Genomic DNA, 70,705 nt, shown 5'->3' on the forward strand with positions numbered 1-70,705 from the left:
AGCAAGCCGCTGTCGATGCGGCACAGCAGGACGACGACGATGCGGCGCAGCAGGACGACGATGACGACGACGCCGCTCAGCAGGACGTCTCAGGTTCTGGCTCCTCAGGTTCGAGGAGTATCTACCTGCGAGGTCCCGCGAGCCTACCTAAGCGACCCATACTTCGTGACAGATGTCCGCTCATACGACCCGATGGAGAGAGGTAGGTAACTTTAGATGCTGTTGCTGCTTTTTCATATTATATGTTCAAATTAATAATAGAAACTAATACTTCATCTTAATCACTTGGACATGTCTTGGATGGTTTTGGAGACTGCAGGGGGTCACGGTCGCAACCCCAATGGCATCCTCGGCCTTCTATGCCGGGAACACTTCCCTGGACTTGTCGAGTACGCCGGAGTGACGAGCCCAGCATACACCTTCGACCACTACGCCGTCGCCCCCGATGCAGTAGATCGGGACGGCAGACAATTCAACAACAAGGCGGAGCGGGTCAAGCAAGAGCTGTGGGTAAGTCTTCCTCGCACTATATTGTTTAATAAGTCGCATTTGTTGCATATTCTTTAAATAATGTATGGATACATCGTCTTTGTATGTAGGATTTCTTCAGGTGCGATGCTGGATACGAGGCCAGGGCGGATGTGGTGTCTACGACGTGCTGTAAGAAGCTCGTCGTGGACATGCACTACGAGGCGCGCATCCAGGCCATCGTCACTTACCACGGCTCCGTCCTTGGGGAGAAGGTGAACAAGAAGGACGCCCGAACCATGTCATTGACTGCGGACCAGTACTTGCAGGTAAATACAAAACTTTATTATTGGTACTAAATATGCTTATTCTTATCTTCTGATATGCGGTGTACTTATATTTTTTTAGATGATTCCTCATTGGTGCGCCGCGCATCCTGAGTGCTGGGAGAAGATGGTGCAGAGGTGGTGCTCGTCTGAGTGGGACGAGGCGCACAACGCTAGCCGGGAACGGCGTTTGCTGATGCAAGGTCCCTCCCACCATCAAGGCAGCCGCAGCCTGGGCAAATACGCGGAAGCATGGGTACGCGCTCTTTTTTATTTAGGTATATAACTTTCGATTAGACATGATTTCTAACCATATCGTTGGTTTTCTCGCAGTCGGCGGCACATGGTGGCGCGCCTTGCTCCACGTTCTCGGCATATGCCATGGCCCACAAGGGGAAGGCGACGTCCGACGTCACCTACAACCCGGATGACGGGCCCGAGGCGTACACCAACCCCGCCATCCACAGCCGACTCAGTGAGTACACCGCAATGGCCAAGGAGGTCCATGGGCCAGATTACGATCCGAGGACCGAGGACATCGACGGAGATGTCCTCATGAGGGTCGGAGGAGGCAAGAGGCATGGGCGGTACTGGATTGCCGACGGGGCAATCGACTCGTCCTCCACTCCCACTCTCTCTCAGGTGCGAGCAAGGAGCACGAGCGCGAGCCCAGCCATACGACCTCGGCAGGACACCTCACAGCATCGTATCCAGCAACTCCAGGTTATTCCTTATCTATTCATCGTTCATTAATTTTTATATATCTTCTCTTTGCATTATCGTAACATTAGGGCGAAATATTACAGACTCAGCTAGATGATGAGAGGAGGCAACGTGAGGAGCTGGAGAAGAGGATGGCGGAGATGTTCGCGTACATGCAGAGCCTTGGCGCCGCACAGGGTCATACTCCACCACCTCCGTTGTTCCCTGCAACTGACCCTGCTGAGTTCACTACTCCTGTGAGTATCAAAATTTTAGTACTGCATGATATATATTCATATGTTCTCACACATACAATCTACTCTCTATGCAGGGTCAATCGGCGGCGTCGAACAACCCTCATGCTTCGTCCAGCCCTTCGCCGAACCAGTCCAGATGCCCACCTCGTTGATGATCCAGACTTGGTCTTGTGAGTGTTGGTGATGTTTGGCTAGACTTGGTCTTGTGAGATACTTGGTGATGTTAGTGATGATCCAGACTTATATCTGTTTTGTGATGATCCAAACTTATATTTGTGAGTGTTGGTGATGTTAGTTATACTTGGTCTTGTGAGATACTTAATGAGACTTATGTGCTGTGAAACCTGATTTATGTGGTGATATTTGTGATATATATGGTGTTGATGATAAATGTGTTGATTCTGTGATGCGAATGATATATAATGTGATGTGAATGATATATATCTTTTGTTTGTTTGGATGGAACAGCAAAAACAAATAAAAAAGGGACATCCTGGTCACTTTGCCGAGTGTAACACTCGGCAAAGGTCGCTTTGCCGAGTGCTATGACCATGGCACTCGGCAAAGAAGGAAACCTGGGAACCGGTAAAGCCATCTTTGCCGAGTGCTGACCATGGCACTCGGCAAAGAAGGAAACCTGGGAACCGGCAAAGATGTCTTTGCCGAGTGCCGTTGCCAAGGCACTCGGCAAAGGGACTGGCAAAGGGGCCCACTGGAGGGTTCTTTGCCGAGTGCCAGTCCACCAGACACTCGGCAAAGAAACCTCCTTTGCCGAGTGCCTACTAGGGCTCTCGGCACAGAGACTGGCTGTGGGGTCCACTAGACCAGTCTTTGCCGAGTGTCGCCGTTGGCACTCGGTAAAGGATCCGTCACCGTCACTTGGCGCCGTGACGGTGACTTTTCTTTGCCGAGTGCCAAATGGCACTCGGCAAAGTCTTTACCGAGTGCCCGACAAAAAGTACTCGGCAAAGAAGCTGTTGCCGATGTACAGTTCGCCGAGCGTTCTTTGCCGAGTGTTACACTCGGCAAAGGCTTTGCCGAGTGTAAAATAGCCTTTGCCGTGTGTTTAGAACACACGGCAAAGAAGCTGATTCCGGTAGTGTATGATTGATGGGTGTAAGTCTACTTAGGTGGGAGACTCACTTGGACACTTGGTAGCTTGTACAGACCAACGGCAACACGGTTGTGCGCGGCCCCTCTGGACCCTCTTCTCCCTTTTAACACGATAGTCAATTCTCTTGCCGATTTAAAAAAAATGTCTCAATGTCCAATGCACGCTCCTAATTAATTTTGTAGGATCACAAAATATGTATGTATCACCTCGAAAATAATCTCTACTATCCTATATGAGCAGAGCGAGGGCGTCCACCACCAACCGTGCCCCCGCCCGCGAGTTAGGCCGCCGCCCTCGCAAGCCACATCGCCCGCGATCCCCGGCGCGCTTCTTCCCGCCCCTGCGCAAGCCACACCGCCCACGATCCCCGGCGCCGTGATGCCAGCCACCCGCGCAAGCCACGCCGCCCCATCCCCCGGCGCCCTCGCTTACCGCGCGCGTCGCCCGCGCCGCCGGTAATCCTGCCCATCCACCACGCCGTGATGCCCCGCGCCGTGATCCCCGCCGTTGGGTTTCCCGAGGTCTCAACGCCCGCGCACACCAAACCTCGCCCCTGCGCGCGCCCTCGACGGCACTCACGGCGCACATCAATACCTGGCAGCGACCGCCTGTCACCCCGCCCCCCTCCCCCGGCTCGCCGTGATGACCGCCGTGGGGTTTCCCGACCGCGTCGGGTATCCCGCCCACACCAAACCGCGCCCCTGCGCGCGCCCTCGACGGCACTCACGGCGCCCTATTCCATACCTGGCAGCGACGGCTATTAAAAGGATGGACAGAGGTGAGGTCTGCAACCCATCCCCACTCTCCTCAAATTCACCGATTCATCACCCTCATCCATCTTTGGATCTTGCTGTGTGCTGTCTAGAGATTGTAATTTTGTGAAAAAAGGTTTGTAATTTCCACTTGTGCTATACATTGTTCTGTTCTTAATCTGAGCACCATTTTCCTTACTTAATCTGAACATCCACTTATTCATGTTAGTTTTGATTGTTCATACTCATGTTCTCCCTGTGGGTTTCTTTACGGCAATTGGTGTCCACAACCATATTTTTAACATTCCCAACCATCAACAATGGAGTTGCTTTGATGTGCGCTTATGGGTTTCGAATTACAGTATAGTTTTGGGGATTTCTGCATGCTGACCAAAGAGGCTCAGTGGTTAATTAGTGTGCTCTCCAGATCTCTAAGGATTATAGCAGTTGTTGATTCTCAGTGGTTAATTAGTGTGCTCTCCAGATCTCTAAGTTGTCAAAAAAATGCATCTGTTTATTTCAGGTAGATCACACATATAGCAGTTGTTGATTCTCAGCAGTGTGTCTTTTGATAGCTGGTCTAATCATGTTGGTCTGTTTTTTAATGATTCGGTTAAAAATGCATCAGTGAGTTCTATTTTTAGTGTGCACTAGCTTCTCCGTCTGTTTTCTACTGTGCGTTCACTATTTTGGTTCAATATACTGTGCGCGTGTTCATTATTTTGGTCCATCTGAGCTGAGCAGCTTGTTTGATTCTATTTTGTTGTCAACAAGGTTTATGCTCTGATCAAAATTCATGATGAAAACCAGCTTAGTGCCTATAAATAACTCTGGCATTCAGAAAGAGAGGCTTGTCCATCCTTAAAAAACTTAACTGGTGGATATAGAAGTTTTTTAGTGTGAGGCTTGTCTATTTTTAGTGTGAGTGTGTGACCACTAAGCTTTACTGCAATTATCTGCGATCTTTAAATGGCAAACGTTGTTGCTCCTGAGTTTTAGTGCAATATCAACTACATGGTGTAGGTACCTTGAAAAGGAATCACTTTTTAAAATGTGCGGTATGCATCAGTTAATGTGTTGTGTGCAGTCTGTAGATCTTGTTTCCAGTTGATTCACTTGTAATTAAACTGTTTGGGTTACTACATTGGTAGGATAAAACTGAAAGCAATGAGAATGGCATGTCTTTGGGCCAAAATATCAACATTCATTGTGCAAAATTGCAACGCACGGACTCAGTTTTGTTCCTTACACAGCGTGATCCGGCCCAGAGGAGATTCCGAAGGTCTTGGAAATCAGCGGCGAGCGCAACCTCATCGACAACTTCTCCTACCACGTGTAATAATCACGGTACACAAGTTTGATTCAAACCTAAAATGCATTGTTATGTTTATGCTTTGTATTTTTATTATGACGTTTTGATTTATTTCAGTTGCATGGTTTTGATTTATTTCATGATTAAGAAAGCATATTTCATGTTATAAACCTCAAATCTATGTTTTTCTACTTTGTTTCATACTTCCTTCAAATGTGGAGATTTACATGGCTTTTTTTATATTTTGATTTATTTCAAACATATTTGTAACTATGATCAATACTGTAAGATCAATGGCACCATCTACACTTAACCAACATAGGTCGGTTGCAGCCCTACATCACGTCCCTACAAAGTTTCCGTAAGTACACATTTCACTTTCGCATATATATATATATATATATATATATATATATATATATATATATATATATATATATATATATATATATATATATATATATATATATATATATATATATATATATGCGTGGACAAAAGAAGCTAAACTCACTTTTAATGTAGTTTCGTGTTATTTGATGACGTTGAGAGCGATGACTTACCAAAATTTAAGAGTATCGTAGCCAGAATCGTTGTTAAGTTCCCTAGACGTCATGACAGCCAACATTTTATTCTACAAGACATCACTGTAAGTCACTGGGTCAAACATTAAAACAAAAATAAATGACGTCAACGTATTTCTCTTACTCATACGACGTGCATTCTGAAATGACTAGGGGTCAAAAATAGAAGCAATTTCATACCGCCATAATGTCCAAAGATTTGACACCTTACTCCAACAAGGATCTACATATACATTATATGGAGTGGCGTTCTATGTAAGCTGGGGGCCGTATCTATTTCGGAATTTTGGACATAGGCTAGAATTGACCTTGGCAACTCGGACTGTTGTGGAACCATTCCACTTGCCAATTCAGTTCCCGCCGTATCCAAAACATCTTATGCCATTTCATGAGGTCCTCCAACAACCTCATAAGAGGTTTATAGGTATGTGCCCGTCTTTCTATATGGAGTATACTTATACCGCACTAAACCATAAAAAAATTTAATCCCTCATATATGAATGTCTCAGATGTAATAGGAATTGTCATTCATTTGGCGCCGTTAGAGCACATCGGTGGAAGGCCGTACAGAGAGGCCATACTAATGGATTCCAGGTCATTAATTTATAACTACAATCTTTTTTAAACTGCAGACGTGTTATATTTTATTCAAACAATACAAGCTTTATTTATAGGTGGGATATAATCGTCGTGGGTATATGGCCTGAACTGTTGCAAAGAAATGCTCTACGGTGGGTGTTAGCTAGAGACAACAAGAGCATAATTATCAGAACTATGTTGCGTCGTAACAAGCTACACAGTAAATTATATTATATTATCCTTAAACATCTTGTTGGAGTAAACTCAATGACCTTCTTTAGTAACTAAGTCTACTACTATAACAATAGGATGCTTGCAAACCTCGGACCATAGCACTGTTGAATTCGATCCAGATCATCACACCACACAACGGTTGCAGAGTGAGTGTTTCTTGCAATAAATTTAGAAATTATAATTAAGTAATCATGTTATTACATATCATTTACTAAATTGCAGCAATTCGGCGCTCCATGATCCAAAATCCGAGGAGTGCTTTAATCAACAATTATCTAGAGAGGAGACGTGCTTATCTGGCAACAGTGGTTCCGGATGTGTAGTGCAATTATTTCGCCGCTTATGTATTAAAAACCGGCTCTTTGCTCTGTTGAATTCGATACGTATAATGTTATCAAACCATCGCAGTCAGAAATAAATTCTGTTATCATTGCCGTGTGTCTGTGCCTGTATCAGAAATGGATGCCCTTTTTTGTTCCTTAAAAACTTCCTATCAGATGATGATCTAACTTCTCCGCTGCTATGAATACCAATGCCGTGTGTCTGTGCTTGTATATGTGCTTTGATTATTCAGTTTGGGTTCACTCTCAAGCCTCAAGGGATATTTTTATTTTAACAGAAATTCAATTCAAAATGAAAACGTTCCATGATGCAATATTGAGACATAATTTTCCCTAAATTACCCAAGCCTGCCCAACATGCACGACAGGTCAAGCCATGCATTGCAGCCACCAAATGCTTTTGCCCTCGCCATGGACAATGACTGCATATGTCAGTTTCTATGTGGAACTATCCCTAAGGCTCTGCTCGATCGTGCATATGGCCTATTTTGCAATGCACTGTTCGTCTGTTCGCAGAGTTGGAGCTTGTAGAACACATCTATGGATTAAAGTATATATACATCTCAACTCTAGGCCCGGTTGATTGAAGTATATATACATCTCAACTCGAATATATACGTTGGAAAAGCAATTGTGCGACTTTCTTCTAATAAAAGGCTCTGAAAGAACTCTTAAAACCCAAGTAAGTAAAGTGAATATTCTAAACTGAATAATCGCATGAGTGTTGTCCCATTGCGTTTTTCCATAGCATCTTTTGGATGGAATTTTGGCAGTCTTTATGTCCTGTATTCTTTCTGAAAACAAGTGCTCTGTTGCTAAATGGTGAATGATTTGTTGGTGGACTCCTTTCATGATGGATTGACCCCATTGGAATTGTGCCTCCGGTTGGGTCATGATGTGCGAGCGTATGAGCTTATCGAACTACTTAAAAGTTCCAGAATACAGGAGCAGCATGATTTAGTTTATCAACTGCCAACTGGTGGGTGTGTGACCACACTCTTGGAACCACTGAGGTTCATTGGCAGCGTGGCCTGCTGGGAGGCCAGTTTTCAATGTACCATTCATTGAATTGCTCCTAGAGATAGACTGCGCTAATCAAATTAATCCTGTTATAATTAATCCTCGATTCGGCCTACAATGCCTTCTTGGCTGCGCTGCCCGCTGCTGGTATGTAACCGGGCAAGGATCTACCAGCTTGATTTTTATTTGGTTGGTTCGGTCTATTATGCTTTTGACACTGGAGCACTACTCTCCACTACTGTAGTACTATAGATATCTGTAATTTCGGTACTGCTATTTGTTGTCAATAAGAAAGTTTTGTTTTCCTTTGTATACAGTAAATATGTTTATTGCATGGTATACATTCACATTACAATGCTTGCAAATGGCCTGTTTATTGTTCTCTCAAATTATATGTCATTATCTACTTGATGGAGCCATGAATGATCTATTTTCTTCTTTGGGTTACAAACAATATAAATGAAGAAGAATGGCATAGTTGACAACTTGGGGTGTTCTTTGAGTGGTTGAAGCTCATTTGATTTGGGAATTAGCTGTTCATAAACAGTGGGCACATTATGCTCACTACCTTGTACTTCACTTGCTAATAATCATGTGCAACAGCTACCACTTTATCTATTATTCAATTGTATTGATCTTGTTGATAATAAACAGAAAGTATAATTCAAACTACTATTATTTCAGTTCCTGACACAACTTCATAATAGCAAAATCTTGTGTTTGAGTTTTTGACTGCAGATCAGTAACGCTCTGCTCTAGATGTGCATTTTTTATTGTGCTATTTTGTCTGCTGATGACAAAAGTGCTGAGTTTATACTGACCTGTTTGTTGTCAATATATAGTTGTTTCCTGTAGGCCTCATGATCTTTCTATTTGTAAGAATGATGCAGTTGCTATTGTGGATATGTGCTATTGGTTTTGTCGATTCCTTTTTGTTCTCCAGATCAGTTGTAATGAAAATAGAGAACCTATACCTGCAGTTGAAATCAGCACAGTTCGCAACTGCATATGTCAGTTTTCTGTTGATTCACTTGTAATTAAACTGTTTGGGTCACTAGATTGGTAGGACAAAACTGAAAGCAATGAGAATGGCATGTCTTTGGGCCTGAATTTTGCACAAGATTCGACTGCTCATTTGGTTTGAATCTTTGCTTCTGAACTACATTTGTTGGTCAATGAGTTCTTTACTTTCTTTAGTACTCTCGTGGTCCTTTGACAGACTGCACTTCTGAACTACATTTTTGTCTGTCTGTGGACATGTTTGTTTGAATAGTCTGTGAACCTTGACGGCCTTGAAAATTATTTAAAAAGTCCATTGCCCCTATCAGGTTTTCTTTATGGAGAACAGAGAACAAACACAAACAAATCAGATGGCACATAATGTTGCTCGCACACCATGTGCAGACATCTCAAACACCATTAATACAGGTAAAGCTTAGTACATGCGTGTATATTAATGAATGCAACATAGTATGTAACATTACACTAATATCCAAAGTTACATTGTAGGTGATCAAAATGGATCAAACTCGTTACGACCAATTGTTGATGCTAAGGAACGTAAGAGGCAAAGAGATAAGGAAAGATATGCCACAATGTCCGATGAACAGAAAAACGAGAAAAACAAAAAGCGTCGAGAAGCACGTCTACGAAATAAAGAGTTGAATAAGAAGCGTCCTGAAGCAAGTCAACGAAACAATTGCCAAAATATGATGCCCAACGCGCCAAGAGGTGATGAAATTCGTCAACTTTAGAGTAATGTTTTTGTGTATAAACCTACTACTGAAAGTAATGTGTTCATATTTTGTAGGTGGAGACGAAAAAGTAAATGTTGATCCAGATGATGATTCTGACTGGTTGCATATCAATTATACATTACAGTCAAACGACATTGATGCAACGACAGAAGTTCTAACACCAGGTACATGACTGTTCATTAGACTAAACATGCAAAAAAATATAAAGTTTCATACGGTTTAACGTAGTATGCCTTATTACAGGCAGTGTGCACGAAAATGTTGGCCACACACCTAAGCATACTAGACAGAGGACCGCCTACTTTAGCGAGCGGTACAAAAACTTAACTCCCGTCGAGAGGGAGTTTAGGCGTGAACGCCTTAGGTTGTATAATAGAACACCAAGGCGAAAAGAGGCAAAAGTAGACCACAACAGGAGATGTAGAGTTATGCAAGCCGACACTTTGAATCCCACATCCATCGCCATGGAGGACCCAACATATACCCCTGAGTTGGTACACCCTACAGCAGATGTAAAGGGATCTGATGGATCCATATTAACTGTCTGCGACTGGGTTATCCCTGAATTCGTCAACGCACCTTTCTTGCCATCTCCAACCCAGACCGAGGATGTCGCTTCGCCCGATATGTCTACCAATACACTAAAGCGTAAACATCATGTTCCTCGTGGGGAAAGACAAGCTATATTAGCTCGTCGAAACCAGCAATTTGAATCAGCCATATCAAGGAAGGTGGGTACTTCGATTGAGGATACTAGCGGTGACGCTGTTGAAGGGGACGATTGGACACAGCGCCATACGCCTATGAAGATCACCAACAATGGTAATTACTATCCAAGTTTATATGGATCTTGCAAGACATAGATAGTATGTAGTCTGACTAAACATGTGCTTACATAATCTTGGATCCATTTAGGTGATGACGATGATGAGAACGAGGGATACCTATTCGCTGCGCAATGTACTATTTTCGATTTTTATTATCCTAGCAAGGCTTATGTAAATATTCATGCTTACTCATTGTTTTCAAAAAAATATCAGATGAGGATACCGATGAGGATATCGAGATCGATGGTACTCAAGAAGAATCTACTGCCACTTATGTTTCTGACCCGTACGACAAGGTGTACAGCAACATCCCTGAAGAAACACATATGCTCAAGCTTGTTCCCAACTGCAGTTATTGCACCGCGAAGAAGTTTGAGTATGAGCCACCTGGGTTTTGTTGTCGTGGTGGGAAGGTTGAGCTAGCTCCAGTGGAGACCCCTCCCCAACTCAAGAGGTTGTGGGATAGTGCAGACTCTGATGCTAGGCACTTTCGTGATAACATTAGGTTTTTCAATGGCCATTTCTCTTTCACTTCCCTATACTGTTGCCTCGATAGTATGACAACTAATGTAAGGGGTTCTGGTATATACACGTTTCGAGCACAGGGCATGATGTACCACAATATCAAGTCATTTGGTAGGGAAGGTGGGGCAGAGCATAAACACCTTGAGCTTTACTTTTATGATGACGATCCCAGCCTCGAGCATCGGTACCGTAAGTGCCGTGAAGAGCATCAACAGAAAGACAAGGAGGTTATCAAACAGATAGTCGAAATACTACGTGGAAACCCGTACTCCGAGCACCTTAGGACCATGGGCCACGTTGACAACCTTGATGACTATCGTATCGCGTTGAACCTTGACCAGACGTTGAACCAGAAGACATATAACACACCTCTCACTTCGGAGGTGGCCGCTGTCTGGATCGAAGGGAGCGAAGGGCGAGGCCAATTCAGCAAGAGTGTTATGCTCCATGGGAAGGACAGTTCAAGCCACTGCATCCGCTCATACCATGGATGCTACGATGCACTATCATATCCATTGTTCTTCCCTAGAGGCGAACTTGGATGGCATTCAAATATCCCAAAGGTTGGAGTATCCATGGACGAAGTGGATGCATACCGAGCGACACATAGGGCAAGTAATGCAAATGATGAAGATGCGGGTTAGTTGTTAATTTGATATTTGAGATATTTGCACATTATTAACTATGCTTTCGACATCACTCACTTTTCAATCCTTGCATATGCAGAATCTCCTAGCCATTTATGTGTGTCTGTACGTGACTACTACTGATACAAATTCCAGATTCGTCCCGGGGTATTCAATCCAATACTTCATGGAAAGCGGCTTTTCCAGCAGTTCGCGGTCGACACATACATAAAGATTGAGAGCTCTCGTTTAGATTTCATACGTAAGAACCAAGATCGGTTAAGGGCATACCTATATCAGGGCTTGGTGGATAGCATGCTAGATGGAGATATTAGAGCAGAGAAGATTGGCAAGCGAACTGTGCTGTCGACATCGTTTATTGGCGGTCCTCGTGACATGAGACGTCGGTATATGGATGCTATGGCTCTGGTGCGCAAGTTTGGTAAACCAGACATCTTTCTTACCATGACATGTAACCCTAACTGGGATGAGATAAGGAGGGAGCTTCTCCCTGGGCAGACACCGCAAGATCGTTCGGATCTTGTAGTGCGTGTCTTTCATGCAAAGCTACAGGAGTTAAAGCATAGGCTGACTAAACAGGATATTCTTGGTAAGGTTCGAGCCTACGTCTATGTCGTGGAGTTTCAGAAGCGGGGTTTGCCGCATGCCCATTTTCTACTCATAATGCAGAGGAAGTACAAGCTCACATGCCCTGAGCAGTATGACCTTTTGATCTCAGCTGAGATCCCAAGCAACAAGTACCCTGAACTACGAAAGATGGTTATCAAGCATATGATGCATGGCCCATGTGGGTCGCTAAACCCTAACTGCCCATGCACTAAGGGTCGTAAATCGTGCAAGAATCATTACCCTCGGAATTTTAGTGACACAACCTTGCAAGGGAAGGATTCGTACCCTGTTTACAGACGTCGTGACGATGGTCGTACCGAAAAGGTTCGAGGGTGCGAATTGGACAATAGATGGGTTGTCCCTTACAACCCATACCTCCTTCGTCTCTTCAACTGTCACATCAATGTTGAGGCATGTGGGAGCATCAAGGCTGTTAAATACCTGTTCAAGTACATATACAAAGGCCATGATCGTGCTTCTATTGTTATGAGAGATGCGAGCAAGGCAGATGATGATGTAGATGAGATCAAGCAGTACAGAGATGCAAGGTGGGTGACTCCTCCAGAAGCCTTATGGAGGATATACGACTTTGAGCTTAGTCAGATATCTCCACCTGTGATGCAGTTGCAACTCCATCTTCCAAACATGCACATGGTGTCGTTTCACGAGCGGCAAATGGTCGAGCGAGTCGTCAACCGTCCAGGTGTTGATAGGTCAATGCTCACAGCATATTTTGAGGCGAATAGTCTACACAAGGAGGCTCGTGGCATCCTGTATCGTGACTTCCCTGAATGGTACACTTGGCAGAGTGGTAAGGGAAAAGTATGGCAACAGAGGAAACGAGATACGGGTGGACAAGTCGGTAGAATAGTCTCTGCTCATCCGGCCGAGGGGGAGCGCTACTATCTTCGTGTTCTCCTAAACCATGTGACTGGCGCCACTTCCTATGTGGATCTAAGGACAGTAGATGGTGTCACGCTACCGACTTTTCGTGAGTCAGCAGAGAGAAGGGGACTGCTTGAGTCGGACAACACACTGGATGAGTGTCTCACTGAACGTGCTCTTTTCCAGATGCCATCGGCGCTGCGCCGACTTTTTGCCACTATACTTGTGTACTGTGAGCCAAGCGATGTGGTTGTACTCTGGCAGAAACACCTAGATTCTATGTCTGAGGACTATCAACACAGGAATCCGTGCAAAACTCATGTTGAGCAGATGGTATTGATTGACATTAGGAACATGCTGCAGTCAATGGGAAAGGACATAAAGACATTCCCTCTTCCTCCTATCATGGATGCGTATGACGATGCTATTGGTACTGCTAGGGAGGTTTATGAGGAGGAAATTATCGAACCGGCAGCAGGAGATGTGGCTCTCAAAGACTGTCTTAACAAGGAACAGAGGGCCGCCTATGATAAGATTCTGTCTGCCGTTGACACTGATCAGGGCGGATTATTCTTTGTGGATGGACCTGGTGGCACCGAAAAGACTTACCTATATAGAGTGCTGCTCGCGACGCTACGCAGCCAGGGCAAGATTGCAGTGGCAACAGCTACATCTGGCGTTGCTGCTTCCATAATGCCTGGAGGAAGAACCGCCCATTCACGCTTCAAGATACCTCTCACTATTGACGATGGCGCTGTATGTAGCTTCACGAAGCAGAGTGGAACCGCAGAGTTGCTACGGAAAGCATCTCTCATTATCTGGGACGAGGCTTCTATGACTAAGAGACAAGCCGTGGAGGCACTGGACAATAGCATGCGCGATATAATGGGTCGACCCGGACTGCCATTCGGTGGTAAAACCATTGTCTTCGGTGGGGATTTCAGACAGGTCTTGTCTGTTGTTCGTAAAGGGTCAAGGGCTCAAGTGGTCGCTTCTTCGCTACGGATGTCTTACCTATGGGAGTCCATGTCCCACTTAAAGCTTGTTACCAATATGAGGGCAAAAAACGACCCTTGGTTTGCAGAGTATTTGCTGCGTGTAGGCGGTGGAACTGAGGACACAAATACTGACGGCGACATCCATCTTCCTGACGAGGTATGTGTGCCTTACAGTGGGAGTGACAACGATCTTGACAACCTAATAGACTTCGTTTTCCCAAATCTCAACAAAAATATGTCTGATTCGACCTACATCACTTCAAGGGCGATACTGTCAACACGGAACGAATGGGTGGATATGATAAATGTTAAGATGATTGATCGTTTTCAAGGGGAGCATATGGTGTACCATAGTTTCGATAGCGCCATGGATGATCCCCGTAACTACTACCCACCCGAGTTCCTAAACACACTGACGCCTAATGGGCTGCCACCACATGTTTTGAAGCTCAAGATTGGATGCCCTGTTATATTGCTTCGAAATATAGACCCTGCGAATGGACTTTGCAATGGCACCAGGCTGGTCGTTCGTGGTTTCCAAAGAAATAGCATTGACGCAGAAATTGTACTGGGTCAACACGCTGGAAAACGCATTTTCCTGCCGCGTATACCTCTGTGTCCCTCCGATGAAGAGATGTTCCCTTTCCAGTTCAAAAGAAAGCAGTTTCCTGTACGGCTTAGCTTTGCAATGACGGTTAACAAAGCATAGGGTCAGACTATTCCCAATGTTGGTGTATACTTGCCCGAACCAGTGTTCTCTCATGGCCAACTATATGTTGCTCTATCTAGAGCGACAGCCCGATCAAACATAAAGATTCTTGCAATCCCACCCGTTGATGGGAAAAAAACGTCGAGGAAGGGTGTAAGAAAGAACCCCACAGTAGATTGTGGGACATATACTAAGAACATCGTCTACAAGGAGGTCCTAACAAACTAGACCTACGGTAAGTCTGTCAAAACTCAATTGTTTGTTTCAATAAAAAGACACCGACACAAGACTAACACTCAAATGTAATTGTGACGTTTTGATGAGGAGATGTTAAGGAGCTTTATAAAATAATATTGATTTGTTTGTAATTGTTCTGTTTGATAGGTTGGGGTATTCATGCTTCACTTCTTGAGCTTGGTATATATTGCTTCCAGATGCTACGATCTCCTGTGCTTGGTATGTTGCTTCCAGACACTACCGCAAGCGTAATCTAACCCATTTTAACTAAAATACTCTTGCGTGGACCTGAAGATGATAGCTAGCTGAACACTTTTTACGATAATTTTTAGATTCATCAGTAGAACTGCTCTATGATAAATCTAGATCTAGATTCAGTTTCTAAGCGGTGATAGGTTCATGATTATGCTTGTGCATTCAAAGGACATATGCTGTTACTCTGAAACTTATGTCTGCCTTCCTGCCCATGTGCTCATCGGAACTGGGACCCTTCTATTGTTCTTGCCTTTTTTATTACCTTTTTACTTGCCCTCTCTGCATGTTTGTTCCTTTTACTACTGCTTCAGTCGTAGTTCAGTTCATCACTCTCCCGCTGTTCACTTTCAGATTTGACACAAGCACGGATCGGAACACTTGTTGTATATGAACACCTTGTCATGCTTGAGTTCATATACAACTTCAGAGAGACATGTAAGTTATCCTGTATTTTAACATCCCAATCTGAACTGGAGCAGGAAACTGTCAATTGGTGCCGTCAGATCTTAAGAAACAGCCCCATGGCTATTCGCGTGCTGAAATCTGCACTCAACGCGGCAGAGGATGGCCATGCAGGCCTTCAGGTAAAGCCTGCCAAAATGCTAACCCTTCCATTGGAAGTTGGGACTGCTGCTGGTGAACTTCTGTTTGCATGTTGCATTACTGATGTTTACGCTTCTGCTCTAGGAGCTTGGCGGGAATGCCACACATATATTCTACGGCACGGAGGAGGCAAAGGAAGGGAAGAACGCGTACATGGAGAAACGACGCCCAGATTTCTCCAAGTTCCCACGCAAACCTTGAGTTTCAGCTCTTTGCTGAACTGGCCAATTCATTATTTCACTCCAATCTGTAATTGTCTATTATGAATTTTATGGGGGTTTTGGACTTGGGATTATTGAGTAGACATGCGTACAACTATGGTTATGTGTGTAAGCCAATGTTGACCAACAGCTTAAGTTGGTCTTCTTCTGAATAGTCCATGGGAGCGAGAGATTGGATGTCATTGTTGTAATTTTATTTGTAATTCAACATGTGCTGAGATTTTTATTGGCTGCCATACTCTCTCTAGATGCTTTTTTAAATGAAGTTCATAGGTTTGCAAAAGTAAGTCACCAGTTTTTAAAAATTAAAGATGTGATGGGTTTAGTGTTCGAGATGCTGTAACTATGAATCTGTTGATTTGGCTTGTCACTTCCAGAGCTTTGATGGAGAGCAAGCTACTTAGTGGAACTACTCTCATTGTAGACCGCTACTCCTATTCGGGAGTGGCCTTTTCAGCTGCTAAGGGCCTTGACATTGAGTGATGCAAGGTGAGCTGCGTGCCATACGGATGAATAATGACTTGCTCTCTTTCATTCATGTCAATATATAGCAGCAAACTAAGAAGTGATGCCTATTTATCCTCTTTTCTAGGCTCCAGAAAATGGACTTATTGCTCCAGACCTTGTAATATTGTTGTGAATGCAGTACGTTTGATTTCTGTTGTAGTTCTTCTGTGAAAGGTTTCTATACCTGTCCATTTCGAAGCATATTTGAAGTATGAAACTGTTATAGGCTTATAGGTTCTGTGCATCTGCAATTCAGATGACTCAGTTGATCAGTTGTATGTTAGTAGCGAACCCCTTACATTAATTCATGGGATGTCGTAGAAACAAATAGACTTGTGATCCGGATATAACGTGGGCGTCCACATCTCCTTGGTGAAGCCCCCGCCGTGCCCCCGCTGCGCCTGCATCGCACGATTCCAGTCGCGAGAGCCCCTGACGACCGCCCCTCTCGCGCGATGCTTGCCGCGACAACCGCCCGTCCCCTCCCCCAACGCCATGCCTGCATAAAAGGGAGGTGCCGGAGGATCTGCTCTGCTCGGCAGCAAAGTCCGGTGCCCGCACTCTTCTCTTGCCCTACGCCGCCGCCCGCTGCTGATCTCATCGTGATGAGCCACGACTCCGCGCTGTCGTGGAGTCCCTCTCGCTAGACCTGCTGACCCACGCACTAGCGGCTGTCCTTGACCCACAGGGACCACAAGTCATGCCGGCTCGCCAGCTGCGTCCCGTCCCGCCGCGCCGCGCGGTACTTCTCTAGGAGGCGCTGCGCGCCTTCCAACGCTGTCATCGCTCGACCTCTCTGTGTGCGTGGGCCTCGACGATGCCTCCCTCGCTGCCACGTTGCCCGAGGAGCCGCCACTGACCCACTGTCCGTCCGTCAGGTGCGCCTCGCGCGGGCTAGCAGCGTCGGCTGGCGTGGCCTGGAGGTGCTCATGGCGATGTGCTCAAGGCTGGAGGCCGTCGACCTCTCGCACTGCATCGCCGCTGGCGACAGGGAGATTACCGCCCTCACCACGACCGCTGGGCTCATGGAGCTCGTCACTGCCTCAGCGTCACCGATGGTCCAGCTCGACAATGTCGTCGTCGGATGCTTAGGAGCCATGACCAGGCGGCTCCAGATCCACATCCGCATCCAATTCTGTACTGTATAACTGTGAAACTGACAGAGGTGTGCCCACTGCATAGATGAGTTCTCATGGTTGAATGCTTCTTCATCTCCACTTGTCAGGCAGGCGGCAGCTATCTGAGGCGGAAACTCAAGGTTACTATTACTCAGCTGGTTCCAAGAATCCTGAAAGAGAAACAAAATTCCATAATCCAAAGTTTGTTTCTCTACTGAACCATTTACGTTTCTACATTCCTCAGATACTTCCCAACTTGGAGAAAGGTGGTGTTTCTTGATGATGATGTTGTGGTGCAAAAGGACCTGACTCAGCTGTTCTCCATTGAGTTGCATGGCAATGTCATTGGAGTTGTGGAAACCTGTTTGGAGTAGTTTCATCGATACAGCAAGTATCTAAATTTTTCACACCCTACCATCAGCTCCAAGATTGATCCACATACTTGTGGATGGGCTTTTGGAATGAACATTTTTGACTTGATATCCTGGAGGAAGGCGAACACCACATCGTTGTACCATTATTGGCAAAAGCAAAATTCAGATCTATTGCTCTGGAGAACGGGAATTCTTCCTGCAGGCCTTTTGACATTTTACGGCCTGATGGAGCCCCTAGACCGCAGATGGCATGTCTTGGGTATGATGTAGACATAGATGATCGTTTGATTGAGAGTGCTGCTGTTGTGCTATATAATGGAAACATGAAACCGTGGCTGAAGCTGGCTATTTGCCGTTACAAGTATATATGGGAGTGGTATGTGAATATCTCACATCCGTATGTTAGAGAGTGTATGTTGCAATAGAAAGCCTGCAAATCTCTGTATGTTCTTGTATACCGTTGCAAAACACGGGCACCATACGTGTACACTGAGACACGACAGGCCAATAAACATAGTATCGTTAGTCAACGAAATGACAAGGCAGAGGAGTGCTAATAGTTAAGAAAAAGCATGGAGAAGAGCGAATGCGAATATAGGATCATGCGAAGTTTAACATATCGCAGGCTCCAATGCAAGAGTTTCTTCACATACTTACCCGATATACTAGCTGTAGCTAGCACACAACTGCTAGCTTAACAGTCCAACGAGCTAAGTGGGATGCTATTTACCACTGCAGAGCTTACACACAGTTTGCAATTGCATAATAGCTGTTTGCTTGTCCGCCGTCGGCACTAGCGAAACATCTGTACGACCGTATCCTCCGTAGCAAGGCCACTTCAATCACTTACATCGAAGTAAAAATCTCGACCCGTTCACCGTTCTGGGAAACAAGGGGGTCCAGAATGCCAATCCACGTGCTGTAGTCGATGGGCGATCCGCCCCCAGGCTCAAGGAAACCGTTCACAAAGAAAAACGGCGCGCCAAAGACTCCCCTCGTGCACCCGTACTGAATCATAACAAGAAAAGGTTCGGGAGTCGGGGCAGTTTCATCAGCAAAACTCAAGGTACTAATCCTTAGAGCTTCCAACGCTATCATGGCGCAGAAGGGGAAAGCTAACCTTGAGGGTCAGTTTGGCAGCCAACTTTCCCGCCGGGATCCCTGGCATTTTCCCACGGCAGCAATTCACGTGAGAAATTTACACGGGTTATTTCTTTGATTCGTTTGGGAGCGCACATCACGGGAATACAACACAACCGTAAGTCCAAATTACCTGGGTAAAAACGCCCGACCTACGGACATCGGATAGGCTTCCCCGTGTGGTCGTCCCTGTCATGTCGCGTGCTAGAGGCCCGCATAGCAGCAACCAGCAACAACATCACACGTTCCTTTGTTCATCCGGTTCTCTTGTTGTGTAGGAGCAGCATCGTCACGCTGAGGCAGCAGCAGCAGCATGAATGAGCATCTGTGTTTATTTGTTTCTTTCTCCACGAACAACGTGTCAGACTGTCAGCCTCCCAAATGGCCATAGGAAATTCTCTAAGAGAGGTATAATCACACAGGGAAACGAACTGACGTGGAAATCACCCAGTGAGGTTAATTTCCATGGGTTAATTAGCGAGGGAAACTCTCGCTGCCGAGTCTGTCTTCCCATCGCTGAAGCCCGACAGAAACTCGGATACTGAGTTACCAACAGTCTGCGCAACCATCTTCGCTATCCGTCGATGGAAAGGGCGCCATTCCGCGACAGCCCCGGCCAACCTCGCTCCCACTCTGCGACCCATCGATGGAAGGGCGCGGATGCCCCCGCAGTCGCCCTCACCCCACGATCCTCGCCCCGCGCTCGCTATCCGTGGATGGAAAGGGCGCCATTCCAGGATGCCCCCGCGCCAACCCCCGCCACCCTCGCTCTCACTCTGCTCTCCATAGATGGAAGGGCGTGGATGCCCCCACAGCCGCCCCCATCCCATGGTCCTCGCCCGCGACAGCCCCGTGATGCTCGCCGCTGACGTCCGCACGTGATGGAGAGGAGCGCTAGTGGCCGCGCGTGATGCAGAGCCGATGACGCAAGCTGCAGATGACGGGTCGATGGAAAGGGCGCCATTCCGCGACAGCCCCGGCCAACCTCGCTCCCACTCTGCCACGAGTCGATGGAAGGGCGCGGATGCCCCCGCAGCCGCCCTCACCCCACGATCCTCGCCCCGCGCTCGCTATCCGTGGATGGAAACGGCGCCATTCCAGGATGCCCCCGCGCCAACCCCCGCCATCCTCGCTCCCACTCTGCTCTCCATAGATGGAAGGGCGTGGATGCCCCCGCAGCTGCCCCACCCCACGGTCCTCGCCCGCGATAGCCCCGTGATGCTCGCCCCTGACGCCCTTCCATCTTTGGAGAGGAGCGCTGGTGCCGCGCGTGACGCAGGGCCGTGATAAAAACCATATGCTCGCTCCCACTCTGCTCTCCGTAGATGGAGAGGAGCGCTGGTGCCATCGCGTGATGCAGAGCCGCTGACGACTCGAGGCCGCGCAGAAGCTACCATCGAAGTTGCCATCGAAGTTGCCTGTGACATCAAAGACATATTACAAGGTGCCGTAAGAAACCTGCCATCCCAACGTTTTTTCTCTGTCTTTTTTATCCTCCATTCAAATCGATCTCGTGTCTGAGTTCTTTTATGCATATGTTCTGGTTTAGCTACATGTTCACTTAATATAGAATCATCTAGATTAATCGTTATCTATATTGTTTTCTAGCGAGTTGGAGATACAAGTGAACTGTTGGAATGCCTGAATTTTAAAATAGCAGTTCGTGTTAAAACTTAACAATGTTGATGGACTATAGCTAGACATAGACAGAGGCATTGATATGTTTGCATGTTCTTGGTGATAATCTGAAGGTTCGGCACCATGAGTACACTTCACATCATCAGAAGTTCAAAACTATTTTCTGAAGGTTCGGCTTCATGTTTGCTGTGCACACCTGTGAATCAATACTACCACATCATTAGGACACAAATATAGAATAGCATAAAGTTTCATCGACTATGTTTGCAGAGTGAACAAAAAAAGAATCAAGTTGCATAAAATTGTATAACAAAAAGATGCTACAGAACAATACCCAAGCAAATCATTCTGTGTATTAATTTGTGTCATTCACTCACCTTCAGATCGATCTCGTGTCTGGGTTCTTTTATGCATGTTCTCATGTGTGCTCTGTGTCAGCGTGGCAGCCACACCAACCCCCATCCTGCTCGGCGCTAGGTTTCTAGAATGCTGCCAATAGATAATTTCATTTGCTGCACCGGAGACGAACCCATCACACCCATGTATCTCCTAATACTCTATAGAACCATGAATAGTGAAGAAAAAAAGCTAATACATTATTAAAAAAACAACTTGGTCTTGGTTCATTTTCTGACATGAAAGTAACATGTTTGTTCTCGTAAAGATTGAAGTAATCATGTGTCATTTTTTTATTTTGTCCACTCTATTAGTTCAGAGATGGCTCCGTGATTTATTTATTAATTTATTATGCATCTAACAATTTGTTATGCATGTTAGTTTACTATCCTAAATCGTCATTTATTTTTTCCACTAACATGGCAAAGCATGGACACTAGCGTATCTTACTTTATGAATGTAGGTTTTTGTCCCGAGAATGGAATCTCTATCCGTAGGCTTGTGTCATAACAAGCCAAAAAAATCGGCGGCAACCGCAATAGTTCCGAAAGGTATTAATAATTTTCTTAGTTCTGTATGGATCAATTTTTTTTTTATTGTAATAACTAATTTTATTTTTATCTCACGATTGTTTGCTCTAGACTATATTTGCACACAGGGTGATCTTGCCCTCATCGATTTTATTAAGGAAATCCCTTGTGAACCAAGGGTAGAAGTCGTGCTTATTGATGATGCCTTTGTTGAAAGAAAATCGATGGAATGTTTATTTCAACCGAATGCATATATAGGTGACGAGGTAATCCATGCTTAGTTTTTAAATTTGGTGACCATGTTATGTATATGTTTTTTTACTCACCATGGTATTTTTAACCACAACTTACACACTTGCAGGTTATAGACTGTTATATAAATTTGATAAAAACTCAAAAGCATCTAAAGTGCCGATCTGGAGGTCGCGTTCACATAGAAAATGCTTTCCAGTTTAATTTCTTGAAGCGAGATGGCGATGTTGAAATTAAAACAGAGGAGCTATATCCAATTGAAGACATGACACAAATATGTAGCGTTGAACGAAGGGTGTTACTTTACCTAGACCATGACATGGTACATATGAGTTTACAATCTAAACAAAAAGTTAGTGTGTACATGTATTTTATTCTTATGCAAGTATTTATAACTGTTTTTGTAGGTGTTTATTCCGATAAACATCCGAGAGACGCACTGGTATCTTGCCGTGATCCATGCAATAAATATGGAGATTCAAGTTATCGATTCACTTGGTACTTCACAAGACCGTAAAGACCTCACTGACTCTGTGAGTATGCACAAACTTAACAATTATGAATTCATTATTAACTTATCTCAATCTCTAATTTTGTTTTACAATATATAAAGATTAAAGGTCTCCAAAGACAAATTGATATGATATCTCAACGTAAGGAGTTAAAAGACCACAGGTGGCCAGACCTCCAAGTTGCTTCTTGGCCGCTCAGAGAAATAGACATGGGATATGCAAAGCAGACAGATAGGTACGCCCTAAAATATTCTTTACCAATTTCTTCATTCATACTAATCTTTATGTTTTTATTAATGTATATTGTAGCTCTTCATGTGGCCTCTTTCTTTTGAACTATATCGAATACTGGACAGGGGATGAACTGTCTGACAGTTTTACCCAGGTATATTATTACTACTACGACATATATGCACATCTACAGTCAGTGTTACATATATAATGCTAAATAATTATTTATTATTTGTAGGATGACATGTCACACTTTAGGAAAAAAATGGCTGCTATATTACTATCTTCAGACCTGAATAAGAGAAGGGGGTGTCTGTTATACAAAAATGATAAAGAAGTTGACTCTGGAAGCCCATCAGATGTTGAGATATTAGAAAATTCAATAGATTCTAAGAAGAGGAAACTACTCCACGTGCTTCATGATAGCGAAGTCGTGTATGAAGATGAGGAAGGCCCTATTACTCAAGCAGACTTGCAAAAGTGGTTTGTTGATGATTGGGATAAAAGAGCTCCTGTAAAAGTCTCTAACGATGGGTGCACCAATGACTTTTTAATGGTTGGTCTTTCCACAAAGGACATGCCAGTGACCAAAGCCGATTCAATAGATGTTTTATGTGATTATATCATGGCTATAGAAGACGATATGACACTCGAGTAAGTGCTCAATTATTTATCTATTTTATGTATATCAACTACTTAGATTCTTGGTATAGACTTTCGTCATGATACATTACAGGATGACATGGGTGCGAAGTTTCAATCCTTTTAAGATAGAAATCTCTGTCAAAGACCTGCAAAACATATTAACGATAAATCAAGATATGATTCTAAGATGTTTTGACATGGCTGTTCGGCTGCTTGCCAATAAAGAGTCACGTAGGCCGAAAGGAGAAATCATAAATAATAGAAAGCATTATATGGACATGCGTTTCTGGGTAAGTTTGTTTCCAATCATTAATGTATTAATATATAGTATATCTACATCTAATCCTCATGTGGACATGTATATATACTGTCCAGAGAATGGTTGGCTTTGGTAAACTTCCAAAGTACCATCAGGACCCTACAGCAGAAGAGTTAGCAAAAACACTCGATTGTTGGCCATCAATGAATTATTATATCACGGGTTGTAGATATGTAAGTATGTGTTCATTTCGAATGTATTTATAAAGGACACTTCTTTGCAATCCTAATGACTGATATTTTGCAGGTTCTTATGCCATGGAAATTCAACGGATGTCATGCCCTTTTCGTAATAGATCATGTTAAAAAGCATGTGACTTTTATCGACTTTACACCGACTCAAGATTGGTGTAAACACATGCCATACAAGAGGTTTGCGGAAGCGATTATCATGGCCTCAAAGAAATATAAGATTGCTTACAACAAGAAACGTTCTGGATGGGCGGAGGATATCTTTAAGTGGGAACATACCATTCAGACTGGTGTTCCAATTGACTTAAGAGGGTATTTTCTAAGTACCACCTTATCAGCAGTTTAAATTTTTCCTATGATAATTATTGTATAAAACATAGTTGCCCAAACATTATATTATAGGTTTAATACCAGCTACCTCGTTCTACAAGCTATGTCCATGTGGGGGAATGACAGACAAATGAAATTTGTTGGGGTAAGTGTAGTACGTTCGTTCTATGTTCAAAACATATATTACAGATATCTCTTTTTACAAGATAATATGTTTTGTTCTCTTATGTCTTTGTCTGTAGGATGCAAAGATTGTTCGAAGGAACTTTGTGATTGATATGTTAAGTTATGAGGATAATTCGTGCCGATATGCCATCCCTGCAAACATACAACAGAGACTTATCGATATCGCTAAAAAGGATTAGCTGATTAGTGTGATATTGATAATGTTTGCCACACGAATTTTGTATATTATAGTGATATTTGACGTTCCGTATTAATGTTTCATACAAATCTTTTACTTCCGTCGCAACGCACGGGCACATATCTATAACATACAATAGAGACATGTAAGTTATCGTGTTTTAATTCGGTTCCGTTGCAACGCACGGGCACCCTACTAGTAGATATATAAAACATCAATCCATTTAGGAGTGAATATTGTGCTTGAATTATTCACGGGGTCTCTTATGCAAAGGAAATTGTTGGTGAGAAGTTTGCTGGACCGATGCAATGCATTAAGGCATACAATGGTGTTTAATATGGGGGTTGTTGAGGTGTATTAAGGGGTATAATGGTGTTTAATATTAGGGCTCTCGAGGTGTATTAAGAGGTATTTGAAAAAAAAACAATGTGGCGTCTCTTCGAGTGGAGCTATCTTTAGCTCGTAACCGTTGCCTCCGCGTTCCATTGTACAAATCAATCGTCTCTTCCATCGATCCACTACTCCAGGTCGACATCTTCTCAACCCATCCCATGGATGTACCAGGGAGACAGTGGTAGATTCCAGGGAAACCCAAAGCGTCGTGGGTCGTTATTCTCGTAGCTCCCATCAGGCTTCCTCGACCGTCCACCGTCGGCTGTGCCCCGCCACCCGAATGACAGACCTCGCCTACCTCTACTGAAATCAACGTCGACAACCGAGTGCCCTTTGTTGAGTGGAGCTCCTCACCTGCTACTGATAGCCTCACAATGACTTCATGTCGAGAAAGATGAGATGGTGAGGTAGCTAGAGCTAGAGTCACTCATTAAATATTTGTGTGCCGTTGCAACACACATGCATCGTACTAGTAAATGTATAATTTACGCTAAAAAGATGTTGTAGAACGTGGGCCCATATCAATCCTTCCCCAATGTCAATTCTGCATCTCGCCAAAACCCCCAATCCAAAGCCTATAAGGACATGTCTAACATGGCTCCAACTCCAAACTTCATGCGGATTTGAGCGGAGCCAGTTAAACACTCGAACTCCACATTTTTTGGTAGCCTAACTCCATAAAGTTGGTGCAGCTCTAGTTCATTTTGAGCATGGAGTTTGGAGCACCTTTTTTTTCTAGCTCTACACCACTTCAAAAATAGACGTAGACATGATGTTTTATGTTATTTACCACAAATGTCATCGATTAAAAAATGATTTGTTTCTATTTCACGTTCCTTTCTTCGGTACCCATTGCCACCATCGTCGATCCCTCCTTTGCCCCGCTACGACTGCTCCTCGCCGGCTGCCGTACGCCTCGCCCTAGTCGTGTCGTCTCTCTCAAGCCCTCTATAGAGCGCCCTATGGTTAGCCCTGTTACAATCGAGGGCGCCCAGCCTAGACTGTGCTCGCCCCTCCCTCAGCCGCATCAGCTTCCCCGCCTCTGTTTCTCGATGGCCTCTCCCCAATGGAACCAGATCCGCTGCCTTACGGCAGCCTGCCGTGCGCTCGTCGATCTTCAAACCAACGGTGATCTGCTGCCCTCTCCTTTACCGTATGGAGCAGCCCAACAGAACCAATTCGGCCCACTTTTTCCTTATTTCTTTCTCCAGTCCTGTGGCTCCCGTAGGCTACACCACCATCAGCACAGCGCCAATAAAACAGAGTGCAGAGAGCAAAAATTCATAGCGATTGAGATTGTTTAAACTGGATATGAAAGAAAGTGAATACAAGTATTGATCCACTTGATATTGTTTTCACTGAACACTCCATCTACCTTGCAGTTAGCAATAACAAGATACAACAATAAACTACAAAATAGCATTGACTTGCTTCACAGCTCAAAGAAATTTTCAGTTTTTAGATCATCACTGCTTGCTCCAGTCAACAGTTGAGTGAAAGAATTGATGGTGTTATATTCTTTATGGAACTGAATGTCAATACTTGCTGGATTGCTTGTTTCCTTTACCTCTTGTGCCTTGCAAGAAACAAATTATAAAAAAAATCAGATATACATGGAACTAAAATACTGAATGACATGCTAAAAAAATCAGATATACATGGAACTCACTTGTTCAGAATTTTGATATACCTTCGGTGCTTGTACATGCAATATATTTTTGCTTTGTCCTTTTTTCCTCCCCTTGTGCTTTCCTTCCCACCCAAATTTTTGTCTCTTTGAACTTCTTATGCGGACCTCTTTTTTCTTTAATTGTGCATTACTCAATGTATCATTTGGTACAACAATATCAACCTGAGTTGCATTCTTTTCAGCATTAGAAGGACCACTGCCATTTTATCCTGGAAATATTTGAGCATGCTTCCAGCTTGACCATATACCATCTCTCGTTGTCGCTTGCCACGCAAATAGTTTTTATGGTCACGAATGGTGTAACTCAAATTAAGCGGCCCACCCACTTGGCGACATGCTAATTCATGTGATGCTTTTGGTCCTATTCCCGAGTCATCAACTGTTTCAATTTCAAAAGCTTGCAAATCTGAAATTTTCCTTTGTGACACCATCAAGTGGAATGTTTCTGGCAAGTGAAGGTTATGGTTGTGTTCTAAATTCAAATCATAAACTTTGTATCCACCAAACTCTTTATCTTTTACAAGTCCCATACGCACTTCACAATCTGTTCTAGTTTCAGCTTGATGACACTTTACTTCATACCCCTTTTTATCTTTCCCTCGATGACCTTGATTAGCACAAACAAATCTACATGACGTGACGTTTCCATCAATCTTACTTGTATTTGAGTACCTTTTTCTAACATCAAAACCTTTTTGACCACTATACGCTAACCAAAATCTCCAGCCCTCATCTGGATTTCTGAATTTCATTCCAATACGAGGAATCAAACAGGGCAACACATTCTCCCTAAAAAAGACAACTAAAATTTAAAAGAAAGGAACAAATGGACCATGATATTAGGAATAAAAATAAAGTGGTGCATCTCACATGTTTGATCCGTTGGTCGCATCTTCCTCCATCTTTGCTTCTCAGCTTTTTGCCTTGTCCGTTAGTTGGTTCCCTTCGTCGCTGTCTCTCTGTATTTGGTGCTTTTTACCCTGTCCGTTGGTTCCTTTTGTCACTGTCTCTCTGTATCTGGCGCCAAAACAGGCAGCCTTTCCTGCTGCTTTTTCCTCCCACGGTTTTCCCTCCGTTGCGCTGTGTTCCTAGATGAAAGAAATAAGAAACGAAGAAAAGAAGTGGGCCAGAATTACTCTGTTGGGCCGCTCCATACACTACTGAGGGAGAGGACAGCAGATCACCGTTGGTTTGAAAATCGACGAGCGCACGGCAGGCTGCCGTAAGGCAGCGGATCTGGTTCCTCCCCAATCGCGCCAATAGTCTCACCCTCATTCTTCGCCGACCCCTTCTGATCCACCCTTGCCATCGCTCGTGCGCTTTCATAAGGTCTAGACAAGAATGCCAAAACAATCGGCCATAAGTCTCTTTCCGATATTTTAAAACAAGATGTTAGCCAAACATCTCCCGTAGAGACTATCTCATCTATAGTTGTCAGTTGTGAAGTAAAGTAGAAACTAGTATAATGCCTATAGGTTATGATGGGCCTAAATTAGTGGATGGATACTCCTCCCAAAAAATATCCATAAAAAATAATACTAAAGTGAATATATGGTCTACATATCCGGTATTAAGCTGATAAAAAAAATATTACATGTTATCTTAGTCTGAAAGTACGAGTCAAAAAGGAGCTTGATCTTTTTTTATAGGTTGCTGGAGTGCTCATTCTCTTTTAAGTAGCAGATGATACTATGTGAGAATGTTGCGCTTACAGATGACAATAGGTAAAAACCAGCTGGGTATTACTTGCCCAAACTCATACCACGAAGAAAAAATACACCCACTAAAAAGCACATACCCATGACGGGTATAAATTTTGCCCAAACCCATGCCCATGCAGGTTTCGGATACCCAACGGATTTCCTATACTCACTAACATCAACATAAAAAATAATCATATAGACATTATATTAATAATCCAGGATAAAAGGAACAAGTGATAACTAATTTTAGCTTAAACTTTGTTACATGGAGTTTATTTCAATTAGAACATATTCAATTGATAATATTATGAGACAATTATAAGATATGTTGATTTTAAGGCGGGTTTTAAACCCATGAGTTTGCGGGTATGGGTAGTGAAAGAATAAATCCATGCCCATGTACCCATTGGGTTTCCATTTGAACCCATTAACAAGCCCATGGCGTGCGGGTGCCCATTGTCATCTCTAGTTGCGGTGCGTGAGGCTACCTGTTGTGTTGGGCTTGTGTAGTTTCTCACGTCTCATCTATAATATAATAGCCTATTGGTATGCGAGAAGTGAGGAGAGAAACCAACATATGAGTTTCACGTGTGATGCATGACACACGTGTTTTAGACCATATGTTAGATTAGAAAAAGATACATAGCTTTTTCAAAAGTAATTACAATAGAAATTAGAAAACTAATGCTTTATAGGAGTGAGATGAAGATAGAGAAAGCTTTGTGTTTGGAGGCACCCCAAATCATGTCTGCCCTGCTTTGCCACCCCTTTCCTCCCGCACGCCCGCCAGTCGCACTTCCTACCGCGAGAAATTTGGAATTATACCATTACTAGGTGAGTGTCCGTGCGTTGCAACGGTGTAGGATCTAGGACACCGGCTAGAGGGAGGGGTAAATAGACGGTTTTGACTAAAATCAAAAACACTAGGGAAATTTAATCAATATAACAATAGGTATAAATTCTCTAGTGATAACAAGTAAACAATCTATGAGAATCAACTAAGGTGATTGAATACTTGATGAACAATATGCAAAATACTAATCACTTGCACGACAATAAGTAATGCAAGAAAATAAAGACACTGGATTTTATCCCGTGGTATTGGTGATTTGCCGATCACCCCTAATCCATGTTGAGGTGGACTTCAAGCTCTCACTTGCTCCTCTATCAAGACACGACTTGATCTTGGAGCCAAGTGGACAAGAAATCACGCAATACCTCGATTCCACTAAAGTCACCTTTGCCGCTCCGGCGAGGTAGGCGCGAACCTCTCACAATCAACACCGCGGCTTCTCCACAATCTTCTTGGAGAGCTCGACGGAGACAACACCCGAGTCATCTAGGAGGCGGCAACCTCCAAGAGTAACAAGCCGATGACGCTTGCTCGGTGTACCACCTAGTGCCTCAAGAATCACCAATGAATGCAAATGCATTAGGAACACTCAATCTCTCACTAGAATGCAATCTCAAGCAAGGAGTGTGAGAGAATGAGTTGGAGGATCACAAATGAGCTCAATGTGTGCAAGGAATGGCCAAGAGAGCCCTCACACACGAGCTCCCCTTCTATTTATAGCCCACAACTCAAATCCAACCGTTATGTGCAATTTGCACATTTCCTGCGCACACGCGGACGGTCCGCGCCCTAGGGCCAGACGGTCTGCCGTACACATAACAGCTATTTTTCCCGTTTGAAATCTATCAGAGCTGTTAGAAAAGTGAGGTCCGTACAGTCCGCTAACCTTGGCCGGACCGTCCGCGACCTGGCAACATGGAGCACCAGATCTCCGACCAAGAGGAGTTAACACATGCGGACCGTCCGCCTACAAGGCCGGACGGTCCGTGACCTGGGAGACAGTATTGTCCGAGCTTATCCTCCGGACAGTCCGTAGTACAAATCCCAAAAACCACACAGTCCCTGCCCAAACCAGTTTAGCACCTGCGGACAGTCCACCCTACAAGGCTGGACGGTCCGCACAATAATTCAGGGACTGCACCGAGAGCAGCCTTCTCTGGTTAGGATTGCGGACGGTCCGCATTACAAATAAACAGGACCAGTCCGAAGTAGACATACTTTGGACCCCACTGGAGGGTCGCGGACGGTCCGCCCGCAAGGCCCGGACGGTCCGCGCATCCCAAGACTTGGCAATTTTCAAACATGCTTTTGAAAAGATTTTTAACTCATGAAATTGGAAGCGTTGTTAGTCCTCATGCAAATGCAACCACTAGATGCTCTATGAGGCACTAAGCTTTACACAGATCAAAGTCATTGACCCCTCTTAATAGTACGGCTATCTAGCCTACTAATCCGGTCAAGTATCTTCTCTAAACTCCGGGAGACCGGCAAAAACAAAACCTATGTTATACCTTTGCCTTCACTTGATCCACAACCAATGCTTATAAGTCTCCAAGATTTTCTGTTCTATGTGGTCCAACCCTGCATTCTTATTTCTCCAAGAACCATTAGTCCACAATCAGTTGTCATTAATTACCAAAACATCACTAAGGGGCCTAGATGATTCACAAACGGGAACATATAATACCACGATAACTTATATAAAAATATGTGTTATAAGGTTTTGTAATTCATTTATGATCCTAGCCATGCATAAATTACTTATATACGCTTGTGAAACTTGGATGGAGGTAGTATTTGATTTCCTATTTACTTGTCATTTTTCATAGTGATGTGAAACTTGGATGCATATTATAGTGATGTTTGTCATTCTGTATCTATATTTTATACTAATTTTAACTCCATGGCAACATACAGGCACATACCTAGTTACTTCTATATATACCCACCCATTAAATGGGTCCAAGTGACCCTATAGTACATAAGGGTGCTAACAAAAAGAATATGATACATTATGGTTCAACATAATAGCGACAAGATAGTCACAGATAGCCCTGAGATACCTCACTCACTAATAGAAAGAGACCCCTGTCTGCGAGGAGACCTGCTAACACTGGGGCTTGCACTCCTTGATCTAGTGTCCGCTGGTAAGCGTGACAAAGATCTCTCCCAAAGTCGAGGAGTCGGGGTCATAACAAAATGATAATACCATAAGTGCACAACTAATGCCAATTGGTTCATTAACATAACTATAAGAGCATCTCCAACATCACCCCCACATAGTTAAAGTTAACATGGTAATGAAAAAAGGAAACATATAAGTTTCAAGGTTAACGCAGGCCCCAATGTAAGCAGCAAACACCAGGCTGTAGAAAACTTGAATTACATCCACAGAAAGGTGTGGTTCGAAACAACAATACTTGAAGCATTTTTTCACCAACTGGTCATGAACTAAGGATAATTTTCTAAAAACAGTTTTTAGTAAGGAAAGACATACCTATGGACAATGCTTTGGTAGCGCAAGTCATATTCTATTGCTCACCGAAGGGCCCTATCAAATGCTTTGAAAGCTGTGAAGATTAGCTGTATGGAGCGAGATTAGCTTCAAAAGACATTTTCCCCTAGGAAGCTTCAAAAGACAATATGGAGCGAGAGTAGCTGTTTTGAATAGAATTTTAATTGACTGGGCAGCAGTATGTACCTGACGGATGTGAAGAGTCATCCTATATGTGTTCACCGGAGATTGTAAAAAGTGCTCAACCAGCTTAAACCAAAATGAATAGATGAGACTTTTGTCTAATTCTGCTCATATAGTCTTGATCCTCAACACACAATGAAATAGGATTTGAATCGACACCTGGTCCTTCAAACTGGAGCAGGCCTGGGTTTCTGTAGACATCTTCCAACAAAAAGCTGGAAGAATTCTGTCTCAACACACTGCAAAAATGCAAGTATTATTGACACCAAAGGCCATATGTACAAGATACTTCTAGATAAGAAGCTAAGGCAGATGCCGAAGACCAAGAGTAACTACGTAACAACATGGTTCGTGTATCCACAGATGAAAATATAGCAAAAGCCAATTCTTATACTTACTCGTATGCTTTTTCTTTCAAGTCAACGCTAGCCATGTGAACATCGGGCTTTCCAATTTGGGTGGCTAAAGGGCCACACGACCATCGCTTCACAGTCATCATAGACTGTAGGGATAGACATGGGTTAGACGCTACATTCTTACTTTTCCTAAAATATTAGGCATATCAACACAAATCTTACCGAAATAGGAGTCGCACCACATCGCCACTTGTTCACTGGATTCTTAAGATCTGTCATTGTAGCCATGTATCCGTTCAATCCGGCGGCTATGATGTGGTAGCACACATGCCCCAAAACCTGAGACCAACAACCCACGTGTTAAACCAATAACAAACAATATTCTTTATTAAATGAGCTGGTGAGGACTTGCGTAGGCATAATCGCAATCAAACTTTGAAGGCAGTGCTCCCCTAGCTTGGTAGCCCAAGAAGTGACAGATTGCATTAAACTTCTTTCCTTTGTAAGTGTCCTCCTTTTGCAAAAAATGGTTGAGAACATTATGAACTTACAGTGATAAAGATCTACTGTTTGCTTGTGTACAATAGAGTCCAAAGAAAGCATACCAAACGTCTTCTCATCTCAGTCTCAACTAACTGGGCTAGCAGCTTTTCAGTCTCAATCTGCACAAGTGCATAGAAAAAAAACTCGAGGTCAACTAGAAGCAACAATTTAAAACAAATTTGATGGTTTACATATTCCATATTCTATTGTACCTAGGAAAGTTGAGCTGAATCATCAGATTCAGGATGTAGTATTAGCTGCATTAGGGAAACAAAGATGTTGAAACAACTGAACTCTGATGTGAAGTACAAACATCCTAGAATTATCAAATGAAACAATACATACATGCTTCCTTATAAAAGGGGCCAAAAACTCAGAGTGCAGATGCCCATGGTGAAAGCTCAGAAGAGATATTCTCAACAAAAACAACTTTGCCATGGAGGCCATGGATTTCCTATAAACAAATAGCTCAAGTGAGTAAAATTATAAATGGGTAGTCATAAGACGTGTAAACGTACCTAAAGCAGAGCATATAGCTCAGGAATATTCTCCACAAGGCCCTCAGGAAAAGAATAACCACATGGTTCTTGTCTAGGAAAGGTACAAGGACGATCAATAAATTATCGTTATAAATAAAAAATAACACATGGAACATCTCATCTTCTCATAGACAAGAGAGATGTAGACCAACCTTTTTCAACCCTTGCCTGAACTACATCACAAATCTGCTTCGTAATATCAAAAATTGTAAGTTTGGAAGCAGCCACCTCCTCTCCTAGGATAACCTGAGCACATGATACAAGTTCGAAATAGTGCGAGAAAAAATGTGACAGGTCACAGGCAAGTAAGGAAAAAACATACCATGTTTGGATGTGATTGAAGAGCACATTCCAATGCCACATGAGAAGCCTTGCGTCCCATCAGGCGAATAAAGTAGTAATACTATCATTTAGAGTAAAGACACAAGGGGGATCAGAAATTAGATTCAGTAATTCAAATTCATAAGAAAAAACTTTTGGTAGCATCTTCAGTAAAACTTGATTATAATTTTTGCATATAAAACAGACATAAAACAATCACTTGATCATCGCTTCACAGTCATCATAGACTGCAGGGATAGGCATGGGTTAGACGCTACATTCTTACTTTTCCTAAACTATTAGGCATATCAACACAAATCTTACCGAAATAGGAGTCGCACCACATCGCCACTTGTTCACCGGATTCTTCAGAGTTGTCACTGTAGCCATATATTCGTTCAATCCGGCGGCTATGATGTGGTAGCACACATGCCCCAGAACCTGAGACCAACAACCCACGTGTTAAACCAACAACAATCAATATTCTTTATTAGATGAGCTGGTGAGGGACTTGTGTAGGCATAATCACAATCAAACTTTGAAGGCAGTGCTTCCCTAGCTTGGTAGCCCAAGAAGTGACAGATTGCATTAAACTTATTTCCTTTGTAAGTGTCCTCCTTCTGCAAAAATGGCTGAGAATATTGTTGGGGACTTGTTCTCAAATGCTATGAGTTAAGAACAAGGCAACACAAACATTGTTAAACGTTAAAGTCCTTCGTCCTTCGAAACATTATTTCCCTTGGGATATAATGCTTTTCGGACGAAGGTTATGAAGGACATACCTTCATCAGCACAACACATAATAATGAAGAAGGAACCATATAAAGTATAAGAGATAACATGAACAATTATGTATTATTATCAACTCATTTCAATTTTATTATCATGGAAAAATAGAAATGATATTAAATTACAATATACCTTCGGCTTGAGGGAAGGTACAAATACAAGCGTGACGCAAAAGCAAATGCCAAGTCAGCGTGAACAGTACAGGAGCACTGTTCATCTATTTATAGGCACGGGACGCAGCCCATGTAAAATTACACCCTTGCCCTATACATTTGTTAATGACTCTATAGTAACCCATTGAGGTCTGAATAGTCTTTTCCTTTTAAGTTGGTTCCTTTTTCTGCTAACATGCCGAAGCTCCCCTATGCGTAGCTTCGGTCCTGCGCCAACCTTCGTATTCTTTGTGCTTGCTTTTCACGTTGTGGTTCTGATCCGAGTCTGAAGGTACCTGTTTATGTATTATACTCCAGAAACATTGTTAAATCATGTTTTTGAGGACCTTCGGAAGCCGAAGGCCCCCAATAGTAGCCCCTCGCAATATTAATTTGTTAGAATGATAAATTCAGATTGCGATATGGACGAAGGCCCTAAGCCGAAGGTTCGAAAAAACACCTTCCTTTTGCTAGAATAGCAATAATCAATGACAAGGAGGGCCCTGCGGTTTGCAACGTACTCTGCAAAGCCGAAAGCATCTTTGGTCAAATTAGCTGAGCCGAAGGCCGATAAAATTGAAGAGATAGTGGTCGAAGGGACAAAGATATTAGAGGTTACAAGCCCTTCAGCAGAAGTGACAGTGCCGAAGGCACAAAAAGATCTTACAGCGACCCCCAAGAGGAAAAGGATGGTCAATGTACTGGATGTACTCGAGACGATAAACAGTTCAAGCTCTACTCCAGGGAAAACTGCCGAAGCTTCAAAAATGTAGGCTGAGTCAAAACTAACCAAAGCCGAAGCTGCAAAGTGCCAGGCCGGGACTGAAGCTGGGCCTTCAAAGCCCGCCAAGGAGAAATCCTTGGAATCTGGAGAAAAAGAAACGAAGAAAGAAGCTGTGAAACAAATTCTGCCTGAAAAAATTGTCACTTCTACTCCCGAAGCATCTTCCGAAATACTTGACTATATTGTACGACATGCTTTAGGAAAGAGGTTATCTGAAGAAGAAAAGCGAGAAGCTCAATACTATGCCCGAAAACTGAAATATCCAAATGGGGCATTGATATTCAACGGCAGTGGAGAAGAAGATTTCTTGTGTTGTCTCCCAGACAACAAGGAGATTTCTGTGTGCCGGGAGATAAGCAGAAGCTTCAGATTCCCGACGCTAGAAGATGGGCTTTCAGTGCTATCAAAAGATGAATTGGCCGACAGCTTAGCATACAATAGTTTGAAGGTACGTGAATGAGTTTTTTGTACTTAAAAGCCAAAGATTTTTTTATTTGCTTATACTTAATACCACACTCCTTTCGCAGGGTCCCATTCTTAGTAACGCCCTCAGGGCGTAGAAAAGCGCCGAAGACGAAGGATGCACTATTGCTTTGAACAACCTTCGTTCCAAAGTAATTGAACTAAGGAACAAAGGTCTTGAAAAAGATAAAATATTACATTCATTGGTGAATAAAATAAAAGAAGACGAAGCTACTTTCAAAGCCCAAGCTGAAGCTCAGAAATGCGAAATTGAGGATCTTCGGAAACAGTTGGCTGAAGCAAAATTAAAATGTGCTATTGCTGAAGCTGACCGAGACGCCAGTGATTACTGGAAAAATTATTGGGAGAAAACAGTTGTAGAACTTCACTCTTCAAAAGAAAGATGTTATGAAAAATCCATAGAATGTGTGGGAAAATTAAAACTAGCTTCGCCAATGTTGGCGCATATTCCAGTGAAGACAACTTCGTAAGAGGCGACCCTGAGGGCCCAATTGAATGGATCAGCAGTGAAGCCGAAGCTTTTGAGGAAGTTTTGAATGGCCGTGGGGACGTCTGCGCCTTCTCAGGTGCGAGGGGAATTGCGACTATCTTGGAGAAATCAGGTTGCGATCATGTAAGAGCTTTGGCCCAATCCGAAGCTACTTTATCTATTGACGATACGAAGGACCCCTCGGCCAAAGCAAGCTTAGTTGGTGGAAAGTTCTTTACTGACATATGGGAAAATGGCGGTCGAGGGGTGACTCACGAGATAATAAAGAAAAGCGAAAAAGATACTCACGATTAGGGCTGGGCAAAAAACCCATAACCCGAAACCCGAACCCGGAATACCCGAACCCGAAACCCGAATTTTGTTCGGGAAGTTCGGGTAGCAACTTGCAAAACCCGAATTTAGTTCGAGTAATTCGAGTATCACAATTGGGTACCCGAAATACCCGAATTACCCGAACTTTAATGTGTCATGTACTCATGTCATGCTTAATGATTAATTTGTACATTTATAATTATGTGTATGTGTGTATAACTTGTGATTGTAGATTGCTTGTGTTTTATATGTCCATGTGTATCATTATTCAAACTATATATTTATACTAATTTAATAGGGTGTATGTGTTTTTATGAAGCTGACACAATAGTTCGGGTAGTTTGGGAATACCCGAACCCGAACCCGAAATTTTGGGTACCCGAAATTTCGGGTATTGCAAAACCCGTTGTAATTTCGGGTATCGATTCTCAAAACCCGAAATTTTAAAACCCCGAATTACCCGACCCGAAATTTTCGGGTAACCCGAACGCCCACCCCTACTCATGATGCTAGAGAAGCGACGAAAGCGGCTGAAAAAGCTGCAGAACTCGAAAGACGGATAGGTATTTCTTAATAGCTTTTAACTTTATCTTTTGTTTTTGTGACTTCGAACTTATTTATGTTTTCTACCACAGCCGAACTATCTCCTCTCCGTGAGCCCTTCGAGCCTTTGGCCGAAGCAGAGGCAAAAGAATCATCAGAAATTATTAGCATGGCTGAAACCATTATGGATGAAGTTGTTACTCAACTACTCACTGAAGCTACAGACAAAGTTTTGAGAGAAGAAGAGTAGATATTGTAAAAAATATTGCCAAAATATTAATGTAACATTTGCTGGACTTCGCTTGTAATATTTGGTACTCATGAGTTCTTAATGTAATGTGTAAATGACTTTGTAATCTATTTCTTTGCGATGCATGAAATTTTTATTGTACATATCGTTTTTGAGCCTTCGGCAAAAAAACACCTTCCCTTCTTTTCATGCTTCGTAAAGAAGAGTTTTTATGCTTCGTAAAAAATCCTCCAATCGTCGCAGAGACATTAATGCTTCATCAATAATAAACTTTGTTCCTCGAAATCAGAGTACTTTATAAAAAATGCTTCAAGCGTTTCCATAACACTGATGCTTCGTCAACAATACACTTTTTTCTCCACTTCAGAGCTGATAAATCTGTTTCTCTTCAAAACTTATTTTGTGCCTCAGCATAATTCCACTTTTCTGAAGCATTCTCTGAAGGTTAACATTGTACCCCCTTCTTGTGCCATTGATGCGACATGATGTATGATGTTATGTTATGTAAATGATGTGATGATGTTATGCTATGCAAGATGATATTTGTGCCGAAAACACACACACATCCCCACAATGGAATACACAATCTCTTTGCCGTTTATTTTTCGGCTTCACCGCTTATTTTTCGGTGTATCAGCGCTGACTTTTCGCTGTAAGTTCTGCATTCCCTTAGGAACGTCTTTTGAACTTCTTCACCTTCTATTTCGGTGGTATTCGCGTTGACTTTTCGCGCTTCGCCTTATATTTTGGCGGAATTTGGCTCTGCATTCCCTTTGGAACGACTTTTGAGCAGAAAACTTACACTGCGCTCCCTTAGGAACGGTTTTTTGTAGCTTCGGCAAACTTATGTTGTGTTCCGTGGAACGACTTTTTGTAACTTCGAAGATCTTTGTGCCTTAGAAACGTCTTTTTGTGCCTCGGTGACTTTTTGGACTCCGTAAGTCTGTGGAGAAGATATATTTTCGCTATGACAAAAACGAAGCCATTACAAGGAATTAAAAACGCCAAGAAAACGAAGTTTTCAACAACTGTTCTTTAGTAAGAAAGAGAATGACAATAAATGTAAAAACTGATTCAAGGGTAGGATATCTCTTAGTAGATATGCTTTGACTCTGGCACAATACTGTTGACTGTGCGAGCTTCAGACTCCTCCCTGAAGTCTCTCTGCTGATGAGTCTGTTAACTACCTTCTGGCTGTTGGTCGTGCGAATATGCAGGTTGTAGTGGTGGTGGAGGTGGAGGCTGTGGCCAGGATGCCTGTGGCTGACTGGCCGAAGCAACAGACGCTGCAGGATGGTTACCCACATACTCTGGTATGTAGTGCGAGTGATATGAAGCAGTATGCATGACCTGCTTCGGCTGGTTCTGCTGAGTTGCAGCTTCTGCTATTTCCTTCTGTTTCTGAATGGTGATATGGCACATCCTTGTAGTATGGCCCTTGTCCTCACCACAGAATAAGCAATAAATTTTCCTGGGCTGATCCCCAAACCTTCCTCTGAAGCCCCTGGTGCCTCTGCCCCTTGGAGCTGGCGGTCGAAGATAGCTTTGCTGCTGCCCCGAAGTTTGCGAGGAATACTGTGGCCTCTGTTGCTGACTTCCTCTGTCGTCATTCTGGGAGGAGTGGATTGATCTGACGTGCCTTGGGTGGACTCTCCCTCCGAAGCCCCTGGTCATCTCAGAGAACCTGTAGGCTTCCTCCCTTCTTTGACGAAAGTCGTTATCAGCTCGGATGTATTCATCCATCTTTTGAAGCAATTTCTCTAGGGTATGAGGGGGTTTCCTGGCGAAGTATTGGGTCGTAGGTCCCGGCCGAAGCCCCTTGATCATGGCCTCAATGACTATTTCATTGGGCATCGTTGGCGCTTGTGCCCTCAGACGCAGGAACCTTTGGACATACGCCTGGAGGTATTCTTCGTGATCTTGCGTGCACTGGAACAAAGCTTGAGCGGTAACCGGCTTCATCTGAAACCATTGGAAACTGGTGATCAACATGTCCTTCAGCTTCTGCCATGATGTGATCGTTCCTGGCCGAAGAGAGGAGTACCAAGTTTGCGCAACATTCTTGACTGCCATGACGAAAGATTTTGCCATGACTGCGGTATTGCCTCCATATGAAGATATGGTTGCTTCATAGCTCATCAGAAATTGCTTCGGATCTGAGTGCCCGTCATACATGGGGAGCTGGGGTGGCTTGTAAGATGGGGGCCAAGGTGTAGCTTGCAGTTCTGCTGATAGAGGAGAAGCATCATCAAAAGCAAAATTTCCATGATGGAAATCCTCATACCATTCATCCTCATTGAAGAAGCCTTCTTGGTGAAGCTCCCTATGTTGGGGCCTTCGCTCTTGCTCATCCTAGGCGAGATGACGTACTTCTTCAGTAGCTTCGTCAATCTGCCTCTGAAGGTCAGCTAGTCGAGCCATCTTCTCCTTCTTCCTTTGTACTTGTTGATGAAGCATCTCCATGTTCCTGATTTCCTGGTCCAACTCGTCCTCCTAGGGTGTTGGACTAGTGACCTTCCTCTTCTGGCTTCGGGCCTCTCGAAGAGAAAGGGTCTCTTGGTTCGGGTCCAGCGGCTGCAGAGCGGCAACCCCTGTCGCTGAAGCTTTCTTCGGTGGCATGACGAAGGTCGATGCTTGCCGAAGGTGGTCGAAAAGAGTTCACCGGAGGTGGGCGCCAATGTTGGGGACTTGTTCTCAAATGCTATGAGTTAAGAACAAGGCAACAGAAACATTGTTAAACGTTTAAGTCCTTCGTCCTTTGAAACATTATTTCCCTTGGGATATAATGATTTTCGAACGAAGGTTATGAAGGACATACCTTCATCAGCACAACACATAATAATGAAGAAGGAACCATATAAAGTATAAGAGATAACATGAACAATTATGCATTATTATCAACTCATTTCTATTTTATTATCATGGAAAAATAGAAATGATATTAAATTACAATATACCTTCGGCTTGAGGGAAGGTAAAAGTACAAGCGTGACGCAAAAGCAAATGCCAAGTCAGCGTGAACAGTACAGGAGCACTGTTCATCTATTTATAGGCACGGGACGCAGCCCATGTAAAATTACAGCCTTGCCCTTTACATTTTTTAATGACTCTATAGTAACCCATCGAGGTCTGAATAGCCTTTTCCTTTTAAGTCGGTTCCTTTTTCTGCTAACATGCCGAAGCTCCCCTGTGCGTAGCTTCGGTCCCGCGCCAACCTTCGTATTCTTTGTGCTTGCTTTTCACGCTGTGGTTCTGATCCGAGTTCGAAGGTACCTGTTTATGTATTATACTCCAGAAACATTGTTAAATCATGTTTTTGAGGACCTTCGGAAGCCGAAGGCCCCCAACAAATATTATGAACTTACAATGATAAAGATCTACTGTTTGCTTGTGTACAACAGAGTCCAAAGAAAGCATACCAAACGTCTATTCATCTCAATCTCAACTAACTAGGCTAGCAGCTTTCAGTCTCAATCTGCACAAGTGTACAGAAAAAAAACTTGAGGTCAACCAGAAGCAACAATTAAAAACAAATTTGATGGTTTACATATTCCATATTCTATTGTACTTAGGAAAGTTGAGCTGAATCATCAGATTCAGGATGTAGTAGTAGCTGCATTAGAGAAACAAAGATGTTGAAACAACTAAACTCAGATGTGAAGTACAAACATCCTAGAATTATCAAATGAAACAATACATACATGCTTCCTTATAAAAGGGGACAAAAACTCAGAGTGCAGATGCCCATGGTGAAAGCTGAGAAGAGATATTCTCAACAGAAACACCTTCGCCATGGAGGCCATGGATTTCCTATAAACAAATAGCTCCAATGAGTAAAATTATAAATGGGTAGTCATAAGACATGTAAACGTACCTAAAGCAGATCATATAGTTCAGGAATATTCTCCACAAGTGTCTCAAATAATCAGATCCAAACAACCATGAGCATGACAAAATTAAGTATTAGGTAACATCTCAGTGTCTAATAAAGAATTGACTCATAAAAATCATGTCTCAAATAATCAGATCAATTATGAGCATGCCAAAATTAAGTATTAGGTAACATCTTATTATCTAATAAAGAATGACACATGGTACATTACATTTACCATAAGTTATTATACACAAACAGGATTGGGCGTGAACCAGACAGATGACCAACACGCAAAAGAAGTGAGGAAACGTGAAAGGATGGCAACTAAAGGGACAAGGAGAAGGTAACTGTTGGGGACTTGTTCTCAATTGCTATGAATCAAGAACAAGGCAACACAAAATGTTAAAGGTTAAGGTGCTTCGTCCTTCGAAGCATTATCTCTCTTAGGGCATAATGATCCTCAGACGAAGGTCATGAAGGACATACCTTCATGATTGCATTATACATTAATGAAAGAAGAAGCATGTAAGACATAGAAAACAACGTGAATAATTATGTAACATTATCAATTCAACTTTATTATATCATGAATAAACAGTAATAATATAGAACCACATTTGTACCTTCGGCTTGACAGAAGGAAATAGTACAAACGTAATGCACGAGTGAGTACAGGTCAGTGTGAACAGTACAGGGGTACTGTTCATCTATTTATAGGCACAGGACGCAGCCTGTGAGAAATTACATTTATACCCTTTACATTTATTATTGACTTATAGACAATTATATGAGAACTAAATAGCCTTTTCCCCTTTAAGTCGGTTCCTTTTTCCGCCATTTAGCTGAAGCTCCCCTACGCGTAGCTTCGGAGCAACTCCAACCTTCGTCACGATCATGCTTTTTCACATTGTACATGCTTTTAGCCCGAGTTCGAAGGTACCTATTCATATGTCACACTTGGAAGATATTGTTAAATCACGTTTTTGAGGACCTTTGGAGGACGAAGGCCCCCAACAGTAGCCCCTCGCAGTATTAATTTGTTTAAGATAACGAATTCAGGTTGCGACATGGACGAAGGCCTTAAGCCGAAGGTCTGAAAAAACATCTTGCTTTTGCTAGAATAGCAACAGTTAATGACGGATGCCCCCCCCCCCGATTTGGAGCGTACTGAGCGTATAAATAAGAACTCGCACCAACCACATTTGGTACGCTGCTTGTGGCATTTGCTTTTATTTTCTCAATTTCATAATTCTTGCTCACTAACGTTTGCTAGTTTCTCAAGCTTTCTGAGCTTCGGTTAGAAAGACACATTTTCGTCATCTTTGAAAGAGCAATGTCTCAAGATAAGAAGGTTGCTGCTGAGACGAAGCTAACTGAAGAGGAGAAGCTTTTTGAGGAGAACAAGGCTGTGAATCCTTACATTGCTGGATTTATCGAGTCAATGGCAAAATCAAATACAGAGAAGATTACTAAGGAAATACTGGAGGGTCTGTCTGAAGATAGTGGTGACAGTGACAGTTATGATGCGGAAAGTGGGGGCGAAGATTCTGAGGATCGACCCTGGAGACCAAGTCATGCAATTTTCGGAAAATCTACCATCAAGCAAAGTCACCTCGAAAACATGAGGGTAAGGCACTTTCGGGATATGTCTATTGTGAGGGCTGGCGGAGACAACAACGTTCCTGCGCCTGAGGATAACAAAGTTGTGATTTTCCGAAGCTTCTTCAAAGCTGGGCTTCGGTTCCCACTAAGAAGGTTTGTAGTTGAAGTGCTAAAAACCTACCAAATCTTCCTTCATCAGTTGACCCCCGAAGCCATATTGAGGATGAGAGTCTTCGTCTGGGCAGTAAGAAGCCAAGGGATAGAGCCAAGCGTGAAATGCTTCTACAACATGCACGAACTTCTATGAGACGAAGGCCATGGGTAAGGAACAGTATCACAACAACTTCGGTTGTTATGGATTTATCACCCATCCCAACGCAAGCCACCCAGTGCCAACATTTCGGAAGAGATGACCCGAAAATTGGATGGAAGAATGGTTTTATGTGAAGAACGACTTGACAGCGAGGGTGGACATCAAGGAGGTTATTATGCGCCCCATATGGTCCCGCTTTGGCCTCCGAATGCTGAAGGTTGAAATTGATGAAGCCGCCGAAGCATGTCAGAAGGCATTTGGTACTGTCTGCTTCTTTATTGGTACAAGAGATTTAATTCAAGAGCACATAGCATTTAGAGTATGGCCGCTTGTAGAGAGCTGGGAAATGCCGAAGGATACCATCACCAAATCTAGCGAAGGTGAACTAGTCCGGTTGAAGTATGCATTCAGATATGGGGATAAATTCGATGAACCAAACGATGACTGGCTAAAATGCATCGAAGTTACAAGTGAGGAACTGCTTGGATCATATTCCAAGGCAGAAGATAATGCATTATCCACAGCCTTCGGAAGTCGGGGAAAGAAGAGATTGAACAGAGTTTTTGATGCTATTGGCTTCGTCTACCCCGACTACCGCTACCCGCTACGGGGATAAGGGAAAAAGAGGAAAACTTCTGCTTTGGACAACCCAGATAGGCCCATGCCGAAGAGCAAAAAATTGAAGGTTCTTACCCACCGACCGCGTTACATTGAACCGGCCGTGGTACCTGAATTTGACGAAGGGACCTCCTCGGCTGTCAAAATAAAAGAAACCATTGCTCCTGTGCAGAGGACTGAATAGCTGGCTATAATACCGAAGGTGCCTTCAGTCAAAGTAGTTGAAATGAAGGTTGATAAGGCTGATAAGCCAGAAACTGAAGAAACAACAAAGATGCAAGAGGTTTTGAGCCCTCCAGAAAAAGCCACAGTACCAAAGGTATAAATGGGTTCCGTCGTAACTCCTAAGAGGAGGAGAATGGTAAATGTACTGGATGCACTAGAAACAACCGAAACTTTGAATCCCGCTTCTACAGGGAAAGTTGTCGAAGTTCCTAGGGTGCAAACTGAAGCTGATACTAAGCAGATAGAAGTTGAAGCTGCAGGAATTGAAGCTGGAACCGATGCTGGGCCTACAGAGTCCATTGAGTAAAAGCCTGCCGAAATTGAAGAAAAGGCAACAGAAGAAAAGGCCATATAGCAAATTTCGGCTGAAAAGGTTGCAACTCCTGCTCCCGAAGCTTTGAAAGAGAGTATTGATTATATCATTCTCCATGCTTCGGGAAAAGAACTTTCTCAGGAAGAAAAACGAGAAGCACAGCATTATGCCCAAAAATTGAAATAGCCGAAGGGGGCCTTAGTGTTTAATGGCAGCGAAGAAGAAGATTTTCTGTACTGTCTCTCGGATAATAAAGAGATATCTGTTTGCCGGGAGATAGGTAGAAGCGTCGGATTCCCGAAGCTAGAAGATGGCCTTTCAGTATTATCAAAGGATGAGCTCGCTGACAGTTTGGCGTATAATAGCATAAAGGTGTAAAAAACTAATTTTGTATTTTGAAAACAAAATACTTTATTTGTTTATGCTTAATTTTGTCCTCCTCTTGCAGGGCTTAATCCTTAGCAATGCCCTTAGAGCACAGAAAAATATTGTAGATGAAGGGTATACAATGGCTCTGAACAACCTTCGTTTAGAAGTAATTGAATTAAGGAACGAAGGTCTGGAAAAGACAAAATATTGATTTCATTGGTAAACAAAATGAAAGAAGATGAAGATAGTTTCAAAGCTCAAGCTGACATTCAAAAGAATGAGATCGAAGACCTTCGGAAACAGCTGGCCGAAGCCAAGGAAAAATGCGGTCTCGCAGAGGCCAACCGATATATTAGTGAATATTGGAGAAATTATTTAGAAAAACAGTTGCAGAACTTCGCGCATCCAAAGAAAGATGCTTCGAAAAATCCTTGGGTTGCGTGGAGAAAATAAAGGTCAGCTTCACCAACGTGGGCACCTATTCCAACGAAGATAACTTTATACGAGGCGACCCTGAAGGCGTCATCGAATGGATAAGCGGAGAGGCTGAAGCTTTTGAAGAAATTTTAAGTGATCGCGGGGATGTCTGCTCGTTCTCTAGTGCAAGAGGAATTTCAGCCATCTTGGAGAAAACAGGTTGCGATCATGTCAAAACCCTGGCCCAGGCCGAAGCTTCCTTCTCTGTGGATGACACAAAGGATCCCTCAGCCGAAGCAAGTTTAATAGGCAGAAAATTCTACATTGACATTTGGGCAATTGGCGGCCGAGAAATAGCTCACGAAATAATGAAGAAAAGTGAAAAAGATATTCATGACGCTCGAGTAGCAGCGAAAAAAGCTGAGGAAGCTGCGGAACGCGAGAGACGAATAGGTATTGTTTTGTGGCCTTTAGATTCGTCGTTTGTTTTTGTGACATCGAACTGATTAATTTTTTCTACTGCAGCTAAACTATCTGCTCCACCGGAACCGTTCGACCCAGAAACAAAGAAAGCAATAGAGATCATTAATATAGCCGAATCTATTGTTGACGAAGTTGTTAACAAGTTGTTAAATGAAATTGCGGAAAAGGTCCTAAAAGAGGACTGATACTTATTGTAAAAACATTTTTTATATGATCAATGTAGTTTTGCTATATCAAGACTGTAATATTCAATGTGCATATTTTTTAATCTAATATATAAATTATTTGTAACTCAGTTCTTTGCGATGCATGAAACATTATATACATATCGTTTTTGAGCATACGACGAAAAACACCTTCCCTTCTTTTCATGCTTCGCAAAGAAGAAAATCCGTGCTTCGTGAAAATAACCATGCTTCGTAAAAACATCCCAACTTCGTAAACAAAGGATCCCTTCTTTTGCAATAGAGCTGACGAAGCTGTATTTCTCAGCCAACTTTGTGTCGTAGCACATTTGTATTTTTTATAAAGCAGTCTCTGAAGGTCGACTTCGTATTCAATTCGTATCATCGGTGCAATATGATGTATGATGTGATGCTATGCGGGATGATGTGATGATATGATGCGAAGGATGACGCTAATGCCGAAGATACACACTCACACGCCCATACTGGAACACACCATCTCTGTGTCTCCTTAGGAACGACCGAAGTCTCTTTGCCGTTTATTTTTTGGCTTCACCGCTTATTTTTCAGTGTAAGTTCTTGAGAGCACCTAGAGGGGGGTGAATAGGTGATCCTATAAAATTCAACACTAATAGCCACAAAACTTTGTTATGTGAGCTAGAACGACTAAGTAGCTTGAAACGAGTTCTTGTGAACAAGATAATCCAAGGTAAAGCACACAAGAGACACGCGATTTTTATCCCGTGGTTCGGCCAAGTAACACTTGCCTACTTCCACGTTGTGGTGTCCCAATGGACGAGGGTTGCACTCAACCCCTTTCAAGTGATTCGATGATCAACTTGAATACCACGGTTTTTCCTTTCTTTGTCTTTCTCCCGTTTGCGAGGAATCTCCACAACTTGGAGCCTCTCGCCCTTACAATGAAGATCACAAAAGATGTACGGAAGTAAGGGAGGGGAGAGAACACACACAAGACTCAAATCACAGCATAATCACGCACACAAGTCACAACTTGAGCTCAAAACACAACTCACGGAGTTCACAACTCAAATGGAGCTCAAGTCACTATCTCAAAGAATCAAATGCGCAAAGTTGGAGTCTTGGAGGCTTAGAATATTTCTTGAATGCTTGGGTAGCTCCTCCATGCGCCTAGGGGTCCCTTTTATAGCCCCAAGGCAGCTAGGAGCCGTTGGAGGCCAACAAGAAAGGCTATCCTTGCCTTCTGTCGGGTGGCGCACCGGACAGTCCGGTGCACCATCGGACATCCACTGTTCATGTCCGATGCGCGATCTCCTTCCTATTCTGGCGCAGACGTTGCAAATTTGTGGCGGTTGGCGCACCAGACACTGTCCGGTGCACACCAGACAGTCCAGTGCCCCCTGCCGACCGTTGGCGCTGGCGACCATTGGCTAACCGGACAGTCTGGTGCACCTTCGGACAGTCCGATGAATTATAGTCGTATGCCGCCAAATTCTCCCGAGAGCGGCCAGTTCACCGGAGTCCAGCCTGGTGTCGGCGTCTCGAGACCGGGGGGTCCCTCAGGTCGACGAGTGAGTGTGCCGCGTGCCCCAGCCCAGATGGGTCGAGCGCGTGGGCGAGCGCGAAGGGGGGAAGCGAGGTGGCCGGAGACGGGCGTGAGAGAGGTGGAAATCCCGCGGCCTTCGTGTTCGTCCCGCGCCCAGGTCGGGTGCGCTTGCAGTAGGGGGTTACAAGCGTCCACGCGGGTGAGGGAAGCGAGCGGCCCCAAGAGAGCGCCTGTCCCGTCCTCGTCCCCGCGCGGCCAACCTTTTCTAAGAAGGCCCTGGTCCTTCCTTTTATAGGCGTAAGGAGAGGATCCAGGTGTACAATGGGGGTGTAGCAGAGTGCTACGTGTCTAGCGGGGGGAGAGCTAGCGCCCTAAGTACATGCCAATGTGGCAGCCGGAGAGATCTTGGCACCCTGCTGGTGTGGTGTTGTGGCTGTCGGAGGAGCAACGGAGCCTGGCGGAGGGACAGCTGTCGGAGCGGTTGGGTCCTTGCTGACGTCCCCCTGCTTCCGTAAGGGAGCTGAGAGCCGTCGTCGTCACTGGGCTAGCGGGGCGCCATCATTGCCTATCTGGCGGAGCTAGCCAGATGGGACACCGGTCTTGTTTTCTGCGGCCCGAGTCGGCTCGGGGTAGGGTGATGATGGCGCTTCCTGTTGACGTGGCGGGCCTGTGCCCTAGGTCGGGCGACGTGGAGGCTCCTCCGAAGCCGGGGTCGAGTCTGTCTTCCATGGCCGGGGCCGAGCCCGAGCTCCTGGGTCGGGCGAGGCGGAGGTTGTTCGGCAGAGGCCAGGGCGGAGTCCGAGCCCTGGGGTCGGGCGAAGCGGAGTTCGTCGTCTTCTGGGGCTGAGCCCGAGTTCGAGCCCTGGGTTGGGCGGAGCGGAGTTCGCCATCTTCCGGGGCCTTAGCCCGAGTCCGAGCCCTGGGTCGGGCGGAGCGGAGTTCGCCGTCTTCCGGGGCCTTAGCCCGTGTCCGAGCCCTGGGTCGGGCGGAGCGGAGTTCGCCGTCTTCCGGGGCCTTAGCCCGAGTCCGAGCCCTGGGTCGGGCGGAGCGGAGTTCGCCGTCTTCCGGGGCCTTAGCACGAGTCCGAGCCCTGGGTCGGGCGGAGCGGAGTTCGCCGTCTTCCGGGGCTTTAGCCCGAGTCCGAGCCCTGGGTCGGGCGGAGCGGAGTTTCCTATGGCGCCTTTGGCAAGGCCTGACTGCCTGTCAGTCTCACTCTGTCAAGTGGCACTGCAGTCGGAGTGGCGCAGGCGGCGCTGTCCTTCTGTTAGACCGGTCAGTGGAGCGGCGAAGTGACGGCGGTCACTTCGGCTCTGCCGGAGGGCGCGTGTCAGGATGAAGGTGTCAGGCCACCTTTGCGTTAAATGCTCCTGCGACTCGGTCGGTCGGCACGGCGATTTAGTCAGGGTTGCTTCTTAGCGAAGGCAAGGCCTCGGGCGAGCCGGAGATGTGTCCGCCGTTAAAGGGGGGCCTCGGGCGAGACGGAAACCCCTCGGGGTCGGCTGCCCTTGCCCGAGGCTAGGCTCGGGCGAGGCTTGAACGAGTCGCTCGTATGGACTGATCCCTGACTTAATCGCACCCATCAGGCCTTTGCAGCTTTATGCTGATGGGGGTTACCAGCTGAGAATTAGGCGTCTTGAGGGTACCCCTAATTATGGTCCCCGACAGTAGCCCCCGAGCCTCGAAGGGAGTGTTAGCACTCGCTTGGAGGCTTTCGTCGCACTTTTTTGCAAGGGGACCAGCCTTTCTCGGTTGCATTTTGTTCCGGTGGGTGCGCGCGAGCGCACCCGCCGGGTGTAGCCCCCGAGGCCTCGGAGGAGTGGTTTCACTCCTTCGAGGTCTTAATGCCTTGCGTAATGCTTCGGCTGGTCTGGTCGTTCCCTCATGCGAACTGGCCGTAGCCCGGGTGCACGGTCGGGGCCCAAGTTCTCGGGCTGGTATGTTGACGCTGTCAACGGTTCGGCCGGAGCCGGGTTTGCGAGAGCAGCCCCCGAGCCTCCGCACAGGGCGAGAGGGCGATCAGGGACAGACTCGGCTTTTTTACATACACCCCTACGTCGCCTTTGCGCAAGGAGGAGGGGGGAGAGCGCCATGTTACCCTCGATGGGCACCGAACATGGTGTCTCCGGTGAGCTGCAAGCGGGTAATCCGAGTGGACGTCCGTGCCCCGTTCGTTGGGGGTCGGCTAGGGGCCCAGAGGCACGCCCAAAAGTACCTGCGGGTGATCTGCCGGACCCGGTCCCCTGGCGACGGGGTCCGAGGGCTCGATGCCTCCCTCCGATGGGATTCCGTTACAAGATCGCTCCCGCTGGTCTCGGAAATGTCCTAGGGTACCTCGGGAGCGCAGCCCGAGCCTTGGTTATGTATCGAACGTACCCCTGGTCATCCCTCGCTCGGCGTCTGAGGCGACTGTGAACCCTTCGGGGGCCAGCCTTCGAACCCCTGATCAGTAATGGGCACGGAGCCCGAGTAGCCTGAGGCGGCCGTGGAACCCTTCGGGGGGCCGGCCTTCGAACCTCTGACCAGTAGTGGGTGTAGGGCCCACGCGATCTGAGGCGGCTGTTGAACCCTTCGGGGGGCCAGCCTTCGAACCTCTGATCAGTAAGGAGGCTCGGAGCCTGGTTCCTTCACGGGGAAGGATCCCTTTCGGGGTATCCCCCTTTCCCGGTCCCTGTCGCAAGAGATAGAGAAAAGAGGAAAAAGGGAAAAGGATACGAAACCGAACGACGCGGCGTACCTTTTTTGGCGCGGTTGTTTCGGTGAAGCGTCGCCTGCTGCTCCTGCCAGAAGCGCCGCCTGTCCAGCCGCGGAGTTAATGCGACGGGGCGAGTAGTTGGCGGGGCGGCCGTTGCGCGTGCGCGAGCCGTTCGAGGAACGGATCACGGGCGCGTTGTCTTCACGCCGTGAGAGGGGGTTCTCTTGCTGCCCCCGGATGGGACGTGAGCTTAGCTGACGACGTGACTGCTGCTCCCGCGCGCCTGCCACCGTCATTACTGCCGGCCCACTTTTGGCCGCGTTGGCCGCCGCATCAGGCTGGCGCTGCTGGGTCGCGCACTGGGTCACCTCGAGTCGCGGTATTAGTTCCACAATCGAGGAGGTGCGATGGTGGCGCAGGCGGTGCGGTTGCTTGCATGCAGCATCCGGCGCGCCGGTTGCGCGACACGTGGGCCTGGGCCTCCATGCTGGCGTGTCGGGAGTCGGAGAAGCGCGTCCACTTGGCGCGGTTGCATGCCGCCTGCATGGCTGCCCGCCCCTTTCGCCCGTTGGTCTGGGCAAAAGTGGAGGGTCACTTGTAACCGCTGGGCGGTTGCGTGCACCACACGCGGCGGTTTGGCTTCTTCCGCTCGAAGCCGGTCTGCATGACATGCGGGATCCAGCACCCGCGCCGCAGGGGAGGGCTTTGGAGCGTGTTGGAGAAGACTCCGCCTGTGACGGTTGGGGGCGCACGTAGGGAGAGTTGCCTTTAAAAGGAGGGTGACCCCTTTCGTAAGGCGACCATGTCTCCTCGCTCCCTTATGCGCCGCGCCTTTCCACCTTCCAAGCCCCCGGATGGGGGGAAACCCGCCGTCTTTTCGCCTCATCGTTGGAGGAACGCAACTCCGTGGGAGTTGGTACCTTTCAGCCATCGTTCGGCTTCAAGGATTTTCATCACACAGCCCGGTTGCTCCCCTCCGCTGGTGGTCACCCAAGATGGTGACCTCCAGCTTGATGGTGGGGGAAAGCGAGCCGGGCTACGGCCTCTGCCCCTCCCTCAGCCTTAAGGATTTTCATCACCAAGGCTGGGGAGGGGAGTGTGCCGAGTTGAGGTCGGCCCCCGCGTGGGCGGCGGCCCGCTCCTTCACTCAGTGATCGGAGGGAGGAGCGGTTGTCGTCCATGGCGCTGGCATCTGCAGCGTGCCTGGCTTTTGGACGCGAGTGGCTTCGGGGCCGCTCGCGGCGCCGGCTTCTGCCACGGCAGCCGGAAGAGGTTCTTCCGCCGGCGTGATAGCCAAGGCTGGCCACGGACCGACCTCCAACTCTACGGCCTTCTGCCCGTCCTTGCCTTACGAGTTTTGGCATGGGCGGGGGCCTCCTGGCAGCAGCATCCGCCCTAAGGTCAGTGCCGCCGCTGTTCGGCCCCCCGGAGCAGAAGTCATCGTCGTCGCCGCTGCTGGAGCAGGTGACGGCGCGCCGTTCGTCGGTCTTCCGTTGCTCCGCAGGCCTTCCCCCATGGAGTGGGGTTGTTCGTACCCGCGGAGGGGGGAACCGGAGTTCCGTTTGTAATGGCACTTCGAATGCCGATGTTTTTTGTTCATTTTGGCTTTCGGGGCCTGAACATGTATGTAACTTCGGCACGGAGCCGTGTTTTTTCCTCATTTTTGAGCACTAAGACTCGTCTATTGATTATCTGAACCGCTTCACCAAGCATGAGTCGCCCCGTGTCAAGGTGACGAGTGAGGTATCCGTATCCCGGAGGCGTAGGAGTCCCTCGGCTCGGTCGGCCTTGCTGTCCGAGGCTCCTCTAGCTTAGTTAAAGAGGCGGAGTCGGCTCGAGAATGAAACCCGGTTGGCCGGAGCGTAGCCGGGTTGTCCGTTGGCGGGACCAATGCCAGAGTTGATCAGCCGAGGCCTCGGACCGGGCTGGCGCCCTTGGAAGATGGTTGGCCGAGGCCCCAGGGGTAACCGACCGAGCCGCCTGCTCGGGCCGGATTCCCGGAGAAGTCCCTGGCAGCGATTGCCCGGGAGTGGTGATGACGTCGTCCTTCGGAGCGGAGATCCTCGGACCGCGTCGTCGTCCGAGGCTAGGTCGGGCCTCGCCGAAGGTGTCGTCGATGCCGAGGGTGTTGCTGCCCCCTTCCAGCGTCAAGACCCGAGCCTGCAGGATCAGATTGTCTTGTAGCGTGTGCCTTGTGCGACCGCCGAGGCCAGAACACACACCCTCGCTGCGTTGTAAAGCTGCTCTCTTTTCCTCTTGTTTCGAGTATCTGGACTTTTTGTCGGTAACAGGGATGTTTGTGCGAGCGAGAGTTGCTTCTCGCGGAAGGTGATGAGTGAGGTATCCGTATCCCGGAGGCGTGGGAGTCCCTCGGCTCGGTCGGCCTTGCCGCTTACGCGTACTTTCACCCGTCCATGAGGCCCTGTCACCGACTCGGTCGAGAAGGCTCGAAGGATCGCTTCGGCAGAAGGGCTTCCGAACGTAAAGACTTGTTCGATCTGTGGAGCCACTTTATCCGAACGCGAGTTACTTATCGCAGAAGGTGATGAGTGAGGTATCCGTATCCCGGAGGCGTAGGAGTCCCTCGGCTCGGTCAGCCTTGGCTGCTTACGTGTACTCCGTCGTTTCCAGGACCCACTTTTCGAAGTAGTCAAAAAGCACGAAAGACATTCTGGTAAAAGAGATCTTTTTTCGAGGAAAATTTTGACGCAGAGGGGGTTTCCCCCCTTTTAGCCCCCGAGGGAGGGTCGGGCTTTGCCGAGGCGAGGCCGACCCTTCCTTGTTGACTAAACTTTGCGTGGGTGCGAGGTATATGAACAACTTGGAAACATCTTAAGGGTAGAAGCGACGTAGCTGTTGGATGTTCCAAGCGTTGCCGTAGACCTCGCCTTGACTGTTGGCCAGCTTGTACGTTCCGGGCTTCAGAACTTTGGCGATGACGAATGGCCCTTCCCAGGGGGGCGTGAGCTTGTGCCTCCCTCGGGCGTCTTGCCGCAGCCGAAGTACCAGGTCGCCCACCTGGAGGTCCCGGGGTCGGACCCCTCAGGCGTGGTAGCGCCGCAGGGACTGCTGATACCGCGCCGAGTGTAGTAAGGCCCTGTCCCGAGCCTCCTCCAGCTGGTCCAGCGAGTCTTCTCGGCTAGCTTGGTTGCTTTGATCGTCGTAGGCCCTCGTCCTCGGGGAGCCGTATTCCAGGTCAGTGGGCAAGACGGCCTCGGCCCCGTAGACCAGGAAGAACGGCGTGAAACCCGTGGCTCGGCTCGGCGTTGTCCTTAGGCTCCAGACCACCGGGGGGAGTTCCTTCATCCATCGCTTGCCGAACTTGTTGAGGTCGTTGTAAATCCGAGGCTTGAGCCCTTGTAGAATCATGCCGTTGGCACGCTCTACTTGCCCATTCGACATGGGATGAGCCACGGCGGCCCAGTCCACCCGGATGTGGTGATCCTCGCAAAAATCCAAGAATTTTCTGCCGGTGAACTGGGTGCCGTTGTCGGTGATGATGGAGTTTGGGACCCCGAAGCGATGGATGATGTTGGTGAAGAACGCCACCGCCTGCTCGGACCTGATGCTGTTCAGGGGTCGGACCTCGATCCACTTGGAGAATTTGTCGATGGCGACCAGCAGGTGCGTGTAGCCCCCGGGCGCCTTCTGCAAAGGGCTGACGAGGTCCAGACCCCACACAGCGAAGGGCCAAGTGATGGGTATCGTCTGCAGAGCCTGAGCGGGCAAGTGGGTCTGCTTCGCATAGAATTGACACCCTTCGCAGGTGCGGACAATTCTAGTAGCGTCGGCCACCGCCGTTGGCCAGTAGAAGCCTTGCCGGAAAGCATTCCCGACGAGGGCTCGGGGCGCTGCGTGATGGCCGCAAGCCCCCGAGTGTATCTCTTGCAGGAGTTCCTGACCTTCGGTGATGGAGATGCATCGCTGGAGGATGCCCGAGGGACTGCGGTGGTAGAGCTCCTTCCCATCGCCCAGCAGGACGAACGACTTGGCGCGTCGCGCTATCCGCCGAGCCTCGGTTCGGTCGAGGGGCAGCTCTCCTTGGCGGAGATATTGCAGGTACGGGGTCTGCCAATCTTGATCGGGCGTGGCCCTGCTCCGCTCCTCCTCGATGCGCAGTGCCTCGCCCTCGGGGGCCGAGGGTACCTCGGGCTGAACCGAGGACGCCTCGGGCTGGACCGAGGGTACCTCGGGCTGAACCGAGGGTGCCTCGGGCTGGACCGAGGGTGCCTCGGGCTGAACCGAGGGTGCCTCGGGCTGGACCGAGGGTACCTCAGGCTGAACCGAGGGTGCCTCGGGCTCGGGCGTGTCGTTGATCTTGACGGAGGGCTGATGCAGATCCCGGGAGAAGACGTCTGGGGGGACCGTCGTTCGCCCCGAGGCTATTTTTGCCAGCTCGTCCGCAGTCTCGTTGTAGCGCCGAGCGATGTGGTTAAGCTCGAGCCCGTAGAACTTGTCTTCTAGGCGCCGAACCTCATCGCAGTAGGCCTCCATCTTCGGGTCGCGGCAGTGGGAGTTCTTCATGACTTGGTCGATGACGAGCTGCGAGTCGCCGCGAGCGTCGAGGCGTCGGACCCCTAGCTCGATGGCGATTCGCAATCCGTTGATCAGAGCTTCGTACTCAGCCACATTGTTGGACACCGGGAAATGGAGGCGTAGCACGTAGCGTAGGTGTTTTCCGAGGGGTGAGACGAAGAGTAGGCCCGCGCCGGCTCCCGTCTTCATCAGCGACCCGTCGAAAAACATGGTCCAGAGCTCCGGTTGGATCGGAGCCGTCGGCAGCTGGGTGTCGACCCATTCGGCTACGAAGTCCGCCAATACCTGGGACTTGATGGCCTTCCAGGGGGCGAACGAGATTGTCTCGCCCATGATTTCCACCGCCCATTTTGCAATCCTGCCCGAGGCCTCTCGGCACTGGATGATCTCCCCCAGGGGGAAGGATGACACCACAGTTACCGGGTGAGACTCGAAGTAGTGTCGCAACTTCTGCCTCGTCAGGATCACCGCATACAGTAGCTTCTGAACTTGCGGGTAGCAGATCTTGGTTTCGGACAGTACCTCGTTGACGAAGTAAACTGGCCTCTGAACGGGCAATGCATGCCCCTCTTCTTGCCTCTCGACCACAATCGTGGCGCTAACCACCTGAGTGGTCGCGGCGACGTAGACCAAGAGGGCTTCTCCATCGACTGGGGGCACCAAGATAGGCGCCTTGGTGAGGAGCGCCTTCAGGTCCCCGAGAGCTTCCTCGGCCTCAGGGGTCCAAGCGAAACACTCGGCCTTCCTTAACAGGCGGTACAGAGGCAGGCCTCTTTCGCCGAGGCGTGAGATGAAGCGGCTCAGGGCCGCGAGACATCCCATGACCCTCTGTACGCCTTTTAAGTCCTTGATGGGCCCCATGCTGGTGATAACTGCGATCTTCTCCGGGTTGGCTTCGATGCCTCGCTCGGAGACGATGAACCCCAAGAGCATGCCCCGGGGCACCCCGAAGACACACTTCTCGGGATTGAGCTTGACGCCTTTTGCCTTGAGACACCGGAATGTCACTTCAAGGTCGGAGAGGAGGTTGGAAGCCTTCCTTGTCTTGACTACGATGTCATCAACGTAGGCCTCGACTGTGCGACCGATGTGTTCGCCGAACACATGGTTCATGCACCGCTGGTACGTCACGCCCGCATTCCTCAAACCGAACGGCATGGTGACATAGCAGTACATGCCGAAGGGCGTGATGAAAGAAGTCGTGAGCTGGTCAGACTCTTTCATCCGGATTTGGTGATACCCTGAGTAGGCATCGAGGAAGGACAGGGTTTCGCACCCAGCAGTGGAATCCACGATTTGATCGATGCGAGGTAGAGGGTAGGGAACCTTCGGACATGCTTTGTTGAGACCAGTGTAGTCTACACACATCCGCCATTTCCCCCCTTTCTTTCTCACAAGCACAGGGTTGGCAAGCCATTCGGGATGGAATACCTCTTTGATGAACCCTGCTGCCATTAGCTTGTGGACCTCCTCGCCTATCACTCTGCGCTTCTCCTCGTCGAATCGGCGCAGAGGCTGCCTGACGGGCCGGGCTCCGGCCCGAATATCCAGCGAGTGCTTGGAGACATCCCTCGGTATGTCGGGCATGTTCGAGGGACTCCACGCAAAGACGTCGGCGTTTGCGCGGAGAAAGTCGACGAGCACTGCTTCCTATTTGGGGTCGAGCCCGGAACCGATCCGGATCTGCTTGGAGGTGTCGCCACTGGGGTCGAGAGGGACGGCCTTAACCGTCTCCGCTGGCTCGAAGTTGCCGGCATGTCGCTTCACGTCTGGCACCTCTTTGGAGAGGTTCTCCAGGTCGGCGATGAGGGCCTCGGACTCGGCGAGGGCCTCGGCGTACTCCACGCACTCCACGTCGCATTCGAACGCGTGTTTGTACGTGGGGCCGACGGTGATGACCCCGTTGGGGCCCGACATCTTGAGCTTCAGGTAGGTGTAGTTGGGGATGGCCATGAACTTCGCGTAGCATGGCCTCCCCAGCACCGCGTGGTAGGTTCCTCGGAACCCGACCACCTCGAACGTCAAAATCTCCCTTCGCAAGTTGGAGGGCGTTCCGAAGCAGACGGGAAGGTCGAGCTATCCGAGGGGCTGGACGCGTTTCCCAGGAATGATCCCGTGGAAGGGCGCAGCTCCTGCTCGGACGGAGGACAGATCGACGCGCAGGAGCCTGAGGGTCTCGGCGTAGATGATGTTGAGGCAGCTGCCCCCATCCATCAGGACCTTGGTGAGCCTGACGTCGCCGACGATGGGGTCGACGACGAGCGGGTATTTCCCCGGGCTCGGCACGTGGTCGGGGTGGTCAGCTTGGTCGAAGGTGATGGGCTTGTCGGACCAGTCTAGGTAGACCGGCGCCGCCACCTTCACCGAGCAGACCTCCCGGCGCTCTTGCTTGCGATGCCGAGCCGAGGCATTCGCCGCATGCCCTCCGTAGATCATGAAGCAGTCGCGGACCTCGGGGAACTCTCCTGCTTGGTGATCTTCCTTTTTGTCGTCGTCGCGGGCCCTGCCACCCTCTGCGGGTGGCCCGGCCTTGTGGAAGTGGCGTCGAAGCATGACGCACTCCTCGAGGGTGTGCTTGACGGGCCCCTGATGGTAGGGGCACGGCTCCTTGAGCATCTTGTCGAAGAGGTTAGCACCTCCAGGGGGCTTCCGAGGGTTCTTGTACTCGGCGGCGGCGACAAGGTCCGCGTCGGCGGTGTCGCGTTTCGCTTGCGACTTCTTCTTGCCTTTCTTCTTGGCGCCGCGCGGAGTAGACGCCTCGGGGGCCTCTTCCGACGGGCGGCCCTGGGGCTGCTTGTCCTTTCGGAAGATGGCCTCAACCGCCTCCTGGCCAGAGGCGAACTTGGTGGCGACATCCATCAGCTCGCTCGCCCTGGTGGGGGTCTTGCGACCCAACTTGCTCACTAGGTCGCGGCAGGTGGTGCCGGCAAGGAACGCGCCGATGACATCTGAGTCGGTGATGTTGGGCAGCTCGGTGCGCTGCTTCGAGAATCGCCGGATGTAGTCCCGAAGAGACTCTCCCGGCTGTTGCCGGCAGCTTCGGAGGTCCCAGGAATTCCCGGGGCGCACGTACGTGCCCTAGAAATTGCCGGCGAAGGCTTGGACCAAATCATCCCAGTTGGAGATCTGCCCCGGAGGCAGGTGCTCTAACCAGGCGCGAGCAGTGTCGGAGAGGAACAGGGGGAGGTTGCGGATGATGAGGTTGTCGTTGTCCGTTCCACCCAGTTGGCAGGCCAGGCGGTAGTCTGCGAGCCACAGTTCCGGTCTCGTTTCCCCCGAGTACTTTGTGATAGTAGTCGGGGGTCGGAACCGGGCCAGGAACGGCGCCCGTCGGATGGCCCGACTGAAGGCCTGCGGACCGGGTGGTTCGGGCGACGGACTCCGATCCTCCCCGTTGTCGTAGCGTCCCCCACGCCTGGGGTGGTAGCCTCGGCGCACCCTTTCGTCGAGGTGGGCCCGACGGTCGCGACGATGGTGCTCGTTGCCGAGGTGGCCCGGGGCCGCAGGCGCGGTGTTGCGCGTGCGCCCGGTGTAGACCGAGGCTTCCCACATGAATCGGGAAGTCGCGGCATGAGGTTCCGAGGGGTATCCCTGCCTTCGGGAGGTAGAGCTCTCGGCCCGTCGGGCCGCAGCGCCTTCCAGAAGATTCTTGAGCTCTCCCTAGATTCGCCGACCCTCGGTGGTTGATGGCTCCGGCATCGCGCGGAGGAGCATCGCTGCGGCTGCCAGGTTCTGACCGACCCCGCTGGATGCGGGTGGCGGCCTGACCCTGACGTCGTTGGCGACGCGGTGCTGGAAACCCTGGGGCAGGTGACGTATTTCTCCGGCCGGGGGTTGGCCCGCCCATACCTGCCCGACGTCCCAGTGGATCGACTCGAGCGCTCCTGCTCCCTCGTCGAGCCTGGCCTGCGCCCCGCAGACTTGCTCGAGCTGTGGGTCGTGACCCCCCGCCGGGACGGGGACCACAGCTAGCTCCCGCGGGATGTCGGCGCGAGGCACCGGCCTAAGGAGATCACCATCCTCCGGCATGCCGAGATGGTTGCCTTCGGAGGGATCCCCTAGCTCGACGTGGAAACATTCGCAGCTTGGGCCGCAGTCCTCGTCGTCAAGGCTGCGGCTACCGTCGGAACAGTCAGAGAGGCAGTAGTCACATGCGGTCATAAAGTCCCGCATGGCACTGGGGTTGCCAAATCCAGAGAAATCCCAACAGATGCTGGGATCGTCATCTTCCTCGGACCCAGAGGGCCCGTAGGTCGAGACGTCCGTCAATCGGTCCCAAGGCGACCGCATACGAAACCCCAGAGGGGTTGCACTCGCCTCAACGAGAGCGCCCGCCAAAGCGAGGTCGCTAGGCGGGTTGAGGCCGAGTCGAAATGACGTAGGATGGGAATCAGTCAGTACCTTTTGATCGACGAGGAGCGACATAGTCACGTCGGGGGCTGATCGCGCCGTCGTCTTAGGTACGAGGGCGACGTCCTGCAGGCCCTCCGCGAGCGCGCTAGCGTCGTCCACTTGCTCGGGATTGGCGTGTCACGGGGGGACGGCGCTCGCCTTCGTCTCAAACGCGAGGTCGACGCTCGACGCGCCCCCCGTTGGGGCGCTGGGGACGTCGATTCGCTCGACAGCCGACGAAGCGCGGCCTCCCGCTTGGCCTTGGTTGCCCCGCCTCCTCCTCCGTTAGCGGGGGAGAGGACGGGGCGAGCTCGAATGTCGTTCTTCCACCACGCGGGGAAAATGTCGTCGATTCCGCCGCCGGCGGGCGGGTTGTCGGCCGCCATTGTCGTTGTCGCGCGGCAGTGGAAGGAGTATCATGTCGTAGCTGCCGTCGAGGGACATGAACTCCAGACTCCCGAAACGGAGCATCGTCCCGGGTTGGAGAGGTTGTTGGAGACTGCCCATCTGGAACTTGACGGGAAACTGCTCGTCAACACGCAGCGTCCCCCTACCTCGCGCGCCAACTGTCGGCGTCTCGAGACCGGGGGGTCCCTCAGGCCGACGAGTGAGTGTGCCGCGTGCCCCAGCCCAGATGGGTCGAGCGCGTGGGTGAGCGTGAAGGGGGGAAGCGAGGTGGCCGGAGACGGGCGTGAGAGAGGTGGAAATCCCGCGGCCTTCGTGTTCGTCCCGCGCCCAGGTCGGGTGCGCTTGCAGTAGGGGGTTACAAGCGTCCACGCGGGTGAGGGAAGCGAGCGGCCCCAAGAGAGCGCCTGTCCCGTCCTCGTCCCCGCGCGGCCAACCTTTTCTAAGAAGGCCCTGGTCCTTCCATTTATAGGCGTAAGGAGAGGATCCAGGTGTACAATGGGGGTGTAGCAGAGTGCTACGTGTCTAGCAGGGGGAGAGCTAGCGCCCTAAGTACATGCCAATGTGGCAGCCGGAGAGATCTTGGCACCCTGCTGGTGTGGTGTCGTGGCTGTCGGAGGAGCAACGGAGCCTGGCGGAGGGACAGCTGTCGGAGCGGTTGGGTCCTTGCTGACGTCCCCCTGCTTCCGTAAGGGAGCTGAGAGCTGCCGTCGTCACTGGGCTAGCGGGGCGCCATCATTGCCTATCTGGCGGAGCTAGCCAGATGGGACACCGGTCTTGTTTTCTGCGGCCCGAGTCGGCTCGGGGTAGGGTGATGATGGCGCTTCCTGTTGACGTGGCGGGCATGTGCCCTAGGTCGGGCGACGTGGAGGCTCCTCCGAAGCCGGGGTCGAGTCTGTCTTCCATGGCCGGGGCCGAGCCCGAGCTCCTGGGTCGGGCGAGGCGGAGGTTGTTCGGCAGAGGCCAGGGCGGAGTCCGAGCCCTGGGGTCGGGCGAAGCGGAGTTCGTCGTCTTCTGGGGCTGAGCCCGAGTCCGAGCCCTGGGTCGGGCGGAGCGGAGTTCGCCATCTTCCGGGGCCTTAGCCCGAGTCCGAGCCCTGGGTCGGGCGGAGCGGAGTTCGCCGTCTTCCGGGGCCTTAGCCCGTGTCCGAGCCCTGGGTCGGGCGGAGCGGAGTTCGCCATCTTCCGGGGCCTTAGCCCGAGTCCGAGCCCTGGGTCGGGCGGAGCGGAGTTCGTCGTCTTTCGGGGCCTTAGCCCGAGTCCGAGCCCTAGGTCGGGCGGAGCGGAGTTCGCCGTCTTCCGGGGCCTTAGCCCGAGTCCGAGCCCTGGGTCGGGCGGAGCGGAGTTCGCCGTCTTCCGGGGCTTTAGCCCGAGTCCGAGCCCTGGGTTGGGCGGAGCGGAGTTTCCTATGGCGCCTTTGGCAAGGCTTGACTGCCTGTCAGTCTCACTCTGTCAAGTGGCACTGCAGTTGGAGTGGCGCAGGCGGCGCTGTCCTTCTGTCAGACCGGTCAGTGGAGCGGCGAAGTGACGGCGGTCACTTCGGCTCTGCCGGAGGGCGCGTGTCAGGATGAAGGTGTCAGGCCACCTTTGCGTTAAATGCTCCTGCGACTCGGTCGGTCGGCGCGGCGATTTAGTCAGGGTTGCTTCTTAGCGAAGGCAAGGCCTCGGGCGAGCCGGAGATGTGTCCGCCGTTAAAGGGGGGCCTCGGGCGAGACGGAAACCCCTCGGGGTCGGCTGCCCTTGCCCGAGGCTAGGCTCGGGCGAGGCGTGATCGAGTCGCTTGTATGGACTGATCCCTGACTTAATCGCACCCATCAGGCCTTTGCAGCTTTATGCTGATGGGGGTTACCAGCTGAGAATTAGGCGTCTTGAGGGTACCCCTAATTATGGTCCCCGACACCTGGCGCACCGGATACTGTCCGGTGCACCACTGGACAGTCCGGTGTGCCAGACCGAGCTGCACTTTGGCTGTACTCAGCCAAGTTTTTTGCACTTCTTTCTTTTCCTGTTTCTAACACTCAGACACAATATGTTAGTACTCAAAACAATGTGTTAAGTCTAGAAACGTACCTTGTCATACGATTTGCAGTTTTTTTGCTTGTTTGACACATAACAACTCAAAGATTGTGTGTTGGCACTTAATCACCAAAACATTATAGAAAAGGCCCAAGGGCACATTTCCCTTTCAGTTCTGCATCATGTAGGAACATCTTTTGAACTTCTTCGCCTTCTATTTCGGCGGTATCATCGTTGACTTTTCGGTGCAAGTTCTGCATTTCCTTAGGAACGTCTTTTGAACTTCTTCGCCTTATATTTCGACGGTATTTGGCTCTGCATTCCCTTTGGAATGACTTTTGAGCAGAAAACTTACACTGTGCTCCCTTAGGAACGACTTTTTGTAGCTTCAGCAAAACTTACACTACGCTCCTTTAGGAACAACTTTTTGTAGCTTCGACAGAATTTTGGCTGCGATTTTTAGCTTTGCATTCCCTTAGAAACGACTTTTGAGCTTCAACAATTTTTGGGCTTCATAAAAATTTGAAAAAGATATATTTCATTCAAATAAAAGTGAAATTATTACAAGAAATTAAAACCATTTCTGCATTGTTTGTTCCTTATTGAAAAAACAAAATGACATAGAACATAAAAGTACTTCAGGGGTAGGATATTGCTCAATAAATGTGCTTTGATTCTGGCACAGTGCTATTGACTGTGCGAGCTTCGGATTCCTCCCTTACTTCACGTTGTTGCTGAGGATACTGGCGCCCTTCTGGCTAGCTTCGAGAGTAGGTCGGATGTAGTGGTGGTGGAGGCGGGAGTTGTGGCCAGGAAGCTTGTGAGTGGCTAGCCGAAGCAGCAGAAGTTGTGGGATGATTGCCCACATACTCTAGTATGTAGGGAGAGTGGCACGAAGCAGTGTGCAAGACCTGCTTCGGCTGGTTCTATCGGGCTTCGGCTTCTGCTATCTCCTTTTGCTTCTAAATGGTGATTTGGCACATTCTTATAGTATGGCCCTTGTCCTCACCACAGAATAAGCCGTAGATCTTTCTAGGCTGATCTCCAAATCTTCCCCTGAAGCCCCTGGCGCCTCTGCCCCTTGGAGCTGGTGGCCTAAAAGAGCTTTGCTGTTGCCCCGAAGATTGTGAGGTGTATTGCGACCTCTGAGGCTGACTTCCTTTGTAGTCACTCTGAGTGGAATTATGGATTGACCTGACATGCCTAGGGTGGATTCTTCCTTCGAAGCCCCTGGTCATTTCTGAGAATCTGTAAGCTTCCGCCCTTCTTTGGCGAAAATCGTTGTCAGCCCGGATGTATTCATCCATCTTCTGAAGCAGCTTCTCCAGAGTTTGTGGGGGCTTCCTGGCGAAGTACTGAGCAGTAGGTCCTGGCCTAAGACCCTTGATCATGGCTTCGATGACAATTTCATTGGGTACTGTAGGTGCTTGTGCCCTCAAACGCAAGAACCTTCGTACATATGCCTGAAGGTATTCTTCGTGGTCTTGCGTGTATTGGAACAGAGCCTGAGCTGTGACCGGTTTCGTTTGAAAGCCTTGGAAGCTAGTGACCAACATGTCCTTAAGCTTCTGCCATGACGTGATAGTGCCTGGCCGAAGAGAAGAATACCATGTTTGGGCTACATTCCGGACTGTCATGACGAAGGACTTCGCCATAACTGCAGTATTGCCTCCATAAGAAGATATAGTTGCTTCGTAGCTCATCAGAAACTGCTTTGGATCTGAATGCCCATCATACATGGGAACCTGAGATGGCTTGTATGATGGGGGCCATGGTGTAGCCTGCAGTTCTGCTGCCAAGGGAGAAGCATCATCAAAAGTAAAGGTATCATGATTAAAATCATCATACCATCCATCTTCAGAAGCCTTCTTGATGAAGCTCCATATGTTGGGGCCTTCGATCTTGTTCATCTTGAGCAAGATGACGCACTTCTTCAGTAGCTTCATCGATCTTCCTTTGAAGATCAGCCAGCCGCGCCATCTTCTCCTTCTTCCTTTGTACTTGCTGATGGATCATTTCCATGTCCCTAATCCCTTAGTCCAACTCCTCCTCCTGGAGTGTTGGACTAGTAGCCTTCCTCTTCTGGCTCCGGGCTTCTCGGAGAGAAAGAGTTTCCTAGTTTGGGTCCAGTGGCTACAGTGCAGCAGCCCCTGTCGCTGAAGCTTTCTTCGGCGGCATGACGAAGGTTAGTGCTTGCCGAAGGTGGTCGAAAAGGGTTCACCGGAGGTGGGCGCCAATGTCGGGGACTTGTTCTCAATTGCTATGAATCAAGAACAAGGCAACACAAAATGTTAAAGGTTAAGGTCCTTCGTCCTTCGAAGCATTATCTCTCTTAGGGCATAATGATCCTCAGACGAAGGTCATGAAGGACATACCTTCATGATTGCATTATACATTAATGAAAGAAGAAGCATGTAAGACATAGAAAACAACGTGAATAATTATGTAACATTATCAATTCAACTTTATTATATCATGAATAAACAGTAATAATATATAACCACATTTGTACCTTCGGCTTGACAGAAGGAAATAGTACAAACGTAATGCACGAGTGAGTACAGGTCAGTGTGAACAGTACAGGGGTACTGTTCATCTATTTATAGGCACAGGATGCAGCCTGTGAGAAATTACATTCATGCCCTTTACATTTATTATTGACTTATAGACAATTCTATGAGGACTAAATAACCTTTTCCCCTTTAAGTTGGTTCCTTTTTCCGCCATTTAGCCGAAGCTCCCCTGTGCGTAGCTTCGGAGCAACTTCACCCTTCGTCACGATCGTGCTTTTTACATCGTACATGCTTTTAGCCCGAGTCCGAAGGTACCTGTTCATATGTCACATTTGGAAGATATTGTTAAATCACGTTTTTGAGGACCTTCGGAGGACGAAGGCCCCCAACAGTAATAATAGCAAGTGCATCTACACCTTCATCCCGTTAGCTGAAAGGTAAAGGGACTGTGTTCTCCCTGCAGTATAAACTTGAATGTGTGTGTTCTACAGCTAAGTCGCAATGAAAAAAAGGGTTGGAATCTTGCTTTTATAGGTTCCATTAGCAGAAATATATTCCATCGTGAACCATGTGCTGTAGAACAGTACAAATGTCTTTTAAACTTATTTGCACATTATCAACTAACAGGAAGCTAAAAAGCCAACCCCTTTTAATCCCCCTCTCTCCCTCTCAATACTGAACATGAATGTTTACTGTGTCCAATAGCCAAGTCAGCGAGGCTTAGGCAAGCAAAAGAGGAGGCTGAGCGGGAAATAGCTGAATACCGTGCCCAGATGGAGTCTGAGTTTTAGAGGAAGGTTGAAGAGGTATGCACGCCATGTCCCTCTTTCCCCCACAGGACTACAAGACCTCACTTTTGTGTCTTGGTGACTACAAACAGCGGCGACTCCTGTGCAAACGTCAAGCGTCTCGAGGAAGAAACGGCGGCGAAGATCGAGCAACTCACCTAGTAGGGCGCAAGCATCTCCCTGACCGCCATGATGGGTCCCCGACGAGGCGAGGCAACCCGAGCGAACCCCGGATCCGAATATGCGGGGACGACAGAGGTGGGGGAAGGGGGCATGAGGACCTGCGCGGAGGAGGGCAAGGATGGCGAGGTGTGCGGGCGGGCGTGGGGCGAGGACGGTGTGGATGGTAGAGGAGCGAGGACATGGTGTTGCCTTGTGGATGGTGGGGGCGAGGATGGCGGAGAGCAGGTGGGGCGAGAATGGTGGGATCTACCGCGGAGGCAATCCCTGGAATGGTGCCCTTCCATCGATGGAGTGTTGGGCGAGGGCGAGAATGGCAAGGCGGCCGCGGAGGCTTCCCTGAATTGCGTCCTTCTATCGATAGAGAGCGGGGTTGACGGAGGCTGGGGCGAGTACCATGGGATCAACGGAGCGCGGGCGAGAGGGTGTCGGAGGCCGAACCATGGTGCACAGGGTGTGAACGCCTACACTGCAGGCTTATAGAGTAGTAGAGATCGTGGAGTGGGTTTTGCCACTTTACCATTGAGCGAGTGGGCTTCTTCTATGTGGCATTATGAAACCTGGTCCAAACGTTATAATACCATTTCTGTATTAATAAAATAGAAAACGAATCGGTTTAGATAACAGACAGCGACTAATACGCAATCAACACCAAACTGTAAACAACCGTCCTCTTCGCTCGGATGAGCATCTGACCGTGGCCACACAAATCTAGAAAATGCCCTACTCTCAAGTTGGCAAAGCATCAACAAGACTTCGTCAGCATGTTCAGGAGTCGATCCATCCGCCGCTGCTTCGCCATTAGACTCCCCCAGCGCTAAAGGCGACAACCAGGGCCAGCCCTGGGCCCATGCAACAGAGGCGACGGTCGGGGGCCCAGAAATAATAAAGGCCTAATATTTAGTATCTATATCACAATATCACCCACTAGTTTACACTTTACAAAACCCATCCAAACAAATAATCCACACCCATAAACTTTACTAAATCCATCAAACAAATTGCACTCATACTTAACACAACATCAAAATCAACGGATTAGATCGTTGAATAACATCATCTCTCTTGCTCACTCAAATATAATGGACAATATTATTTGGATCATCCTTTAGCCCTCCCCTCCTCACCTCCACACCGCCGTCAACCCCTCCCATCGCGGCACCACTGTCGTTGTTCACCCCACTCTTCCCCTTCTTAGGAACGTAGCGTTGGTACAGACTACATACTAGTAGTAAAATAGTATAGGTAGCTAATAACAAGCTAGCAGGGCTGGGCACGGACGTCCAGCGCACACGGACCACACGACACGTGTTGTCCACTGCCCAGTCATCACGCTCACGTCGTAGCGCGTTTGTGCGACCATACCCTCCACGCGATCGTCGTTCGCCATCTCGCCAATCCAGGATTCTAGGGCACTGGGCGCCACTGCTCCAGCCTCCAGGCACACATGGTCGAGCAATCAGGATTCATGTTATTCTGTGGCCGTCGTTCTTATTTCTCAACTTGCGAGGTGCTAATCTGCATCGATGTATATTATTGTCGGGGACCATAATTAGGGGTACCCCCAAGACTCCTAATCTCAGCTGGTAACCCCCATCAGCACGAAGTTGCAAAGGCCTGATAGGCGCGATTAGGGTCAAGGCTCAGTCCACTCAAGGGACACGATCTCGCCTCGCCCGAGCCCAGCCTCGGGCAAAGGCAGCCGACCCCGGAGGATTCATGTCTCGCCCTAGGGTCCCCTCAAGCAACGGACGCACCTTCGGCTCGCCCGAGGCCCAGGCTTCGCGGAGAAGCAACCTTGGCCAGATCGCCACGCCAACGGACCGTATCGCAGGAGCATTTAATGCAAGGATCGACTGACACCTTATCCTGACGCGCACTCCTCAGTCGATAGAGCCGAAGTGACCGCAGTCACTTCGCCGCTCCACTGACCGAACTAACAGGAAAACAGCGCCGCCTGCCCTGCTCTGACTGTTGTGCCACTCGACAGAGTGAGGCTGACAGCAGCTAAGTGAAAGTCGCCTAGAGGGGGGGTGAATAGGGCGAAACTGAAATTCTCAAAAATAATCACAACTACAAGCCGGGTTAGCGTTAGAAATATAATCGAGTCCGCGAGAGAGAGCGGAAAACAAATCGCAGGCGAATAAGAAGTGTGACACGCGGATTTGTTTGACCGAGGTTCGGTTTTCTCAAACCTACTCCCCGTTGAGGAGGCCACAAAGGCCGGGTCTCTTTCAACCCTTCCCTCTCTCAAACGGTCCCTCGGACCGAGTGAGCTTCTCTTTCTCAAATCACTTGGGAAACAAACTTCCCGCAAGGACCACCACACGATTGGTGTCTCTTGCCTCAAATACAAGTGAGTGTTTGATCACAAGAAAGAATCAAGAAAGAAGAAAGCAATCCAAGCGCAAGAGCTCGAAAGAACACACGCAAATCTCTCTCTCTAATCACTAGGGCGTTGTGTGGAATTTGGAGAGGATTTGATCTCTTTGGTGTGTCTAGAATTGAATGCTAGAGCTCTTGTAAGTAGTTGAGAAGTGGAAAACTTGGATCACTTGAATGTGGGGTGGTTGGGGGTATTTATAGCCCCAACCACCAAACTAGCCGTTTGGTGGAGCTGTCTGTTCGATGGCGCACCGGACAGTCCGGTGCACACCGGACATGTCCGGTGCGACAGCCACGTCACCAAAAGCCGTTGGGTTCGACCGTTGGAGTTCTGTCTTCTGGGCCCGCCTGGATGTCCGGTGGCGCACCGGACATGCACTGTAGATTGTCCGGTGCGCCAGCATGGGCGTGTCTGACCTCTGCGCGCGCTGGCGCGCATTAATTGCGCCTGCAGGTAGCCATTGCCCCGCTGTTACACCGGACAGTCCGGTGTACACCGGACAGTCCGGTGAATTATAGCGGAGTGGCCGAAGTGGATTCCCGAGGCTGCCGAGTTCCGGAGGCCGCTCTTCCTTGGAGCACCGGACATGTCCGGTGTACACCGGACAGTCCGGTGAATTATAGCGGAGTCGCCTCCGGAATTTCCCGAAGGTGACGAGTTTGAAGTCGGAGTCCTCTGGTGCATCGGACATGTCCGGTGGCACACCGGACAGTCCGGTGCGCCAGACCAGAGGTGTCTTCGGTTGTCCCTTTGCTCTTTGGTTGAACCCAATACTTTGTCTTTTTATTGGCTAAGTGTGAACCTTTTGCACCTGTATAACTTATACACTAGAATAAACTAGTTAGTCCAAAGATTTGTGTTGGGCAATTCAACCACCAAAAATGATAGTCGCCTAGAGGGGGGGTGAATAGGGCGAAACTGAAATTTATAAATATAAACACAACTACAAGCCGGGTTAGCGTCAGAAATATAAACGAGTCCGCGAGAGAGGGCGCAAAACAAATCCCAAGCGAATAAGCAAGTGAGACACGGAGATTTGTTTTACCGAGGTTCGGTTCTTGCAAACCTACTCCCCGTTGAGGAGGCCACAAAGGCCGGGTCTCTTTCAACCCTTCCCTCTCTCAAACGGTCCCACGGACCGAGTGAGCTTCTCTTCTCTAATCAAAGCCGGGAACAAAACTTCCCCGCAAGGGCCACCACACAATTGGTGCCTCTTGCCTTGATTACAATGGAGTTGTGATCTCAAGAACAAGTGAGAAAGAAAAGAAGCAATCCAAGCGCAAGAGCTCAAATGAACACGGCAAATCACTCTCTCTAGTCACTAGGGTTTTGTGTGGAATTGGAGAGGATTTGATCTCTTTGAATGTGTCTAGAATTGAATGCCTAGAGCTCTTGTAGTAGTTGAGAAGTGGAAAACTTGGATGCAATGAATGGTGGGGTGGTTGGGGTATTTATAGCCCCAACCACCAAATGTGGCCGTTGCTGGGAGCTCTCTGTTCGATGGCGCACCGGACAGTCCGGTGCACACCGGACAGTCCGGTGCCCCCTGCCACGTCATCGTTGCCGTTGGATTCTGACCGTTGGAGCTCTGACATGTGGCCCCGCCTGGATGTCCGGTGTACACCGGACATGAACTGTTCATTGTCCGGTGCATCGGTATGGGCGCGCCTGCCGACTGCGCGCGCAGAGCGCGCATTAAATGCGCTTGCAGGTGACCGTTGGCGCGGAAGTAGCCGTTGCTCCGTGGTTCACCGGACAGTCCGGTGCACACCGGACAGTCCGGTGAATTTTAGCGGAGCGGCTGCCGCGCGAACCCGAGGCTGGCGAGTTCCGGAGGCCGCGGTTCGTTGGCGCACCGGACATGTCCGGTGCACACCGGACAGTCCGGTGAATTATAGCGCGCCGGCCTCCGCGAATTCCCGAGGGCGAAGGGTTGAAGTCGAAGTCCTCTGGCGAAGGGTAGAAAACGAAGTCTACGGGCGCACCGGACACTGTCCGGTGCACACCGGACAGTCCGGTGCCTCCAGCCAGAGGTGCCCTCGGTTGCCTTATTGCTCCTTTGTTGAATCCAACACTTGGTCTTTTTATTGGCTAGATGTGAACCTTTTGCACCTGTATAACTTATACACTAGAGCAAACTAGTCAGTCCAATATTTGTGTTGGGCAATTCAACCACCAAAATTATTTAGGAACTAGGTGTAAGCCTAATTCCCTTTCAATCTCCCCCTTTTTGGTGATTGATGCCAACACAAACCAAAGCAAATATAGAAGTGCATAATTGAACTAGTTTACATAATGTAAGTGCAAAGGTTACTTGGAATTGAGCCAATATAACTACTTACAAGATATGCAAGGAATGTTTCTTTCTTATATAACATTTTGGACCACGTTTGCACCACATGTTTTGTTTTTGCAAATTCTTTTTGTAAATCTATTTAAAGATCTTTTGCAAATAGTCAAAGGTATATGAATAAGAGTTTGCAAAGCATTTTCAAGATTTGAAATTGTCTCCCCCTATTTCAAATGCTTTTCCTTTGACTAAACAAAACTCCCCCTAAAAGAGATCCACCTCTTAGTGTTCAAGAGGGTTTTGATATACCATTTTTGAAATACTACTTTCTCCCCCTTTTGAACACAATAGAATACCAAATGATAAAGACTTTTGGAAAGCACTAAGTTTTTGAATTTGGTGGTGGTGGTGCGGTCCTTTTGCTTTGGGCTCATTTCTCCCCCTTTTTGGCATGAATCGCCAAAAACGGAATCATTAGAGCCCTCGAAGTAAGTTCCTCCCCTTTGGTCATAAGTAAATGAGTTAAGATTATACCAAAGACGAGGTCCGGTCCTTTTGCTTTTGAGCTTTTACTCTCCCCCCCAAGGATAGAGTCCTTTTTTTTGATGCTCATTTCTCCCAAGGAATAGAGAGTTGCTCGGAGTGATGGCGAAGCATGAGTTACGGAGTGGAAGCCTTTGTCTTCGCCGAAGACTCCAATTCCCTTTCAATATACCTATGACTTGGTTTGAAATAGACTTGAAAACACATTAGTCATAGCATATAGAAGAGATATGATCAAAGGTATTCAAATGAGCTATGTGTGCAAGCTTAGCAAAAGAAATTTCTAGAGTCAAGAATATTGAGCTCATGCCTAAGTCTGGTAAAAGATTGTTCATCAAGTGGCTTGGTAAAGATATCGGCTAATTGATCTTTAGTATTAATGTAAGAAATCTCGATATCCCCCTTTTGTTGGTGATCCCTAAGAAAATGATACCGAATGGCTATGTGCTTAGTGCGGCTATGCTCGACGGGATTGTCGGCCATTTTAATTGCACTCTCATTATCACATAGCAAAGGGACTTTGGTTAATTTGTAACCGTAGTCCCGCAGGGTTTGCCTCATCCAAAGCAATTGCGCGCAACAATGTCCTGCGGCAATGTACTCGGCTTCGGCGGTGGAAAGAGCGACCGAATT

The 70,705-nt window shown here is 47.9% G+C and overlaps 2 protein-coding genes, 3 long non-coding RNA genes and 2 pseudogenes across 7 annotated transcripts; 4 read left to right on the forward strand and 3 right to left on the reverse strand.

The window, feature by feature from the left end:
• The first annotated feature begins 4,855 nt into the window (after positions 1–4,855).
• LOC103633178 (uncharacterized) lies at positions 4,856–6,658 on the forward strand. Of its 2 annotated transcripts, XM_020541317.2 has the most exons (8): positions 4,856–4,966; positions 5,221–5,292; positions 5,457–5,580; positions 5,669–5,939; positions 6,025–6,109; positions 6,190–6,314; positions 6,403–6,474; positions 6,551–6,658. In XM_020541317.2, the coding sequence occupies exons 2-8, from the start codon at positions 5,225–5,227 to the stop codon at positions 6,649–6,651; spliced, it is 846 nt and encodes a 281-aa protein (XP_020396906.1). In that variant the 5' UTR covers positions 4,856–4,966; positions 5,221–5,224; the 3' UTR covers positions 6,652–6,658. The 2 variants fall into 2 exon arrangements, with proteins under 2 accessions (XP_020396906.1, XP_008653086.1); XM_008654864.2 differs by having other exon boundaries at positions 4,865–5,292.
• Positions 6,659–9,477: 2,819 nt separating this feature from the next.
• LOC103633180 (1,4-dihydroxy-2-naphthoyl-CoA synthase, peroxisomal) lies at positions 9,478–16,799 on the forward strand. 2 transcript variants are annotated; one of them, XR_004851553.1, is made up of 3 exons: positions 9,478–9,610; positions 15,031–15,722; positions 15,826–16,799. XR_004851553.1 is itself a non-coding variant. In XM_020541382.1 (2 exons), exons 1-2 carry the CDS (start codon positions 15,540–15,542, stop codon positions 15,940–15,942), a joined length of 300 nt encoding a protein of 99 aa, XP_020396971.1. In that variant the 5' UTR covers positions 15,469–15,539; the 3' UTR covers positions 15,943–16,441. The 2 variants fall into 2 exon arrangements, 1 of the variants encoding a protein (XP_020396971.1); XM_020541382.1 differs by lacking the exon at positions 9,478–9,610 and having other exon boundaries at positions 15,469–15,722; positions 15,826–16,441.
• A 599-nt stretch (positions 16,800–17,398) lies between these two features.
• On the forward strand, positions 17,399–18,408 carry LOC109941196 (probable galacturonosyltransferase 11; annotated as a pseudogene).
• Positions 18,409–22,530: 4,122 nt separating this feature from the next.
• Positions 22,531–22,918, forward strand: LOC103634293 (uncharacterized). The gene is made up of 3 exons (XR_002263701.2): positions 22,531–22,664; positions 22,739–22,814; positions 22,899–22,918. It is a non-coding gene; the product is annotated as an uncharacterized lncRNA (long non-coding RNA).
• Positions 22,919–26,197: 3,279 nt separating this feature from the next.
• Positions 26,198–26,794, reverse strand: LOC109940888 (uncharacterized). Its single transcript, XR_002263613.1, has 2 exons — positions 26,572–26,794; positions 26,198–26,478 (listed from the first exon to the last, which is right to left on the reverse strand). It is a non-coding gene; the product is annotated as an uncharacterized lncRNA (long non-coding RNA).
• Positions 26,795–27,057: 263 nt separating this feature from the next.
• Positions 27,058–27,833, reverse strand: LOC109940889 (uncharacterized). Its single transcript, XR_002263614.1, has 2 exons — positions 27,463–27,833; positions 27,058–27,381 (listed from the first exon to the last, which is right to left on the reverse strand). It is a non-coding gene; the product is annotated as an uncharacterized lncRNA (long non-coding RNA).
• A 4,080-nt stretch (positions 27,834–31,913) lies between these two features.
• On the reverse strand, positions 31,914–33,694 carry LOC103634294 (pyrophosphate--fructose 6-phosphate 1-phosphotransferase subunit alpha-like; annotated as a pseudogene).
• Positions 33,695–70,705: the final 37,011 nt, after the last annotated feature.

The sequence above is a fragment of the Zea mays genome, chromosome 7 (genome assembly GCF_902167145.1).
Source record: "Zea mays cultivar B73 chromosome 7, Zm-B73-REFERENCE-NAM-5.0, whole genome shotgun sequence".
In the NCBI taxonomy this organism is placed as follows: domain Eukaryota; kingdom Viridiplantae; phylum Streptophyta; class Magnoliopsida; order Poales; family Poaceae; genus Zea; species Zea mays.

Excerpts from the sequence above, each read along its gene's own strand:
- LOC103633178 (XM_008654864.2), top strand. The coding sequence starts at position 5,204 with ATGATCAATACTGTAAGATCAATGGCACCATCTACACTTAACCAACAT. Across the intron at positions 5,940-6,024 it reads ACCTCATAAGAGGTTTATAG|ATGTAATAGGAATTGTCATT; the intron begins GTATGTGCCCGT and ends TGAATGTCTCAG. Across the intron at positions 6,475-6,550 it reads CACCACACAACGGTTGCAGA|CAATTCGGCGCTCCATGATC; the intron begins GTGAGTGTTTCT and ends ACTAAATTGCAG.
- LOC103633180 (XM_020541382.1), top strand. The coding sequence starts at position 15,540 with ATGCTTGAGTTCATATACAACTTCAGAGAGACATGTAAGTTATCCTGT. Across the intron at positions 15,723-15,825 it reads ATGGCCATGCAGGCCTTCAG|GAGCTTGGCGGGAATGCCAC; the intron begins GTAAAGCCTGCC and ends CTTCTGCTCTAG.